Source organism: Oncorhynchus mykiss, chromosome 6 (genome assembly GCF_057628025.1).
Source record: "Oncorhynchus mykiss isolate SJ-2025 chromosome 6, ASM5762802v1, whole genome shotgun sequence".
Taxonomy (NCBI): domain Eukaryota; kingdom Metazoa; phylum Chordata; class Actinopteri; order Salmoniformes; family Salmonidae; genus Oncorhynchus; species Oncorhynchus mykiss.
In genome coordinates, this window is record NC_143027.1 from 15,341,268 (window position 1) to 15,413,356 (window position 72,089).

The following is a 72,089-nucleotide window of genomic DNA, read 5'->3' on the forward strand; positions in this document are numbered from 1 at the left end:
CCCATAGACGTGTTTTATTTGTTTTACCTCTTGAGATGGGAAAACATATTTTTTATGAAGTTGAACGTTTGCTATTCATGACGTCATGTTAAACTTCTCAAAAGGCACTTAATTGGTGGAACAACCCAAGTAAGTTTATTTCTGTATGGACTGAAAAAAAAGAATTGCGTTCTTAGGCTATTAAAATCCCATATATACCAAAGGGATTTATTGTATACTTCCATCTTAAGCTTTACAGGTTAACCTGTAAATCAACACTCAATCAACACGAATATGTACATATTATAAAGGCCTATGTGATCATGATGTAAAAATAAATCTGTAAATGCTTTTAAGTGAAACAACAGCACACAAAATGACCAGGACACTGTCTACTGTCAGATAACAGTTACTGTAAGATAGACAGCAGTGTTTGTGTTTCTTAGGTTATGAACTCAGTAATCATACACATCCACAACAAATGCATTCTGGACCAATATTTCACCCAATAATCCTACGTATTCAGAAGTTATCACAGATTTAGGGTTGTTGGCTCTGGTATTCTATTCTACAGTGTAGAACATTGATCTGGTTGGGTTCATGGTCTGTTTATAGTCTGAGTAGAAAAACTGCAATACGGTAAATTCACTGTAGCAGCCCTCCAACATTTAACACTTACCCTAATTCTGTTTCTCTGACTATGTTGTACTTTTGCTGATATATGGTTTTAGTAGTTCAGTTTTCAACCAGTAGCAGTATCACATTTCAATCAACAAAATGTATTTTAAGAAAGCCCTTTTTACATCAGAGGGTCTCACAACGTGCTTTTCAGATACCCAGCTTAAGACCCCAAAGAGCAAGCAATTCAACTCGCAGAAGCACAGTGGCTAGGAAAAACTCCCTAGAAAGGCAGGAAAACATGTCAGGGTTCCGTAGCCGCAGGCAGAACAGCAGAAACTGGATCAGCAGTACGACCAGGTGGACTGGGGATGGGCACAGCCAGGAATCATCAGGCCAGGTAGTCCTAAGGCATGGTTCTAGGTCTCAGGTCCTACGGGAGGGGAGACATAGATAGATAGAGGAGAATTAGAGTACTGTGACAAGGAGACATTCGGGATGATCCTGCCTCGCTGTTCTTTCCTTGTACTATACTTTATTCCTGTAACCTTATTTCTTTATTCCTCAGAAGAGCTTAACCAGGATGAGCATCATCATGTGCTCCTAGCACTTCAAAGTCAGCTGTAAAGTGCAATCTCAATGTGTAGTTTTGGGGGCAGAGTGTAACAACTGCATCAGCATATTGCAGAGTATGCAAAAAATAACCCCATCAACTATGAAACTGTCTAGAGCTCTTGTACTCACTCACACACACACACACACACACACACACACACACACACACACACACACACACACACACAAAGTACACAAAATCAAGCAAACACAAAATGGCAATCAAACACAAGAAAGTGTAGCATTGTTCATGAATTTAGATGTGCTCATGCTTTCCCAAACCTGTTACGTAATCTCACCAGAGAAGGCTAGTGAGATTAGCTATAGGAGGAGGGGCTCATTGTAAAGGCTGCAATGCATAATTGATTGAAAAAATACATGTATATGGCCTCCCGAGTGGTGCAGCGGTCTAAGGAACGGCATCGTAGTGCTTGAGGCGTCACTACAGGCCCGGGTTCGATCCCAGGCTGTGTCACATCCAGCCGTGAAGGGGAGTCCCATAGGGCGGTGACTTGACCATCGCCTCTCCTGTGCCCGTTGGGGAGTTGCAGCGATGAGACAAAATGGATATCACAAAATTGGGGAGAAAAAGGGGGTAAATTATCAAGTAATACAGGTTTGGCTCCCTGGATGCTTGTGTGTTTTTTTCTACTCTGCTTTACAATTTACAAGACAAAACATCAATGGGACAAGGGATGTTTTGACATCTAAGTAATTTCTGTTCAGCAGTTCTCAGGTTCCCAAGACATATCAGCATGTGTAGGTGTGATTCCCACTCCATATTCTTTCCTGAGTGAAAACCTGACCGTGGTCATTGTCACAGAGTGGGAAAAGTGGCTCAGGCATTGCGAGAGGGAAAACTGCTGAGGCGCGCTTGGGTCTAAGGCAGCTTCCGGGCACAGTTCAAAGCAACTTATGCACATTAAGGTTAGCAAAAAACTTTGGATAATAAGTGGATGCCTGTGGTGCAAGTGGAGGAAAGGATTCGAGCAAATACCTCAGTGGCAACAAACTCTGAGCTCAGACTCTCCATCCTATGCATCTCTATGCACTCTTCAAAGCCTGGTTATTTTGGACCTACAGTATTTACTGCCTGTTGTTAGTCCTCAGACCGAATGCACACTATAGTAGGAATACAGCTTGTGGATAAACGTAGAGACAGTTATTTCAAGGCCTACCTTCAAACTCAGTGCCTCTTTGCTTGACATCATCGGAAAATGAAAAGAAATCAGCCAAGACCTCAGAAAAAAACTCCTTGGGAGCAATTTTCAAATGCCTAAAGGTACCACGTTCATCTTTACAAACAATAGTACGCAAGTATAAACAACATGGGAACCACGCACCCGCTCAAGAAGAAGAAGCGTTCTGTCTCCTAGAGATGAAAGTACTTTGTTGCGGAAAGCGAAAATCAATCCCAGAACAACAGCAAAGGACCTTGTGAAGAGGCTGGAGGAAACAGGTACAAAAGTATCTATATCCGCAGTAAAACGAGTCCTATATCAACTAAACCTGAAAGGCCGCTCAAGAGGGAAGAAGCCACTGCTCCAAAACCACCATAAAAAAAGCAAGACTATTATGGTTTGCAACTGCGCATAGGGACAAAGATCGTACTTTTTGGAGAATGTCACCAACCGTGAAGCACGGGGGTGGTAGCATCATGTTGTGGGGGTGCTTTGCTGCAGGAGGGACTGGTGCACTTCACATGAGGAAGGAAAATGATGTGGATATATTGAAGCAACATCTCAAGACATCAGTCATGAAGTTAAAGCTTGGTCGCAAATTGGTCTTCCAAATGGACAATGACCCCAAGCACACTTCCAAAGTTGTGGAAAATGGCATAAGAACAACAAAGTCAATGTATTGAAGTGGCCATCACAAAGCCCTGACCTCAATCCCATAGAAAATTTGTGGGCAGAACTGAAAAAGCTTGTGCTAGCAAGGAGGCCTACAAACCTGACTTAGTTACACCAGCTCTGTCAGGAGGAATGGGCCAAAATTCACCCAACTTATATGTTACCAAATACTAATTGAGTGTATGTAAACTTCTGACCCACTGGGAATGTGATGAAAGAAATAAAAGCTGAATTAAGTAATTGTCTCGACTATTATTCTGACATTTCACATTCTTAAAATAAAGTGGTGATCCTAACTGCCTAATACATGGATTTTTTACGAGGATTATATGTCAGGAATTGTGAAAAACTAAGTTTAACCTGTCTAGGACTGGCGGAAACCCGTTCCGCTAGTGGAACCCTTCGCCAACAGCCAATGAAATTGCAGGGTCGCCAAATAAAAATCAACAGAAATCTCAAACATACAAGTATTAGGCACCATTTTAAAGATACAATTCTCGTTCATCCAGCCACAGTGTCTGATTTCAAAAATGCATTACAGCGAAATCTCCACAAATGATTGTGCTCGGTCACCACCAACTCACAGAAAAACCCAGCCATTTTTCCAGCCAAAGAGAGAGGAGTCACAAAAAGCACAAATAGAGATAAAATTAATCACTAACCTTTGATGATCTTCATCAGATGACACTCAAAGGACTTCATGTTACACAATACATGTATGTTTTGTACGGTAAAGATCATATTTATATACGTTCAGTAGTTCCAAAACACGCAGTGACATTGCAGAAAGCCACATGAATTCACAGAAATACTTATTATAAATGTTGATGAAAATTAAACTATTATACATGGAACTTTAGATACACTTCTTCTTAATGCAACCGCTGTGTCAGATTTAAAAAAAACTTTACGGAAAACCAAAGTCTGAGAATGGCGCTCAGAGCCTAAACCAGCCAGAGAAATATCCGCCATGATGGGTAGTCAACATTATTCATAAATAGCATTATAAATATTCACTTACCTTTGATGATCTTCATCAGAATGTACTCCCAGGAATCGCAGTTCCACAATAAATGCTTGTTTTGTTCGAAAATGTCCATCATTTATGTCCATTTATGTTCAATAGCTTCTTTTGTTAGGGCGTTTGGTAAACAAATCCAAAAGCGCGATCTGGTCCATTTGGACGAAACTTTCAAAAAGTTATATTACAGATCGAAGAAACTTGTCAAACTAAGTATAGAATCAATCTTTAGGATGTTTTTATCATAAAGGTTCAATAATGTTCCAACTGGAGAATTCCATTGTCTGTAGAAAAGCAATGGAACAAGAGCTCCCTCTCAAGTGAAAGCGCTTGACTGAGAACAAGGCTGTAGGCAGACCCCTTAGTTAAACAGCTCCCATCTGGCCCCCCTTCACATGAGCAGCCTGAAACAGGCTTCTAAAGACGGTTGACATCATAACCCATATTCTACTGTGTATTCGATAGGGGTGAGTTCAAAAACTGCAAACCTTTCCCACAAAGATTTCCCGCTTCCTGTTTGGATTTTTTCTCATGTTTTTGCTTGCCATATGAGTTCTCACAGACATCATTCAAACAGTTTTAGAAACTTCAGAGTGTTTTCTATCCAATACTACTAATAATATGCATATATTAGCATCTGGGACTGAGTAGGAGGCAGTTCACTCTGGGCACGCTATTCATCCAAAAGTGAAAATGCTGCCCCCTGTCCCAAACAAGTTTTAAATGTATTTGGCTAAGGTGTATGTAAACTTCCGACTTCAACTGTACATATGGAGATAGTTCAGTGCCTAAAATAAGAAGTTAAATATAAGTCAAAATCAATAAATTGCTTCCTGATCTTTCTTTTATCTACGCCTGCTAGCGTAGTGGCGGGTTCCCTGTTCCATCTACTGCTGCCCCCTGGACACTATGATCACTTGACTACATAGCTGATGCCTGCTGGACTGTCCATTAACCACGTACTCCATTATGTTTATTTATTTTTTATCTGTCGGCCCCAGCCGCGAACTCGGGCTCTGTGTGTAGTTAATCTGACCCTCTCTGCCTAGTCATCGCCATTTTACCTGCTGTTGTTTTGTTAGCTGATTAGCTGTTGTTGTCTTACCTGTTGTTTTAGCTAGCTCTCCCAATCAACACCTGCGATTACTTTATGCCTCGCTGTATGTCTCTCTCAAATGTCAATATGCCTTGTATACTGTTGTTCAGGTTAGTTATCATTGTTTTAGTTTACATTGGAGCCCCTAGTTCCACTCTTCATACCTCTGATACCTCCTTTGTCCCACCTCCCACATATGCGGTGACCTCACCCATTACAACCAGCATGTCCAGAAATGCAACGTCTCTTATCATCACCCAGTGCCTGGGCTTACCTCCGCTGTACCCGCCCGCACCCCACCATACCCCTGTCTGCGCATTATGGCCTGAATATATTCTACCATGCCCAGAAATCTGCTCCTTTTATTCTTTGTCCCCAATGCTCTAGGCGGCCTGTTTTGATAGCCTTTAGCCGCACCCTCATACTACTCCTCCTCTGTTCCGCGGGTGATGTGGAGGTAAACCCAGGCCATGCATGTCCCCGGGCACCCTCATTTGTTGACTTATGTGATCGAAAAAGCCTTGGTTTCATGCATGTCAACATCAGAAGCCTCCTCCCTAAGTTTGTTTAACTCACTGCTTTAGCACACTCTGCCAACCCTGATGTCCTTGCGGTGTCTGAATCCTGGCTTAGGAAGGCCACCAAAAATTCTGAGATTTCCATACCCAATTATAACATTTTCCGTCAAGATAGAACTGCCAAAGGGGGAGGAGTTGCAGTCTACTGCAGAGATAGACTGCAAAGTAATGTCATACTTTCCAGGTCCATACCCAAACAGTTCGAACTACTAATTTTAAAAATGACTCTCTCCAGAAATAAGTCTCTCACTGTTGCCGCCTGCTACCGACCCCCCTCAGCTCCCAGCTGTGCCCTGGACACCATTTGTGAATTGATCGCCCCCCATCTAGCTTCAGAGGTTGTTCTGTTAGGTGACCTAAACTGGGATATGCTTAACACCCCGGCAGTCCTACAATCTAAGCTAGATGCCCTCAATCTCACACAAATCATCAAGGAACCCACCAGGTACAACCCTAAATCTGTAAACAAGGGCACCCTCATAGACGTTATCCTGACCAACTGGCCCTCCAAATACACCTCCGCTGTCTTCAACCAGGATCTCAGCGATCACTGCCTCATTGTCTGTATCCGCTACGGGTCCGCAGTCAAACGACGGGTCCGCACCCCTCATCACTGTCAAACGCTCCCTAAAACAGTTCTGCGAGCAGGCCTTTCTAATGGACCTGGCCCGGGTATCCTGGAAGGATATTGACCTCATTCCGTCAGTTGAGGATGCCTGGTCATTCTTTAAAAGTAACTTCCTCACCATCTTAGATAAGCATGCTCCGTTCAAAAAATGCAGAACTAAGAACAGATATAGCCCTTGGTTCACTCCAGACCTGACTGCCCTCGACCAGCACAAAAACATACTGTGGCGGACTGCAATAGCATCGAATAGTCCCCGCGATATGCAACTGTTCAGGGAAGTCAGGAACCAATACATGCAGTCAGTCAGGAAAGCAAAGGCCAGCCTTTTCAAGCAGAAATTTGCATCCTGTAGCTCTAACTCCCAAAAGTTCTGGGACACTGTAAAGTCCATGGAGAACAAGAGCACCTCCTCCCAGCTGCCCACTGCACTGAGGCTAGGTAACACGGTCACCGCCGATAAATCCATGATAATCGAAAACTTCAACAAGCATTTCTCAACGGCTGGCCATGCCTTCCTCCTGGCTACTCCAACCTCGGCAAACAACTCTGCCCCCCCCCCCCCACGCAGCTGCTCGCCCATGCCTCCCCAGCTTCTCCTTTACCCAAATCCAGATAGCAGATATTCTGAAAGAGCTGCAAAATCTGGACCCGTACAAATCAGCTGGGCTTGACAATCTGGACCCTCTATCCGCTTTGTCGTAACCCCGCATTATCCGCATTGTCGTAACCCCTATTACCAGCCTGTTCAACCTCTCTTTCATATCGTCTGAGATCCCCACGGATTGGAAAGCTGCCGCAGTCATCCCCCTCTTCAAAGGGGGAGACACCCTGGACCCAAACTGTTACAGACCTATATCCATCCTGCCCTGCCTATCTAAGGTCTTCAAAAGCCAAGTCAACAAACAGATCACTGACCATCTCGAATCCCACTGTACCTTCTCCCACCTCAGCCACGCTCAAGGTACGCTCAAGGTACATCATAACCGCCATCGATAAAAGACAGTACTGTGCAGCCGTCTTCATCGACCTGGCTAAGGCTTTCGACTCTGTCAATTACCATATTCTTTTCAGCAGACTCAGGTTTTCTAATGACTGCCTTGCCTGGTTCACCAACTACTTTGCAGACAGAGTTCAGTGTGTCAAATCAGAGGGCATGTTGTCCAGTCCTCTGGCAGTCTCTATTGGGGTGCCACAGGGTTAAATTCTCAGGCTGACTTTATTCTCTGTATATGTGAATTTATTTATTTTATATTTATTTAACCAGGCAAGTCAGTTAAGAACAAATTCTTATTTTCAATGACAGCCTAGGAACAGTGGGTTAACTGCCTGTTCAGGGGCAGCTCGGGGGTATGAACTTGCAACCTTCCGGTTACTAGTCCAATACTCTAACCACTAGGCTACCCTGCCGGCCCGAATGAATGATGTTGCTCTTGCTGCGGGCAATTCCCTGATCCAACCCTACGCAGACAACACCATTCTATATACTTCTGGCCCTTCCTTGGACACTGTGCTATCTAACCTCCAAACGAGCTTCAATGCCAGACAACACCCCTTCCGTGGCCTCCAACTGCTCTTAAAACGCTAGTAAAACCAAATGCATGCTTTTCAACCGTTCGCTGCCTGCACCCACACTAGCATCACCACCCTGGATGGTTCCGACCTAGAATATGTGGACATCTATAACTACCTAGGTGTCTGGCTAGACTGTAAACTCTCCTTCCAGACTCATATCAAACATCTCCAATCTAAAATCAAATCTTGAGTCGGCTTTCTATTCCGCAACAAAGCCTCCTTCACCCACGCTGCCATTCTTACCCTAGTAAAACTGACTATCCTACCGATCCTCGACTTTGGCGATGAAATCTACAAAATAGCTTCCAATAATCTACTCAGGAAACTGGATGCAGTTTATCACAGTGCCATCCGTTTTGTTACTAAAGCACCTTATACCACCCACCACTGCGACCTGTATGCTCTAGTCGGCTGGCCCTCGCTACATATTCGTTGCAAGACCCACTGGCTCCAGGTCATCTACAAGTCCATGCTAGGTAAAGCTCCGCTTTATCTCAGTTCACTGGTCATGATGGCAACACCCACCCGTAGCACGCGCTCCAGCAGGTGTATCTCACTGATCATCCTTAAAGCCGTTCCTTCCAGTTCTCTGCTGCCTGTGACTGGAACAAATTGCAAAAATCGCTGAAGTTCACCAACTTTAAACATCTGCTATCTGAGCAGCTAACCGATTGCTGCAGCTGTACATAGTCCATCGGTAAATAGCCCACCCAATTTACTTACCTCATCCCCATACTGTTTTTATTTATTTATTTTTCTGCTCTTTTTCACACCAGTATCTCTACCTGCACATGATCATCTGATCATTTATCACTCCAGTGTTAATCTGCAAAATTGTAATTATTCACATACCTCCTCATGCCTTTTGCACACAATGTATATAGACTATTTTTTTCTTTTTTTCTACTGTTATTGTCTTGTTTATTGTTTACTCCATGTGTAACTCTGTGTTGCTGTCTGTTCACACTGCTATGCTTTATCTTGGCCAGGTCGCAGTTGTAAATGAGAACTTGTTCTCAACTAGCCTACCTGGTTAAATAAAGGTGAAATAAAATAAAAATAAATAAAAAATATCTCTCAGATATAGGACAGACACTTCAGAACAAACTTCCTTTATCGATGCATGAATACGTTATTTAATGTGTTTCTATTGGCTAATAGCAGTAAGGCCAAATTTAATGTGTCATCAACACCTTAATGGGTCCTACAATTCTAAATCAAATAGCTAAATGGTCCTTGGAATGACCATCTTAAAACAATTCCATATGTAAGCTTAGTAAAGAGAAGCATGTGGACTAAAATATGTCTATGTTTAACTCCACAATTATTAAAACCCCCAGAGTGTCGATGTCCGGTCCGCCATAAAAATCGATCAGTTCAAGCTAGATATCTATTTGCATTGGAGGCATCTCAATACACCGCATCCGTGGATTTCACAGTTCCGCATCTGCGGTGACAGAGTTTGAGCAGTGTTTGTCAGACATCCTGAAAATCGGTCTTCTTACAAAATCGTCTGTTGCATCCGAATGGTTTGGCCTACAAACTATTATGATCATTCCCTGAAAGAGTGTTCTCCGTTTCGCTCCACAACCCCCACAATCTGAAGTCGGTATAGTCGATCTTCCAACTTCTGTCTGTTTGGGCTACACACTAATATGACCCCACTGTGGAAAGGTGAGACTCTCACAAATATTTGAATGTTGGATTGTTTTGCTCTAAGATGCCCACGGGGCTCACATGATTTGTCTGAAGGTCCTGAAGGTACCGTTAATAAAATTATGGAAGTACAGTATACTCTATATGGAGACTGTTAAGTGCAAAAAATAAGGGGCTAAATACATTAACAAATACATTTATTTCCTGATCTTTCTTATATCTCTCAGATATAGGACAGACACTTCAGAACAAACTTCCTTTAGATATTTTGGGGGGACTATCTGTTGTTCCATTTAATTAATATGTATATGCAATGCATTTGTATGGGATAACAGCAGTAAGGCCCCAACAAATGTTAATCAAATATATTTTTTCTATATTTTTTTAATACTTCTAGGAGTCTTAAAAAACTTAAAAAACTAAATTATCCTTGGTATGGCCTTCTTAAAACAATTACATCGATAAAATTCAGCACACAGCCAATAATAATATCTCCATAGATGAACATTGGCAGTAGAATGGCCTTACAGAAGAGCTCAGTAACTTTCAATGTAGCATCGTCATAGGATGCCACCATTCCAAATTTCTGCCCTGCTAGAGCTGTCCCGATCAACTGTAAGTGCTGTTATTGTGAAGTCGAAACGTCTAAGAGCAACAATGGCTCAGACACGAAGTGGTAGGCCACACAAGCTCACAGAAAGGGACCGCCGAATGCTGAAGCGCTTAGAATGTAAAAATTGGCTGTCCCCAGTTGCAACACTCACTATCGAATTCCAAACTCCCTCTAGAAACAACATTAGCACAAAAACTTTTTGTGAGCCTCATTCCACGGCCATGGACTCTGGAACAGTGGAAATGCGTGATGAATCACACTTTACCATCTGGTAGTCTGACGGACGAATGTGGGTTTGGCAGATGCGAAACAAAACACTACCTGCCCGAATGCATAGTGCAAACTGTAAAGTTTGGTGGAGGAAGTATAATGCTCTGGGTGCTGTTGTTCATGGTTCGGGCAAGGCCTCTTAGTTCTAGTGAAGGGAAAGCTTAGCACTACAGCATACAATGACGTCGAACACCTTAGGGATGAAATAGAACGCTGACCCACGAGCCAGGCCTAATTGCCAAACATCAGTGCCCGAAGTCACTAATGCTCTTGTGGTTGAATGGAACTCCCCGCAGCAATTTTCCAACATCTAGTGGAAAGCCTTCCCAGAATATTGGAATCTGTTATAGCAGCAAAGGGAGGACCAACTCCATACTAATGCCCATGATTTTGGAATGAGATGTTTGATGAGCAGGTGTCCACATACTTTTGGTCAGTGTAGTGCTGTGTATTTTCTCAGCACATATGCTCTTGACTGAGTTCCATTTCATGATCTTCATATGCATTTTGCATGCTAAACAAAGGCAATGTCTGATGCTTATTTGAGTTTTGAAGACATTATCAATAATTGTACAAATATAAATCCTTATCATTCTTTGAATCACTGGCTCTCATTTTTGTATTCCTTCTGCAATAAAGGCACACTCAAACCGCTAGGTAAAAGTGCTGAAATGGTAGCCTAGCAACAATAATCATGTTTTTCTGCTGTGGAGTTCTAACTGTAATTTATTTTTACTTTGGGCGCCACAAATTAATGTGTAAATGGTGTGTGGTCGAACTGACAACAAGATAAACAATTATGTTTATGTTAAAGCGAGTAGGTCATTTGAGATGTTTTATTAATCTTAGTAAGAATCAAAAACATGCGTTTCTGTGCTTTGTATGGCCTACTACTGAATATGATTCCCAAATGTACAGTACCAGTCAAAGGTTTGGACACACCTACTCATTCAGGGGTGGCAGGTAGCCTAGTGGTTAGAGTGTTAGGCCAGTAACTGAAAGGTTGCTGGATCGAGTCCCTGACAAGGTAAAAATATGTCATTCTGCCCCTGAACAAAAGAGTTAACACACTGTTCCACAGTAGGCTGTCATTGTAAATGAGAAGTTCTTCTTAACTGACTTGCCTACTTAAAAAGAAAATCCAGGGTTTTCCTTTATTTTTACAATGTTCTACATTGTAGAACAATAGTGAAGACATCAAAAGTATGAAATAACACATATGGAATCATGTAGTAACCAAAAAAGTGTTAAACAAGTCAAAATACATTTTATATATGAGATTCTTCACAGTAGCTACCCTTTCCCTTGATGACAGCGTTGCACACTCTTGGCATTCTCTTAACCAGCTTCATGAGGTAGTCACCTGGAATTAATGTTATTAACAGGTGTGCCTTGTTGACAGTTCTTGTTGAATTTCTTTCCTTCTTAATACATTTTAGCCTATCAGTTGTGTTGTGACAAGGTAGGGTGGTATACAGAAGCCCTATTTGATAAAAGACCAAGTTCATATTAGGCAAGAACAGCTCAAATAAGCAAAGAGAAATGACAATCCATCATTACATTAAGAAATGAAGGTCAGTCAATCCAGAAAATGTCTAGATCTTTGATCATTTCATAAAGTGCAGTCGCAAAAATCATCAAGAAATGTGATGAAACTGGCTCTCATGAGGACCACCACAGGAAAGGATAAGTTTATTAGAAATTGCAGCCCAAATAAATGCTTCACAGAGTTCAAGTAACAGACACATCTCAATATCAACTGTTGAGACAGTCTATAGGGAGTAGGTCATAGACCTGGCCGGGTGGTGCCAGAATAACAACCTAACCAAGACTAAGGAGATGATTGTGGACTACAGGAAAAGGAGGACCGAGTATGCCCCCATTCTCATCAACGGGGCGGCAATTGCTCAGGCTGACCTCGAGGCACTACAGAGAGTAGTGCATACGGCCCATTACATCACTGGGGCTAAGCTGCCTGCCATCCAGGACCTCTACACCAGGCGGTGTCAGAGGAAGGCCATAAACATTGTCAAAGACCCCAGCCACCCCAGTCATAGATTGCTCTCTCTACTACCGCATGGCAAGCGGAACTGGAGTGCCAAGTCTAGGACAAAAAGGCTTCTCAACAGTTTTTACCCCCAAGCCATAAGACTCCTGAACAGGTAATCAAATGGCTACCTGGACTAATTGCATTGTGTGTCCCCCAACCCCTCTTTTACGCTGCTGCTACTCTCTGTTTGTCATATATGCACAGTCACTTTAACTATACATTCATGTACACACTGTATGTACATACTACCTCTATTGGCCCGACCAACCAGTGCTCCCGCACATTGGCTGACCGGGCTATCTGCATTGTGTCCCGCCACCCACCACCCGCCAACCACTCTTTACGCTACTGCTACTCTCTGTTCATCATATATGCATAGTCACTTTACCCATATCTACATGTACATACTACCTCAATCAGCCTAACTAATCGGTTTCTGTAAGTGGCCTCGCTACTGTATATAGCCTCGCTACTGTTTTTCAGAGTATTTTTACTGTTTTTTTTACATCTTTACTTACCTATTGTTCACCTTATTTGCACTATTGGTTAGAGCCTGTAAGTAAGCATTTCAATGTAAGGTCTACACCTGTTGTATTCGGCGCAAGTGACAAATAAACTTTGATTTGATTTGAATTGATCAGAGTAGACTGCATGAATCAGGCCTTCATGGTCAAATTGTCCCAAATAACACTACAAAAGGACACCAATAAGAAGAAGAGACTTGCTTGGGCCAAGAAACACAAGCAATGGACATTAGACCAGTGGAAATCTGTGTTTTGGTCTAATGAGTCCAAATTTGAGACTTTTGGTTCCAACCGCCGTGTCTTTTTGAGACGCAGAGTAGGTGAACGGATTATCTCCGCATGTGATTACTTCCGGCACCGACAGAGATGGCCGCCTCACTTCGCGTTCCTAGGAAACTATGCAGTATTTTGTTTTTTGACGTGTTATTTCTTTCATTTGTACCCCAGGTAATCTTAGGTTTTATTACATACAGTCGGGAGGAACTACTCGATATAAGAGCAACGTCAACTCACCATCATTACGACCAGGAATACGACTTTCCCGAAGCGGATCCTCTGTTTTGCCCACCACCCAGGACAATGGACCGGATCCCAGCCGGTGAACCAAAACAACGTCGCCGTAAAAGAGGCAGACGAAGCGGTCTTCTGGTCAGGCTCCGGAGACGGGCACATCGCGCACCGCTCCCGAGCATACTACTCACCAATGTCCAGTCTCTTGACAACAAGGTTGATGAAATCCGAGCAAGGGTAGCATTCCAGGGAGACATAAGAGACTAACGTTCTTTGCTTCACGGAAACATGGCTCACTCAAGAGACGCTATCGGAGTCGGTACAGCCAGCATGTTTCTTCATGCATTGCGCCGACAGAAACAAGCATCTTTCTGGTAAGAAGAGGGGCGGGGGGGTATGTCTTATGATTAACAAGATGTGGTGTGATCATAACAACATACAGGAACTCAAGTCCTTCTGTTCACCTGACTTAGAATTCCTCACAATCAAATGGCGACCGCACTATCTACCAAGAGAATTCTCTTAGATTATAATCTATTCCCCCCCAAGCAGACACAACGACGGCCCTGAACAAACTTTATTTGACTCTATGTAAACTGGAAACCACATATCCTGAGGCTGCATTCATTGGAGCTGAGGATTGTAACAAGGCTAATCTGAAAACAAGACTCCCTAAATTCTATCAGCATATCGATTGTGCTACCAGGGCTGTTAAAACCATGGATCACTGTTATTCTACCCCGCCCTCCTTTTGGAAAAGCTGACCACGACTCCATTTTGTTGCTCCCTGCCTATAGACATAGACTAAAACAGGAAGCTCCCACGCTCAGGTCTGTTCAACGCTGGTCCGACCAATCTGATTCCACTCTTCAAGATTGCTTTGATCACGACGATTGGGATATGTTCCGCATTGCGGCGAACAACAACATTGACGAATACGCTGATGAGCGAGTTTATTAGCAAGTGCATCAGCGATGTCGTGCCCACAGCAACTATTAAAACATTCCCAAACCAGAAACTGTGGATTGATGGCAGCATTCGCGCTAAACTGAAAGCACGAACCACTGCTTTTAACCAGGGCAAGATGACCGGAAACATGACCGTATACAAACAGTGTAGCTATTCCCTCCGCAAGGCAATCAAACAAGCTAAGCTTCAGTATAGAGACAAAGTAGAGTCGCAATTCAACGGCTCAGACACAAGAGGTATGTGGCAGGGTCTACAGTCAATCACGGATTACAAAAAGAAAACCAGCCCCGTCGCGGACCAGGATGTCTTGCTCCCAGACAGACTAAACAACTTCTGTGCTCGCTTTGAGGACAATACAGTGCCACTGACATGGCCTGCTACCAAAACCTGTGGACTCTCCTTCACTGCAGCCGACGTGAGTAAAATGTTTAAAAGTGTTAACCCTCGCAAGGCTGCAGGCCCAGACGTCATCCCCAGCCTCGTCCTCAGAGCATACGCAGACCCACCAGTCCTTATCCCAATCTGCTATACCCACATGCTTCAAGAGGGCCACCATTGTCCCTGTTCCCACGAAAGCTAAGGTAACTGAGCTAAACGGCTACCGCCCCGTAGCACTCACTTCCGTCATCATGAAGTGCTTTGAGAGACTAGTCAAGGACCATATCACCTCTACCCTACCTGACACCCTAGGCCCACTCCAATTTGCTTACTGCCCAAGTATTGTCCACAGCAATCGCAACCACACTGCCCTAACCCATCTGGACAAGAGGAATACCAATGTGAGAATGCTGTTCATCGACTACAGCTCAGCATTTAACACCATAGTACGTTCCAAACTCATCATCAAGCTCGAGACCCTGGGTCTCGAACCCGCCCTGTGCAACTGGGTACTGGACTTCCTGACGGGCCACCCCCAGGTGGTGAAGGTAGGTAACATCATCTACACCCCGCTGATCCTCAACACTGGGGTCCCCACAAGGGTGCATTCTGAGCCCTCTCCTGTACTCCCTGTTCACCCATGACTGCGTGGCCACGCACGCCTCCAACTCAATCATCAAGTTTGCAGACGACACTACAGTGGTAGGCTTGATTACCAACAACAACGAGACGGCCTACAGGGAGGAGGTGAGGGCCCTCAGAGCGTGGTGTCAGGAAAATAACCTCACACTCAACGTTAGCAAAACTAAGGAGATGATTGTGTACTTCAGGAAACAGCAGAGGGAGCACCCCCATATCCACATCGATGGGACAGTAGTGGAGAGGGTAGTAAGTTAAGTTCCTTGGCGTACACATCACAGACAAACTGAATTGGTCCACCCACACAGACAGCGTGGTGAAGAAGGCGCAGTATCGCCTCTTCAACCTCAGGAGGCTGTAGAAATTAGGCTTGTCACCAAAAGCATTCACAAACTTTTACAGATGCACAATCAAGAGCATCCTGTCGGGCTGTATCACCGCCTGGGACGGCAACTGCTCCGCCCACAACCAAAGGGTTTCCAGAGGGTAGTGAGAGGGTAGTGATGCACAACGCATCACCGGGGCAAACTACCTGCCCTCCAGGACACCTACACCACCCGATGTCACATGAAGTCCATAAAGATCATCAAGGACAACAACCACCCGAGCCACAGCCTGTTCACCACACTATCATCTAGAAGGCGAGGTCAGTACAGGTGCATCAAAGCAGGGACCGAGAGAATGAAAAACAGCTTCTATCTCAAGGCCATCAGACTGTTAAACAGCCACCACTAACATTGAGTGGCTGCTGCCAACATACTGACTCAACTCCAGCCACTTTAATCATGGAAAATTGATGTAAAAATGTATCACGAGCCACTTTAAACAATGCCACTTTATATATTGTTTACATACCCTACATTACTTATCTCATATGTATATACTGTACTCTATACCATCTACTGCATCTTGCCATCTTTATGTAATACATGTATCACTAGCCACTTTAAACAATGCCACTTTTATATGTTTACATATCCTACATTACTTATCTCATATGTATATACTGTACTCTATACCATCTACTGCATCTTGTCTATGCCGATCTGTACCATCACTCATTCATATATTTTTATGTACATATTCTTCATCCCTTTACAATTGTGTGTATATGTAGTTGTTGTGGAATTGTTTGGTTAGATTACTCGTTGGTTATTACTGCATTGTCAGAACTAGAAGCACAAGCATTTCGCTACACTCGCATTAACATCTGCTAACCATGTGAATGTGACAAATAACATTTGATTTGATTTGTGTGGTTCCCACCATGAATCATGGAGGAGGTGTGATGGTGTTTGGGTGCTTTGCTGATGACACTATTAGTGATTTATTTAAAATTCAAGGCAAATTTAAGCAGCATGTCTACCACAGCATTAAGCAGCAATACACCATCCCATCTGGTTTGGGCTTAGTGGGACTATCATTTGTTTTTCAACGGGACAATGACCCAACACACCTCTAGACTGTGTAATGGCTATTTGACCAAGAAAGAGAGTGATGAAGTGCTGCATTAGATGACCTGGCCTCCACAATCACCTGACCTCAACCCAATTGAGATGGTTTGGGATGAGTTGGACCGCAGACTGAAGGAAAAGCAGCCAACAAGTGCTCAGCATATGTGGGAACTCCTTCAAGATTGTTGGAAAAGCATTCCAGGTGAAGCTAGTCGAGAGAATGGCTACTGTGAAGATTTTAAAATCTAAAATACATTCAAACTCAATGGGAACATTTTCATGAAAAAAATGCTATCTCCATCAATTATGCCACCTAGGTAGCAGGGACTATTTCTGTCCCACAATTTCCCATTAGAACAGATACTGTAGCTCTGAAGAATAACTCTGTGAAATGGGGAAAAAATATGAATTTCCTATTAGCTCTAATTACTTGTCCCATGTACCCCTGGGAGTGACATGAAGATTAATGAAGCTTTCCACTATTTTAAGCAAGGTTATTTAAATGAGTAATCTTCTTACTCTACTTATATGACTGCATTAATCTTTACATCAGACAAGGGTTTTTCACTTTTTCATAATTTTGTCTATTTTTGTTTAAACTCTGTCCCACAGTAACCTGAACTGTAGTGGAAGTTCAAGTCAGAATATGTAGATTGACTGTTCATATTTATCTCATCCAAAGTATGGATGAGGTTAATGACTCAAGCCCCTCGAACTGCGATCAAATGTTAAATATTTTGAATCTTTCTCGTTTTCCTACGTCGGCCTCTTAGCTCAGAGTGCAAAAACTGAAAACCAATCAGCAATATTCACAATAATATGTTTTGGTAAAAATCAATATGTAATTAATAGTTCTCTGACAAGCATGATTTATTTCTCCAAGAAATTCTAATTTTCTGGAGTACACATTCATATTTAAACTGATACAGCTACAATTTATATATCCAATAACGGAAGCCGAAGGAAGGCAATAAGGAAATGTAATTTCTGATTAAAACTAAGTAATTCATAAGTTAAAGTGCTGAATGAATAAGCTTTACTGCAAGCAAAGCTAGAACCAACTCGAGGGAAACAGAACCATTAGTGAATGTCCAGCTGTACTAGGTTCGTAACTTTCTTCTTCTCTCTCCATCTCCCTATTCTCTCTCTTTTGCTTTCGCTGTCTCTTTATTGCTCTGTCTCTCCCACTGTGTTTGGTTGCATTGAAGCTTGGTGGATGGGAAAAATTCACAAAGAGAAGAATCTTTGTGTTGTATCTAGCTGAGTGGAGAAGAGGCGGCAGGGAAAAGTGCCAACTGTGCCCTCATACATGATAACATTGTAATGTTAGATGAACCATTAGCCTTTTTGCAGCCCCCTCTAATCTCCTTGAACCTTCAACCCTGCTGAGGAGCTGCTAAAAGTTAATGGTGTTTCTCCACAGGGTTCGACAGTCTACACATACACACACGGCCACATGGACACACACAGTGTTTTAGTGTTATCACATTCATTGCCAACATTGAATCTCTCTTACTAAAGTATATATTTTCCCTATGTGGAGATTATTGCATTTCTTATTGCATTTCATGTCACTGTGTTCTGCACTCACTTAGAGGAGCTTTTGATTACAAAATTCCAACCCAATGGATTCGGGTACCATCTATCTAAACAGAGCCCATTTTGTTGACTCAAATCTGAAAATATTACTCTCATATTGCAGATTTCAACAAAAAACACAGTTAAGAAAAACTCACAGAAATAGGTCTGTGTGTCCTTGCCACAACAAAACCAATCACGAGAAAGTCTCTAACTGGCTAAATCATGGCCACAGAGTTGAAAGGAATTGTTTTATTATGAATACTTAAAAAATGCCATTAATATCCCCATTCAAGTGAATGGATGTAGACAGGAAGTGAGAGATTCTGCAATAGATTAAGGCCTGTGGTTATTTCTGGCTTTTATAAATCACTCTTTATGAGCTTTTAAATGAATTATTAGACTGATTATTTAAGTGGGCTGATTAGATCCTTCATGTCATGGCTCCACAGCTATTTTTTCTTAAAAATAAAAATATTTCACCTTTTTTTAACCAGGTAGGCCAGTTGAGAACAAGCTCTCATTTACAACTGCGACCTGGCCAAGATAAAGCAAAGTAGTGCGACAAAAACAACAACACAGAGTTACACATAAACAAACGTACAAGATTAGCTGGAGGTGACAACCAATCACTCTGCGTCATTTGATGATGTTGCTCCTAAACCAATCCTCTTTGGGTGGCTTTCAAACCAGCCAGACTACTCACTTTCAAAAATATTGAGTGAGGAACAAATATTTAGCAAGTTGGGATAGGGAATGATTGAATTTTTTGTATTCTCAAATGTTTATGCTCATGGGATGGGATGTTGATCATTGCCAAAGTAAATGCAAAACGTTATACTGGATCAGACTAGTTGTGTGCACTTAGCTGATAACTGACAAGGTATCCTATCCCCTACATTTGGAATGTCTATGATTTTTTTGTGGTAATTGGGGCCGTTCTCGCAGGAATACGGTCAGGTTTTTTTCCATTCCTTATGGGAATCAAGACTGCAGGTTTTTTGGTTATCCATGTGGAATAAATCCAGTGGGACATGGAAACGACTCTATTTTAGGAAAGATATGCAAGATGTAAAAACGTTTGACAAAAAGTGTTTTAAGGATTGTCCAATAGCTTTCATGTTCTCATCTTTTCAGAGTAAAATATACAGGGAGAAAGATGGGGGCATTGAGACACAGTGACGCAATGTCCTCTATAGACAGGTGGACTGAGGCTTCCCCCAGACAAAGTCGTTTTAGGACAAACAGATTATGGGGTTTACACTAATCTGTACATAATGCATTTAATTCCCTTCTTTATTTCCAATATAATCCTCACAATCCCATTTAAATTCATTGGCTCAGGGATTATTCAGTATTTGGAAATGTAATTGACTATCCTAAATACATTACTGTGATCACATGGATTCAGTGTTCATTAGTACCATATTGCTCAATTGGTATTTGCTTAGGTTGTAATGAGATTGTTATGGAAACTCAATACAACCACTTGTATCTGATTAGGCTATTTAATGATATGATGAGCCAGAGTCCAATGCATAATCAAAGAGCACATTTCACAAAACCGTATAGTACACACATTCTCACATAAGATAACTGAAAGTAACACCTTTTCTTAGAGTTTCCTCTGAGAAAGAGTGACTGATGCAATGTCACGTCCTGACCATAGTTCCTTTTTTATGTCTCTGTTTTAGTTTGGTCAGGGCATGAGTTGGGGTGGGCATTCTATGTTGTGTATTCTAGGTTTTGTATTTCTGTGTTTGGCCTGGTATGGTTCCCAATCAGAGGCAGCTGTCGATTGTTGTCTCTGATTGAGAACCATACTTAGGCAGCCTGTTTTCCCACTGTGGGGTGTGGGTAGTTGTTTTCTATGTCTGTGTTTTACCATAGAGAACAGTTTCGGGTTTCATTTATTTCTCTTGTTCTTTTGTATTCAGTGTTTGGTTATATTTCATTAAAATATGGACACTTACTACACTGCGCATTGGTCCGATCTTTCCTACTCCTCAGAAGAAGAGAAGGAAAACCGTTACAGATCTACCCACCAATCCCGGACCAAGCAGCATGGTAACCAGGAGCAGAGGGTTCTGGACTCATGGACTTGGGAGGTGATACTGGAAGGCAAGGGACCCTGGGTACAGGCTGGGGATTATCTCCGCTCCAAGAAAGATCTGGAGGCAGCGAGAGCTGAGCGGGGGCGATATGAGGTAAGGCAGCGCAACAGGCACAAGAGGCAGCCCACCCAATTTTTTTGGGGGGGAGGCACACGGGGAGATTGGCAGAGTCAGGCGATAGACCTGAGCCAACTCCCCGTGCTTACCGGAAGAAGCGCAGTACTGGTCAGGCACCGTGTTATGCGGTTAAGCGCACGGTGTCGCTAGTACGCGCTCATAGCCCGGTGCGCTATAGGCCAGCACCCCCGCAAGTGCCATGCAAGAGTGGGCATCCAGCCAGGGCGTATTGTGCCGGCTCAGCGTGTTTGGTCTCCGGAACGCCGTTTCGGCCCAGGGTATCCTGCGCTGGCGCTGCGTACTGTGTCTCCGGGGCGCTGGGAGGGTGCAGTGCACCCTATACCTGCGCTCCGCCTTTCCCCGGTGAATGTGGGCATTGAGCCTAAGGGAGAGGTGCGAGTGGTATGTACCAGATCTCCAGTGCTCACCCACAGCCCGGTTCAACCTGTGCCTGCACTCTGGAGGGTCCGGGCTAAAGTGGTCATCCAGCATGGAGGAGTGGTGCCAAGGCTGCGCACCAGAGCTCCAGTGCTCCCCCACAGCCCGGTCCATCCGGTGCCTCCTCCACGCACCAGGCCTCCTGTAGGTCTCCCCAGCCTGGTGGGTCCTGTGGCAGCCCCACGCACCAGGCTGTCTCTCCGTCTCCTCCCTCCAGGTTCTCCCGTCTGTCTGGAGCTGCCAGAGCCGCCCGTCTGTCAGGAGCTGCCGGAGCCGCCCGTCAGTCAGGAGCTGCCGGAGCCGCCCGTCAGTCTGGGGCTGCCGGAACCTCCCGTCAGTCTGGGGCTGCGGGAACCTCCCGTCAGTCAGGAGCTGCCGGAGCCGCCCGTCACTCCGGAGCCGCCGGAGTCACCCTTCACTCCGGCGCTGCCGGAGTCTCCTGCCTGTCCGGCGCTGCCGGAGTCTCCCGTGTATTCGGGGCCCGCTGCAAGGGTCCCCAGTCCGAGGTCGGCGGCGAGGGTCGCCGCTTCAAAGGCGCCACATAAGTGGGCCAAGACTATGGTGGAGTGGGGTCCACGTCCCGTGCCAGAGCCGCCACCACGGACAGATGCCCACCCAGACCCTCCCCTATGGGTTTAGGTTTTGCGGCCGGAGTCCGCAACTTTGGGGGGGGGGGGGTACTGTCACGTCCTGACCCTAGTTCCTTTTTATGTCTCTGTTTTAGTTTGGTCAGGGCATGTGTGGGGGTGGGCATTCTATTTTGTGTATTCTAGGTTTTGTATTTCTGTGTTTTGCCTGGTATGGTTCCCAATCAGAGGCAGCTGTCGATCGTTGTCTCTGATTGAGAACCATACTTAGGTTTTCACACTATGATTTGTGGGTAGTTGTTTTCTGTGTCTGTGTTTTACCATACATAACTGTTTCGGTTTTCATTTATTTCTCTTGTTCTTTTGTATTCAGTGTTCGGTTATATTTCATTAAAATATGGACACTTACCACGCTGCGCATTGGTCCGATCTTTCCTACTCCTCCTCAGAAGAGGAGGAAAACCGTTACATGCATGATGATTAAACCTTAGAACTTGACAATTATTTAAACACAAGACATTTGATTCACTCTCAGTGTACTGTAGATGTATAGTGATTCCCCCCCATTTTCGCCCTGTCTTTGTGATGAAAATTATGTCCTCTCTTTGTGATGAAGACGAGGTCCTCCCTTTTGTGATTGCTCATATCCGGTCCTCAAATCTACCAATTTTTCCAGAAGTTTCAATCACAGCGTTGTTCATCGCAATAAAAGAAGACAAGCTCTAAATGAGAAATGTTGCAGAATGTGATGTACTTCAATGTGCATTTTTTTAAATGGTAACTTTTGAACTACCTTAAACATAAAATTCCTTTTTAAGGACCTCCATCTTGCTTTTACTGTTCTTCTCAGAACTAACAAAATGAATCCAATGAATCCAACAGGGCAAAAACAGCCAAAATTAAATAGTCATAGCATTGAGAAAGTGAATATTATTACTTTTTAAATTATAAAAGGCAAATTTGCACTTTAGAAAGAGAATCAAAATATAAGCAGATGTATTTGTTGTTTTTGTTTTGAGTCTTTAAATGTCACACACAAATCAATCCAGTCCATATTAGTGGATGTGGTGTAATGTCGTTTGTGTCCTTCAACATTTAGCTGGAAACAAGTATAGTATACTATATTTGTTTCTGGATTGACTGCATGGATTTGGGTTTCGATTACGTTGAAGATGCAATGACAGAATGCAAGCTTTGCTAGGGTGAGGGGATACCTAGTCAGTTGCACAACTGAATGCATTCAACTGAAATGTGTCTTACGCATTTATCCCAACCCCTCTGAATCAGGGAGGTGCGGGGGGCCGCCTTAATCAACGTCATCGGCACCTGGATGTTTTGGGGATTAACTGCCTTGGACCAGGGCAGAACGTGCCTCCCCTTTCATCCTACTAAGCTCATCCAACATATTTGATTTATTAATGAACTTTTTGATTCAGAGTAATCACGTAGAACATGAGAGCAAACAGTAAAGGAACGTTTTATTACTACATCAGTACACAGGCAGTATATTAATTGTTTACTGTGTGTTGTTTCAAAGCCATGATGAGAGAGATAATGGAAGAGTGGATAAAAAAAAAAGATAATACACAATAAATATGTAAATGTAGCATTTCTGAATATTAAACCACTTTTGAAAAAAAAAAAAAAAAAAAATCAAACCAGGTTGATTGAGATACTACCTAGAATCAGTCAGGATCGCGTAGTAGCATAACCAAAAATGTAGCTACACATGGAATAAGTAATGTAATCTAATACTTTTGGCAATGTCATCTTCAATTGCTTCTGCATTAATTAAATGTGTTTCATATGAATACATGCCAACCTAACACAGTACGGCTAAATTGATGATGTGGTATTGTCAATCCCCCTCTAATGTAAACCATATCTTGAACAGACACCTGATTTCCAGTCCTCTGTGTCTTCCCTGAAGTGGTGTCTAATCAAACAGGCAGTGTAGTGACATTCTATCATTTATCAAGTGCAAATCATGTGTGACAATAAAGCAGTGAGAATGGTTAATGATGCGCAAGTTGTTTCTGACCTTATTTTTGGTCCATTTAAACCCAGGGTTATTTATCAATTCCAAATGACACCATTACCACTAAAACAGGTCTTGGAAATGTCACTAGCGCATCCATTCATTTCTCAGGTGGGACTCATCCGTTTCGTCAGCTGTCCTGGTCTCAGACGATCTCACAGGTGAAGAAGCCGGATGTGGAGGTCCTAGGCTGGTGTGGTTACGCCTGGTCTGCAGTTGTGAGACCGGTTGGCGGTACTGCCAAATTCTCATTAGAGGTGGCTTATTGTAAAGAAATCAACATTCAATTATCTGGCAACAGCTCTGGTGGACTTTCCTGCAGTCAGCATGCCAATTGCACACTCTCTCAAAACATGAGACATCTGTGGCATTATGTTATGTGACAAAACTGCACATTTTGAGTACCCAGCACAAGGTGCACCTGTGTAATGATCATGCTGTTTAATATGCTTCTTGCTATGCCACACCTGTCAGGTACTTGGCAAAGAAATGCTCACGAATATGAATGTAAACAAATTCATGCACAACATTTTAGAGAAATAATAGTGCGATTATGGGATCTTCCATTTCAGCTCATGAAACATGGGACCAACACTTTACATGTTGCGTTTATGTTTTTGTTCAGCGTAATGTTCCTGCAAATGCTCTAGGGAGAGAGGGAAAGCTTCCTCAATAGGTTGGACATAAACACCAATGATAAATGTGTCTGTCTGAAGTCAATATGTCCCTGTAAACATGGCCTAAAAAAGGCAAAGCCATAAATACAATATGAAAATCCACACTTTCCACAAAAAGTAATATTTTTTAAATAATATGATTTGATAGAAAGCACAATTAAAACCCAATTGAATGGATTGTATGATATTTTTGTTATAAAGTACAATTGTCTAGAGCTTCAGTATTCACACAACACCATCACAAGCAATCTCAGGAATTCAGATGATTAAGGTATTGGCTGTTTGTATTTGAACTTTTAACAAGTTCAAGAGGATAACATCAAAGTTTTATATTTGAAAGTATTTTATTTATCAAATGAGTGCTGGTGGGTATATTATAAGTACAATGCTTGTCTCCTGATGCATTCACCCTCTCTCTCCTTGGCCACAATGTTAGACAGCATCTCCAGCACTCAGAGTCCATCACTGTTAGAGTGGCATTTCCCAGTCTCTTTAACGAGGCCCATTGCAGCTTATCACACTCACATGGATAACCAGGGGGGAGGGATTGGCTAGTCCATCATCAGATGCCACAGGGACACCATCTGCACGAGCCAGTGTCCTACAGAGCGATCAATCTCCACACACTCCACAACGCTGGGCATCCGCTGAGTGCTGCCGGCTCCCTGAGAGCCACTTCTGTCGAAGAGATCCAGAAAGGAGAACAGATATCCCTCTAGACTAGACAACTGTTGAGTTCCTCTCACTAAACATCACAGCCCTCCTTGACAGAATCACCTCAAAGCAAGGTCACTCAGGGACACACCGGGCGAAACGGTTCACATTGAGCGACAGTGGATTTGAAGGGTTTTACACATTTGCGCTGCTGTCAATGCCAGGTAGATTAATTCAATTGCACTTGTTAAGTCCTCTGGGTTTAAGCAACAGTTTGACAGGTAAATGGTATGGTTCGGATGGTGCTAATAGTGCTAATAGCTCACTTAATGTGGGGTTACATTAACTCCCTATCTAACATCATCTATAGTCAGCTCCCACAAAGTAGCAAGTATATTTTTTGACTCAACAAGTAGCTGTTTGTACTGTCTTGCTAGAGCAATTGAATCTAAGTGCTGTCTTTTACCTAATAGACCACTTTATCATTGCTGTTTGAACTGTCTGGTTGTTCAGTACCTGTTGTGGACCTGTTGTGGATTAGTTTCAGGCCTATTTGTGTAACAGTCTTGCTAATTTGTGAGTGTGTTTTCTTCACCTCTGCCAGGCAATCAGCAATCAGTGCTGTGAGGTTTTGTCTTTCACCTCTGCTTGGAAATTAGTGTTAGTACTTCAGTCTCCCCTGTTTTGTCACCGGCAGTATTGTCAAGCAGCAGTGTGGTCGCCGTTCTGCCAAGTTATTTGAGGAAGACTCCACACCACTCTCTCACTTGAGTATCTTACCTAGTTATTTTCTGCTGATTTAATTTGGTTATTTTGTAGCTTTGGCAAGTATGTGTGTGTTTTCTGTCCCAGTTCCCTCCACTCCCTGTAGTGTTACAGACGCTCCCCACCCGTGGATGAAACCCCTTCTAATTTACAGTACCCTGCGTTCACTACCCATGTAGAATTCCTAGTCTCCGGCAGCGTTTGGAACTGCTGATCTGCAGTTAATAATGCTGAGTACATCTCAGCCTATATTGCCCTTCAGTCCCTACACTTTTTGGCCCTGATGGAGACATGGATTACCCTAGAGAACACCGCTATTCCAGCTGCTCTCTTGTCATCTGACTATATGTTCTCTCGTAGTCTGAGAGCATATGGTCGTCACGGTGGTGGCACAGGGCTATTAATTTCTCCTAAATGTAGTTTCTCTTTTCCCCCTCTCACCTGTATATGTCCTCATTGGAATTCCAAGCTTAACATTGTTGTCACCTATAGCCCACCAGGTTCCCTTGGAGAGTTCCTTAATGAGCTTGACACCTTGATAAGTTAATTTCACGACAATGGCTCGCCACTCATTGCACTGAGTGACTTTAACCTCCTGACGCCTGATTTCAATTAATTTCTTCACTCTTTTGACCTCACTCTCTCTGTGTGCTAACAGAACCGGGCTGCAGGCAGCTGAGTGGAAATGAAAAGTAAAAGGAAAAGTAAACTTCCAGAGGACCTATCATCCTTCCACTTCTTCCTTTCTACTTTCTCAGTATCCGCTGCTAAAGCTGCTTTCTATCACTCTAAATTTCAAGCTTCTGCCTCCAACACTGGGATAATCTTCTCCACTTTCAGTATGACCTTAAATGAGAGTTTATACACCAAGGGACCTGCTGCAAATTGTGTATCTGGATCAAGTTACAACTTGCTGTTATTTCAGATAACAAAATTAGCTGCAGTCATTATCCCCAAAAATAATAAGAACACCTTGTAGAACAGTATTCATTTTAGGAAGCGGTTTCTAATCATGCTTCCAGAGGAGAGAAGTCATTTTTCATTCTCCCCCTTACTTACATAACATGTATAAGATGATCCTTTGTTTACTATCCATTTTCAGCTTATCTCAACTCGTAGAAATATGAAAAATGCCAGAGGAGAATAGGTGAAAGTGATCTTAAAAATGAGAAGGCGGTTCTCACTGTTTGTGTGAATCAACTGCTTAATTCATTAACTAGAGAAAAAAGAGTCAACTACAGAGGAAGCCCACAGTCAACGCTATCTCTTTACCATACCTGCTCTGTTGATCTTCTGATGATGAGGTAACTGTCCAGTGTGACCTATAATTACAATTAAATAGTTTTCATTCCAAAAAAGGAAACAAAAGCAGCTTCTGTGTTAGAATGGTGTGAGCGTACCCCAACCACATCATGTAAGTAGACTGCTGATTGGCCAGCTCATCCCCTGCAGGAAGATGACATCATCTATGAGGAACTGCCTGTTTGAGCTACAAGTTTGAGATGGGTTTTTTTGAAGTGTATGAGTTAACAGAATATTAACTTTGGAAAGTTAGATTGTCACTGGGCAGTTACTTTAACAATTGTGTATTTATTTTAACAAATCTAATGCAATGGTAAATCTTGCCTCCAGGTGTCTGTCAGAATAATTTGTGCCATTTTCACAGAGGGAACTATGAGTGGAATAGCTGGTGGTGGCGTGAAAGGGCTGGGTTTTGATTAATAAATTGGAGGTGTGACGATCAACACGTTTCATGGCATAAGACTGCATGCCGTTGTCTCAAGTTCTGTAGATTGACTGTCTTTGCATTTTCCTCATATTCACTTTATCTGGGGGCACGGCTTATTCTCAATTTAGTCCTTGTGGATTTCTACTACAGTTTATGAAATATCATAGGCTACAGTAACTAGTAAAAAAATGCAGTGTTTGCTCAATATGTTTAGTTTTTACAATGAACATTGTTGAAATTGGCTTCAATAAGTATAGCAGACACGTCTTTACAAATCACTCTTCTCCTCAAATAAAAACACTAGGTTAACCTAAATTGTTTTGTATGTGTAGTCCTGTTCTCAATAAGCAAGACATTGTCTAGGCCTACCTAGATGGCATTACAGGATTGAATGCTTGAATATGTTTGGAGTGTGTATTTGGTAACTAGACGAGTTGCTGGATGGATACAAGCTGAGTGGAGAATTCACTGCAGGTAGGCCTATGTGAATTGGCAAAATCTTCAGAAGGACACCATTTAGAAACCTTTCATGGATAGCTTCCTTGGCTAATGTATGACCAGGATAAGAAAAACACCTGATGCATTGCGGTTGAAACAGCTTTCGTTATAGAAGGGTAAGGGTAGCCAACTGACGGCTTCTTTTTTAATCACATGAAATGGAAAACAAGCAATTGTTACATGAAAAATATGGTCACCGGCATTGTTTCATGTCACCATGTAGCTTAGAGGGGTTTTACGCACATCTAAAATAATCAAAGGAGCTGGCTAAAATAATGTAGGCATAAAAATAAAACGAGGATGTCCATTGAAATGTTCATTATGGCTGCAATCCCAATACCGGGATCGATATGACAACTACCAGTGAAAATAGAGGGCACCAAGTTCAAACTACAGAAATCTCATAATTACAATTCCTAAAACATACATGTGTCTTCTATCATTTTAAAATTAATCTTGTTGTTAATCCCATCAAAATGTCCGATTTCAAATAGGTTTTTCAGCGAAAGCAGTACAAATGATTATGTTAGGTCTCCACCAAACCACAAAAAGCACAGCCATTTTCCAGCGAAATATAGTATTCACAAAAAAACAGAAAAAAATATTAAATTAATCACTAACCTTGAATTATCTTCATCAGATGACACTCATAGGACTTCATGTTAGACAATACATGCATGTTTTGTTTGATAAAGTTCATATTTATATAAAATAATCTGAGTTTACATAGGCTATTTAGATTCACTAGTTCCAAAAACATCAAGTGATTTTGCATAGCCACATTATTTCAACAGAAGAACTCAGCATAAATGTAGATTTTAATACAAGTTACACACATGGAATTATAGATATACCTCTCCTTTATGCAACCACTGTGTCAGATTTCAAAAAAAGTTTACGGAAAAAGCAACACATGCAATAATCTGAGACGGCGCTCAGAACAGAAGCCAAATTAGCCGCCATGTTGGAGTCAACAGAAACCAGAAAATGCATGATTAATGTTTCCTTACCTTTGATGAACTTCATCAGAATGCAGTCCTAGGAATCCCAGATCCACAATAGATGCTTGATTTGTTCAAAAATGTCCGTTATGTATGTCCAATTAGCTACTTTGGTTAGCGCGTTTGACAAACAATTCCAAAGTTACCAAGCGCGTACACTATAACGTGACGAAATGTCCAAAAGTTCCGTAACAGTCAGTAGAAACATGTCAAACGATGTACTGAATAAATCTTTAGAATGTTGTTTACATATATCTTGAATAACGTTCCAACCGGAGAATTAGAATGATTTCAAATGAGTGGTGGAACGCAGGTGCTTCCCCTGTGAACGCGCATAGTGAATGCATGGTCAACTCGTGGCAGTGGGGACTATTTCCTGGGTCATTCCATTAGAGTCATCAGACAAAGTTCTATTGACTGCTGACATCTAGTGGAAGTGAAAACTCATCCATATCTCCCTGTAATTTCAATGAGAGCTTGGTGGAAGATCTGCCACCCACCTGAAAAGAAAACAGGAAGTGGAATTTCTCAGGTATTTGCCTGCTATATGAGTTCTGTTAAACTCACAGACATAATTCAAACAGTTTTAGAAACTTCAGAGTGTTTTCTATCCAATACTGATAATAATATGCATATATTAGCAACTGAGAGTGAGGAGCTGGCCGTTTACAATGGGCACCTTTTCATCCAAGCTACTCAATACTGCCCCTGCAGCCATAAAAAGTTAATATAGCTTTGGTGATGATAATTTATTTCAAACCGGTCTCACAAGCCAAACCCTTTATCGATCGTCTTGACTACTTGGGGAATGCATTGGAAAGGACAAAACAAAATTAATTGAGAAGTGAAAACAGGTTTAGAAATGTTATCACATGATAATAAAAAATCATTAAAAAATACCTTATTTCCATAAGTATTCCGACCCTTTGCTATGAGACACGAGCTCAGGTGCATCCTGTTTCCATTGATCGTCCTTGAGATGTTTCTACAACTTGAATTGAGACCACCTGTGGTAAATTCAATAGTTAATACATGATTTGGAAAGGCACACACCTGTCTATATAAATATAAGGTCACACAGTTGACAGTGCATGTCAGAGCGAAAACCAAGCCAATAAGGTCAAAAGAATTGTACATAGATCTCCGAGACAGGATTTTGTCCAGGCGCTGATCTGGGGAAGGGTACCAAAACAGTTTTGCGCATTGAAGGTCCCAAAGTACACAGTGGCCTCATCATTCTTAAATGGAAGAAGTTTTGACCGCCCGGTCAAGCTGAGCAATCGGGGGAGAAGGGCCTTGGTCAGGGAGGAGACCAAGAACCTGATGGTCAATGTAACATAGCTCCAGAGTTCCTCTGTGGAGATGGAAGAACCCACCAGAAGGGCAACCGTCTCTGCAGCACTCCACCAATCAGACCTTTAAAGTAGAGTGGCCAGACGGAAGCTACTCTCTTGGAGTTTGCCAAAACGCACCTAAAGAACTATCAGATCATGAGAAACAAGATTGTTTGGTCTGATGAAACCAAGATTGAACTCTTTGGCCTGAATGCCACCTCAGGAGGAAACCACTCACCGCTCATCACCTGGCCAATACCATAACTACAGTGAAGCATGGTGGTGGCAGTATCATGCTGCAGGGATGTTTTTCAGTGGCAGGGACTGGCAGACTAGTCAGGATCGAGGGAAAGACGAACGGAGCAAAGTACAGAGATCCTTGATGAAAACCTGCTCCGAAGCTCTTAGGATCTCAGACTGGGGCGAATGTTCACCTTCCAACAGGGCAACGACCACTGCCAAGACAACGCAGGAGTGGCTTTGAGACAAGTCTCTGAATGTCCTTGAGTGGCCCAGCCAGAGCCTAGACCTGAACCCGATCGAGAATCTCTGGAGACAGCTGAAAATAGCCATGCAGTGACACTCCCCATCCAACCTTACAGAGTTTGAGAGGATCTGCACAGAAGAATGGTATAAACTCCCTGAATACAGGTGTGCCAAGCTTGTAGCGTCATTCCCAAGAAGACTCAAGGCTGTAATCGCTGACAAAGGTGCTTCAACAAAGTATTGAGAAAGGTTCTGAATAATTATGTAAATGTGACATGTCAGTTTTTTTATTGTTATACATTTGTAAAAATGTCTTAACCTGTTTTTGCTTTGTCATTATGATGTATTGTGTGTAGATTGATTAGGGGGAAAAAAAACTATTGAATTATTTTTAGAATAAGGCTAACGTAACAAAATGTGGAAAAATGCACTAAATTAGCACTGTGCATCACTGCTGAATGGGCTGCACTTCTGCAGTCAAAATCCATGCCATAACTAACTGTGTAACCACTAAGACCATTTTTTGGTCTTAAATATCCCCACACACTATTTTAGGACACCTCAGATTTTGCCAACCCTGGTGGTCGAAATTGCCAACCATCATGCATTTGACAATTGCTTAATGCCCGCCTAAAATGGTGTCTTGGAGGACAATAGAGGTGGGCTTCAAGAATACACTGAGTATACCAAACATTAGGACATGTCCTTTGGGTGGTGGATCATTCTTGATACACACGGGAAACTGTTGAGCTTGAAAAACCCAACAGCGTTGCAGTTCTTGACACACGGAAACCAGTGCTCCTGGCACCTGTAACGATTCTCTTCTTGTGAAGTAGAGGCGGACCAAAGCGCAGCGTGGTGGTTGTTCATTGTACTTTATTTACGACACTATACAAGAACAAACTAACGAAAAAACAAGAAACGTGAGAACTCAAAACCTAATACAGCCTATCTGGTGAACACTACACAAAGACAGGAACAATCACCCACAAATACACAGTGAAACCCAGGCTACCTAAGTATGATTCTCAATCAGAGACAACTAATGACACCTGCCTCTGATTGAGAACCATACTAGGCCGAAAACATAGAACTGCCCCACAACATAGAAAAACAAACATAGACTGCCCACCCAACTCACGCCCTGACCATACTAAATAAATACAACACAAAGGAAATAGAGGTCAGAACGTGACAGTACCCCCCCCCAAAGGTGCGGACTCCGGCCGCAAAACCTTGACCTATAGGGGAGGGTCTGGGTGGGCGTCTGTCCGCGGTGGCGGCTCTGGCGCGGGACGCGGACCCCACTTCGCCATTGTCTTAGTCCGCCTTATTGTCCGCCTCCGTGGCTTACTCACCATGCCCACCCCTCTCAATGACCCCACTGGACAGAGGGGCTGCTTGGGACAGAGGGGCAGCTTCTCGGGACAGAGGGACAGCTGCTCGGGACAGAGGGACAGCTGCTCGGGACAGAGGGACAGCTGCTCGGGACAGAGGGACAGCTGCTCGGGACAGAGGGGCAGCTGCTCGGGACAGAGGGGCAGCTGCTCGGGACGGAGGGGCAGCTGCTCGGGGCGGAGGGGCAGCTGCTCCGGGCGGAGGGGCTCTAGCGGCCCCTGGCTGACTGGCGGCACTGGCGGCCCCTGGCTGAATGGCGGCGCTGGCGCTGGGCTGACTGGCGGCACTGGCGGCCCCTGGTTGACTGGCGGCACTGGCGGCCCCTGGCTGACTGGCGGCACTGGCGGCCCCTGGTTGACTGGCGGCACTGGCGGCCCCTGGCTGACTGGCGGCACTGGCGGCCCCTGGCTGACGGGCGGCACTGGCGGCCCCTGGCAGACGGGCGGCACTGGCGGCGCTGGGCAGACGGGCGGCACTGGCGGCGCTGGGCAGACGGGCGGCACTGGCGGCGCTGGGCAGACGGGCGGCACTGGCGGCGCTGGGCAGACGGGCGGCACTGGCGGCGCTGGGCAGACGGGCGGCACTGGCGGCGCTGGGCAGACGGGCGGCACTGGCGGCGCTGGGCAGACGGGAAGCTCCGATGGCGCCGGGCAGACGGGAAGCTCCGGCAGAGGCGCCGGACAGGCGGGAGGCTCCGGCAGAGGCGCCGGACAGGCGGGAGGCTCCGGCAGAGGCGCCGGACAGGCGGGAGGCTCCGGCAGAGGCGCCGGACAGGCGGGAGGCTCCGGCAGAGGCGCCGGACAGGCGGGAGGCTCCGGCAGAGGCGCCGGACAGGCGGGAGGCTCCGGCAGAGGCGCCGGACAGGCGGGAGGCTCCGGCAGCGGCGCCGGACAGGCGGGAGGCTCCGGCAGAGGCGCCGGACAGGCGGGAGGCTCCGGCAGAGGCGCCGGACAGACGGGAGGCTCCGGCAGCGCTGGAGAGGAGGAAGGCTCTGGTAGCGCCGGAGAGGCGGGAGACTCCGGCAGCGCTGGAGAGGAGGAAGGCTCTGGACGGATGGGCCGGAGAGACAGCCTGGTACGGGGAGCTGCAACCGGAGGGCTGGGGTGTGGAGGTGGTGACGGATAGACCGGGCCGTGCAGGCGCACTGGAGCTCTTGAGCACCGAGCCTGCCCAACCTTACCCGGTTGAATGGTCCCGGTCGCCCTGCCAGTGCGGCGAGGTGGAATAGCCCGCACTGGGCTATGCAGGCGAACCGGGGACACCGTGCGCAAGGCTGGTGCCATGTAAGCCGGCCCAAGGAGACGCACTGGAGACCAGATGCGTAGAGCCGGCTTCATGGCACTTGGCTCGATGCCCACTCTAGCCCGGCCGATACGCGGAGCTGGAATGTACCGCACCGGGCTGTGCACCCGCACTGGGGACACCGTGCGCTCCACAGCATAACACGGTGCCTGCCCGGTCTCTCTAGCCCCCCGGTAACCACAGGAAGTTGGCTCAGGTCTCCTACCTGGCGTAGCCATACTCCCTGTTAGCCCCCCCCCAAGAAATTTTTGGGGCTGACTCCCGGGCTTCCATCCACGACGCCGCGCTGCCTCCTCGTACCAGCGCCTCTCCGCTTTCGCCGCCTCCCGTTCTTCCTTGGGGCGGCGATATTCTCCTGGCTGAGCCCAAGGTCCTTTACCGTCTAATTCGTCCTCCCATGTCCATACCTCCTCGCGCTGCTCCTGCTGCTGCTTTCTCCTTTGCCCATTACCACACCGCTTGGTCCTGTTGTGGTGGGTGATTCTGTAACGCGTTCGTCTGTAGGAGGAAGAGAAGCGGACCAAAGCGCAGCGTGGTGGTTGTTCATTGTACTTTATTTACGACACTATACAAGAACAAACTAACGAAAAAACAAGAAACGTGAGAACTCAAAACCTAATACAGCCTATCTGGTGAACACTACACAAAGGCAGGAACAATCACCCACAAATACACAGTGAAACCCAGGCTACCTAAGTATGATTCTCAATCAGAGACAACTAATGACACCTGCCTCTGATTGAGAACCATACTAGGCCGAAAACATAGAACTGCCCCACAACATAGAAAAACAAACATAGACTGCCCACCCAACTCACGCCCTGACCATACTAAATAAATACAACACAAAGGAAATAGAGGTCAGAACGTGACAGCACCTACTATCATACCCCGTTCACTTTAATCTTGTGTCTTCACACTTTGAATGGCAAACATACACAATCCATGTCTCAAGGCTTACAAATCCAACATCAATAAAGGATCATAGCTTTCAGCTGGATTCAACTGGTCAGTCTATGATTTGGACAGAGCAGGTGTTCTTAATGTTTTGTATACTCAGTGTATGTTTTTATTGTTTCTACCAGCATGTTACAACCAGAATATTAAAAAACTAGACCACCTTTACTTCACAAATCCATTAGGTTATGGACAAAATGTTTAGTGCAGGAAACACAGCGAGCTCCAAAAGTATTGGGACAGTGACAGATTTTTGTTGTTGTTTTGGCTCTGTACTCCAGCACTTTGGATTTTAAATGATACAGCCACTATTACAATACATGACCAAAAGTATGTGGACACCTCTTTGTCAAAAATCTCATTCCAAAATCATGAGCATTAATATGGAGTTGGTCCCACCTTTGCTGCTATAACAGCCTCCACTCTTCTGGCAAGGATTTCCAGAAGTCGGTGTTCCAATTCATCCCAAAGTCAGGGCTCTGTGCAGGCCGGTCAAGTTCAAACCATTTCAGTATGGACCTTTGTGCATGGGGGCATTGTCATGCTGAAACAGGAAGCACAGAATCTTCTACAATGTCATTGTATGCTGCAGCGTTACGATTTCCCTTAACTGGAACTAAGGGGCCTAGCACGAACCATGAAAAACAGCCCCAGACCATTATTCTTCCTCCACCAAACTTTAGAGTTGGCACCATGCAATTGCGCAATTAGCGTTCTTCTGGCCTCCCTAACAGTTATTGTGCTGATGTGGCTTCAAGAGGCAGTTTTGAACTCGGTAGTGAGTGTTGCAATCGAGGACAGACGATTTTAATGCACTATAGGCTTCAGCACTCGTTGGTTCCATTCTGTGAGTTTACGTGGAGTACCACTTCGCGGCTGAGTCGTTGTTGCTCCTAGACGTCTCCATTTCACAATAACAGCACTTACAGTTGACCAGGGCAGATCTAGCATGGCAAACATTTGACTAAGTGACTTGTTGGAAAGATGTCATCCTATGACGTTGCCACGTTGAAAGTCACTCAGCTCTCCAGTATGTGCCATTCTTTAGCCAATGTTTGTCAATGGAGATTTCATGGCTTTGTGCTCGATTTTATACATCTGTCAGCAACGGGTGTGGCAGAAATAGCAGAATCCAGTCATTTGAAGAGGTGTCCACATACTTTTGTGCAGACTGTCAGCTTTAATTTGCCGGTATTTTTATCCATATCGAGTGAACCGTTTAGTAATTATAACACTTTATGCACATACTTTTTATACCCTGAAATGGAGAGACTTTGTGCAAAAAGTGCTGTAATTTCGAAACATTTCACCTGATATGGATGAAAATACTCTCAAGTTAAAACTGACAGTCCGCAACTTAACCTCATCGTCATTGTATCATTTAAAATCCAAAGTGCTGGAGTACTCAACCAAAACAATAACAAATGTGTCACTGTCCCAATACTTTGAGCTCACTGTACATCATTTTTCTTTGCATGAGAAGGACATTGTTCAAAGGAAATAACTGAAGCCTGTCATGTGACTCACATTGAAAACCTTTATTGTCAGCAAACCTTTTGTCTATCTCCACAGACAGCTCAAACCCAACAGGATATCTGAAGAAATCATAATATTCTTGCACAAGGACAGTGTGCTCTGCCTCAAGGAAAAGAAGCAAAGTGAGAAACCTTCTTTCACTTATATGGCGACCTTTGCCTAGCTATCATCTTTAAAGCTAGAATCCTTGGTTGCTATATTGAGTTTGACTTTTTTAATGACATAATAATGATTCATTCATTATATGCCCATTGATTCCTGAATAATATAACTTATAAATTCCTCACGAGCTTAGTTCAACTGTCGTACCCCATCGGAGCACAAAATATAAGCTTGTTTCACTCTGTTTGTAAAAAATGTAAACGTAAACAAATACTGTGTAGCCTTAACTTATAATGTTGATATCATGGATGTTCAGTCCTTGTATCATTAGCTCTGTCTATGACTTTGAGAGTGGTTACATTTCTCCAGGCCCAGCCCTCAGCTTTTTACCAAAACAGAGGTGGGGTGCCCGCTTTCTTATTGTTTCAAATAAGGAGTCAAGCTTTAACAGTTTAAAACTGGCCTCATTCATTAAGACATTAGTTGAAACAATATAGCACATTTTCAGATAACGAACTTGTTACCAGTATCATAATGTTGCTACAATATGTTTAATGTACGGAACAGAAATGTAATTTGATTTTCATGTTGACTGTTTCTGGATTGAGAAATCAATCAAGAACCAAAAACAGCATTCAGACATTCATGCATCAGTAATATTGATCATAAGAACAACGGCACACTCATGGTCTACGGAACCACTTCTCGTCGACACTGAGATATACACAATGCAGTGCATTCAGAAAGTATTCAGACCCCATCACTTTTTCCACATTTTGTTACATTACAGACTTATTCTAAAATCAATCTGCACACAATACCCCATAATGGCAAAATAAAAACACGTAAAAAAAAGATCACATTTAAATAAGTATTCAGACCCTTTACTCAGTACTTTGTTGAAGCTGCTTTGGCAGCAATTAGAACCAAAAAGCCAAATAAGTCTTCTTGGGTATGACACTACAAGCTTGGCACACTTTTATTTCTCCCATTCATCTCTGCAGATCCTCTCAAGCTATGTCCGGTTAGATGAGGAGCACAGCTATTGTCAGGTCTCAACAGAAATTATCAATCGCGTTCAAGTCCGGGCTCTGGCTGGGCCACTCAAGGAAATTCAGAGACTTGTTCCGAAGCGGCTCCTGCGTTGTCTTGGATGTCTGCTTAGGGTCGCTGTCCTGTTAGGAAGGTGAACCTTCACCCCAGTCTGAGGCCTTGAGTGCTCGGGAGCAGGTTTTCATAAAGGATCTCTCTGTACTTTGCTGATTGGTGGAGTGCTGCAGAGATGGATATCCTTCTGGAAGTTTCTCCCATCTCCACAGAGGAACTTTGGAGCTCTGTCAGAGTGACCATCAGGTTCTTGGTCACCTCCCTGACCAAGGTCCTTCACCCTGATTGCTCAGTTTGGCCAGCCAGCTCTAGGAAGCCAATGTGTTCTTGGGGACTGTCAATGCTGCATACATTTTTCTGTGCCCTTCCACAAATCTGTGCTTCGACACAATCCTGTCTCGCAGCTCTACGGACAATTCCTTCGACCTCATGGTTCTGGGTTTTGCTCTGACATGCACTGTCAACTATGGGACCTTATATAGACAGGTGTGTGCCATTCCAAATCATGTCCAATCAATTGAATTTACCACAGGTGGACTCCAATCAAGTTGTAGAAACATCTCAAGGAGGATCAATGTAAACAGGATGCACCTGAACTCAATTTTTAGTCTCATAGCAAAGGGTCCGAACACTTTTGTAAATAAGACCTATTTTTATATATATATATATACATATATATATTTTATTTTTCTATTTATAAACATTTTTTTTATCAATGTGTAAAATAATACTAAAAACCTGTTTTCATTTTGTCAATATGGAATATTGTGTTTAGATTGATGAGAAAAAAACTAAAACAATTTAATACATTTTAGAATAAGGCTGTAATGTAACAAAATGTGGAAAAAGTCAAGGGGTGTGAATACCTTCCAAATGCACTGTATATAAACAAAAGTATTCTGACACCCCTTTAAAATAGTTGATTCGGCTATTTCAGCCACAGCCGTTGCTGACAGGTGTATAAAATCAAGCACAAAGCAGTGCAATCTCCATAGACAAATATTGGCAGTAGAATGGCCTTACAGAAGAGATCAGTGACTTTCAATGTGGCACAGTCATAGGATGCCACCTTTCCAACAAGTCAGTTCGTCAAATTTCTGCCCCGCTAGAGCTGCACCTGTTATTGTGAAATGAAAACGTCTATGAACAACAACAGCTCAGCTGCGAAGTGGTCAGCCACACATTCTCACAGAACGGACCGCCGAGTGCTGAAGAGCATAGTGCCTTAAAAACGTCTGTCCTCGTTTGCAACACTCACTACGAAGTTCCAAATTGCCTTTGGAAGCAACGTCAGCACAATAACTGTTCGTTGGGAGCTTCATGAAATGTGTTTCCATGGCCGAGCATCCGCACACAAGACTAAGATCACCATGAGCAATGCCAAGCGTCGGCTTGAGTGCTGTAAAGCTCACCATTGGACTCTGGATCAGTGGAACGCACCCTCTGGAGTGATGAATCACACTTCACCATCTAGCTGTCCTAAGGAAGAGTCTGGGTTTGGCGGATGCCAGGAGAACGCTACCTATCTGAATGCATAGTCCCAACTGTAATGTTTGGAGGACGAGTAATGGGTTGGGGTTGTTTTTCATGGTTCGGGCTAGGCCCCTCAATTCCATCGAACACCTTAGAGATGAATTGGAATGCCGACTGCGAGCCAGGCCTAATCATCCAACATCAGTGCCGACCTCACTAATGCTCTCATGGCTGAATGGAAACAAGTCCCCACAGAAATGTTCCAACATCTAGTGGAAAGCCTTCCCAGAAGAGTGGAGGCTGTTATAGCAGCAAAGGGGGGACCAACTCTATATTAATGCCCATGATTTTGGAATGAGATGTTTGACGAACGTCATGTTCGACGAACGCCATGTAGTGTATCAAGGAGCATACCCTCTATCTTATTCAAGAGATAAGAACATTATTGTGTAAGGATTATTTGATTTCCGGATGTGTGAATCATTGGTGTACTACTGACTAAGTTTTCATCCATTTTTTCGTAGCTGTCTATTTACCACCACAAACTGATGCTGGCACTAAGACGGCACTCAACGAGCTGTACAAGGCAGTAAGCGAACAAGAAAATGCTCATCCAGAGTCGACGCTCCTAGTGGACTTTAACGCAGGGAAACAAATTGGTTTTACCTCATTTCTACCAGCATGTTACAACCAGAGTATTACAAAACTCTAGACCACCTTCACTTCACACACAGAGACGCGTACAAAGCTCTCCCTCGCCCTCCATTTTGCCAATCTGACCATAATTATATCCTCCTGATTCCTGCTAACAAGCAAAAACTAAAGCAGGAAGTACCAGTGACTCGCTCATTAAGGAAGTGGTCAGATGATGCAAATGCTAAGCTACAGGACTGTTTTGCTAGTGCAGGCTGTAATATGTTCCAGGATTCTTCCGAAGGCATTGAGGAGTACACCACATAAGTCACTGGATTGATCAATAAGTGCATTGATGATGTCATCCACACATACACGGTACATACAGTATACACCCCAACCAGAAGCCATGGATTACAGGCACTGAGCACTGAGCTAAAGGGTAGAGCTGCAGCTTTCAAGGAGCGGGACCCGGATGCTTATAAGAATTCCTGCTATGCCCTCCGACAAACCATCAAACTGGCATAGCGTCAATACAGGACTAAGATTGAATCGTATTACACCAGCTCCGACACTCGTCGGATGTGGCAGGGCTTACAAACTATTACGGACTACAAAGGGAGGCACAGCTGCAAGCTGCCCAGTAACACAAGCCTACCAGACAATCTAAATATCTTCTATGCTCACTTCAAGCCAAGCAACACTGAAGCATGCATGTGAGCATCAGCTGTTCCAGAGGACTGTGTGATCACGCTCTCCGTAACCGATGTGAGTAAGACCTTTAAACAGGTCAACATTCACAAGGCTGCAGGGCTAGATGGATTACCAGGACGTGTACTGCGAGCATGTGCTGACCAACTGGCAAGTGTCTTCACTGACATTTTCAACCTGTCCCTGACCGAGTTTGTAATACCAACATGTTTCAAGCAGACCACCATAGTCCCTGTGCCCAAGAGCACCAAAGTAACCTGCCTAAATGACTACCGACTCATAGCATTCACGTCTGTAGCCATGAAGTGCTTTGAAAGGCTGGTCATGGCTCACATCAACACCATTATCCCAGAAACCCTAAACCCACTCTAAATCTCATACCGCCCCAACAGATCCACAGATGATGCAATCTCTATCCTCAACACAGGGGCCCTTCATGGGTTCATCCGTTCAAGGGTGCGTCCGCTCCTGTACACCCTGTCCACCCATTGACTGCATGGCCAAGCAAGACTCCAACACCATCATTAAGTTGGCAGATGACACAACAGTTGTAGGCCTGATTACCGACAATGATGAGACAGCCTACAGGGAGGAGGTCAGAGACCTGGCAGTGTGGTGCCAGGACAACAACCTCAATTTGATCAAGACAAAAGAGATGATTGTGGACTACAGAAAAAGGAGGACCCCCGTTCTCATCAACTGTAGTGGAGCAGGTTGAGAGCTTCAAGTTCCTTGGTGTCCACTGTCATGGTCCAAACACATCAAAACAGTCGTGAAAAGGGCACGACAACGCCTATTCCCCCTCAGGAGACTGAAAAGATTTGGCATTGGTCCTCAGATCCTCAAAAAGTTATACAGCTGCACCATCGAGAGCATTGGTGGTTGGTTGCATCACCGCCTGGTGTGGCAACTGCTCGGCCTACAACCGCAAGGCACTACAGAGGGAAGTGTGTACGGCCCAGTACATCATTGGGGCCAAGTTTCCCACCATCCAGGACCTCTATACCAGGTGGTGTCAGAGGAATGCTCAAAAGGCTCACCCTAGTCATAGACTGTTCTCTCTGCTACCGCACGGTAAGCGATACCAGAGTGCCAAGTCTAGGTCCAAAAGGCTTCTTAGCAGCTTCTACCCCACAAGCCATAAGACTCCTGAACAGCTAATTAAATGGCCACCCGGGCTGTTTGCATTGTCCCCATTCCACACTGCTGCTACTACTCTCTGTTTATTATCCATGCATAGTCACTTTACCTCTACCTTCATATACAAATGGTCTTCACTACCTCAACTAACCTGTCCCCCTGCACATTGACTGTGCACTAGTACCCACTGTATATAGCCTAACTACTGTTATTTTATTGTTACTCCTTAAATATTTATTTATTTATTTTTTATATATTTTTTTACTTCAGTTAATTTTTGGAAATATTTGAACACTTTTTTTTCTTAAAACTGCATTGCTAGTTAAGGGCTTGTAAGTAAGCGTTTCACTGTAAGGTCTACCTGTTGTATTCTGCGCATGTGACAAATAACATTTGGTTTGACTTGATCAACGTTTCAACCCATATTAATAATGTGTTTGTGCATTTTGCATAATTCAGTCTTTTTACTGAAGCATGATGTCATGTATTGTCATGTTGTGTCTTGTTTCTGTCCTTTCCCTTCACCCTGTCTCCCTCTGCTGGTCGTTTTAGGTTACCTTTTCTCCCCCTCTTTCCCCCAGCTGTTCCTTGTCTCCTCCTAACTACCTCGTCACCCCTTTTCCCACCTGTTCCCTTTTTCCCTCTGATTAGTCCTCTATATCTCTCTCTGTTTTTGTTCCTGTCTTTGTCGGATTCTTGTTTGTGTTTCATGCCTGAACCAGACTATGTTCATGTTTGCTGCAACCTTGTCCTGTCCTGTCGGAATCTGCCGGTCCATCTGAGCCTACCTATGTTTGGTTATTAAAGAAGCTCTGTTTACGTTAATTCGCTTTTGGGTCCTCATTCACGCACCGTAACAGAAGAATCCGACCAAGAATGGACCCAGCGACTTCGGATCCTCTCCACTCTGCCGTCGAGATCCGGGGAGCGATGCTAGGCAGACACGAGCAGGAATTGTCTGCTGCTCGACATGCCGTTGAGACCCTGGCCGCCCAAGTCTCCAACCTCACAGAACAGGTTCACCATCTCCGCCTCGATCCACCGGCCACTTCCAGGGCTTTCGAATCTCCGGAGCCCAGAATCAATAACCCGCCGTGTTACTCTGGGGAGCCCACTGAATGCCGCTCGTTCCTCACCCAGTGTGATATTGTGTTTTCTCTCCAGCCCAACACTTACTCCAGGAGCACAGCTCGTATCGCCTACGTCATATCTCTCCTTACTGGACGGGCTCGTGAGTGGGGCACGGCAATCTGGGAGGCAAGGGCTGAGTGTACTAACCAGTATCAGGACTTTAAGGAGGAGATGATATGGGTTTTTGATCGTTCTGTTTTTGGGGAGGAAGCTTCCAGGGTCCTGTCTTCCCTATGTCAAGGTAATCGATCCATAACAGACTACTCTATTGAGTTTCGCACTCTTGCTGCCTCCAGTGGCTGGAACGAGCCGGCTTTGCTCGCTCGTTTTCTGGAGGGTCTCCGCGCAGAGGTAAAGGATGAGATTCTCTCCCGGGAGGTTCCTTCCAGCGTGGATTCCTTGATTGAACTCGCTATTCGCATTGAGCGACGGGTTGATCTTCGTCACCGAGCTCGTGGAAAGGAGCTCGCGTTCTCCGTTGCCCCCCTCTCCGCATCACTACCATCTTCCTCTGCCAGCTCGGGTGCTGAGCCTATGCAGCTGGGAGGTATCCGCATCTCGACTAAGGAGAGGGAACGGAGAATCACCAACCGCCTCTGTCTCTATTGCGGTTCCGCTGGTCATTTTGTCACTTCATGTCCAGTAAAAGCCAAGAGCTCATCAGTAAGCGGAGGGCTACTGGTGAGCGCTACTACTCCTGTCTCTCCTTCAAGATCCTGCACTACCTTGTCGGTCCATCTACGCTGGACCGGTTCGTCAGCTTCCTGCAGTGCCTTAATAGACTCTGGGGCGGAGGGCTGTTTTATGGACGAGACCTGGGCTCGGGAACATAACATTCCTCTCAGACAGTTAAGGGAGCCCACGGCCTTGTTCGCTTTGGATGGTAGTCCTCTCCCCAGGATTCAGCGTGAGACGCTACCTTTAACCCTCACTGTCTCTGGTAATCATAGCGAAACCATTTCTTTTTTAATTTTTCGTTCACCTTTTACACCTGTTGTTTTGGGCCATCCCTGGCTAGTTTGTCATAATCCTTCTATTAATTGGTCTAGTAATTCTATCCTCTCCTGGAACGTCTCTTGTCATGTGAAATGTTTAATGTCTGCTATCCCTCCTGTTTCCTCTGTCTCTTCTTCACAGGAGGAGCCTGGTGATTTGACAGGGGTGCCGGAGGAATATCACGATCTGCGCACGGTGTTCAGTCGGTCCAGGGCCACCACTCTTCCTCCACACCGGTCGTATGATTGTAGTATTGATCTCCTTCCGGGAACCACTCCCCCCCGGGGTAGACTATACTCTCTGTCGGCTCCCGAACGTAAGGCTCTCGAAGATTATTTGTCTGTAGCTCTTGACGCCGGTACCATAGTCCCCTCCTCCTCTCCCGCCGGAGCGGGGTTTTTTTTTGTCAAGAAGAAGGACGGGTCTCTGCGCCCCTGCATAGATTATCGAGGGCTGAATGACATAACAGTGAAGAATCGTTATCCGCTTCCTCTTATGTCTTCAGCCTTCGAGATCCTGCAGGGAGCCAGGTTTTTCACTAAGTTGGACCTTCGTAACGCTTACCATCTCGTGCGCATCAGGGAGGGGGACGAGTGGAAGACGGCGTTTAACACTCCGTTAGGGCACTTTGAATACCGGGTTCTTCCTTTCGGCCTCGCTAACGCTCCAGCTGTCTTTCAGGCATTAGTCAATGATGTCCTGAGAGACATGCTGAACATCTTTGTTTTCGTTTACCTTGACGATATCCTGATTTTTTCACCGTCACTCCAGATTCATGTTCAGCACGTTCGACGTGTCCTCCAGCGCCTTTTAGAGAATTGTCTTTTTGTGAAGGCTGAGAAGTGCACTTTTCATGCCTCCTCCGTCACATTTCTCGGTTCTGTTATTTCCGCTGAAGGCATTAAGATGGATCCCGCTAAGGTCCAAGCTGTCATTGATTGGCCCGTCCCTAAGTCACGCGTCGAGCTGCAGCGCTTTCTCGGCTTCGCAAACTTCTATCGTCGTTTCATCCGTAATTTCGGTCAGGTGGCAGCTCCTCTCACAGCCCTTACTTCTGTCAAGACGTGCTTTAAGTGGTCCGTTTCCGCCCAGGGAGCTTTTGATCTCCTCAAGAATTGTTTTACATCCGCTCCTATCCTTGTTACACCTGATGTCTCTAGACAGTTCGTTGTCGAGGTTGACGCGTCAGAGGTGGGCGTGGGAGCCATTCTTTCTCAGCGCTCCCTCTCTGACGACAAGGTCCACCCATGCGCGTATTTTTCTCATCTCCTGTCGCCATCGGAACGTAACTATGATGTGGGAAACCGCGAACTGCTCGCCATCCGCTTAGCCCTAGGCGAATGGCGACAGTGGTTGGAGGGGGCGACCGTTCCTTTTGTCGTTTGGACTGACCATAGGAACCTTGAGTACATCCGTTCTGCCAAACGACTTAATGCGCGTCAGGCGCGTTGGGCGCTGTTTTTCGTTCGTTTCGAGTTCGTGATTTCTTATCGTCCGGGCTCTAAGAACACCAAGCCTGATGCTTTATCTCGTCTCTTCAGTTCTTCAGTAGCCTCCACTGACCCCGAGGGGATTCTCCCTGAGGGGCGTGTTGTCGGGTTGACTGTCTGGGGAATTGAGAGGCAGGTAAAGCAAGCACTCACTCACACTCCGTCGCCGCGCGCTTGTCCTAGGAACCTTCTTTTCGTTCCTGTTCCTACTCGTCTGGCCGTTCTTCAGTGGGCTCACTCTGCCAAGTTAGCCGGCCACCCTGGCGTTCGGGGTACGCTTGCTTCCATTCGCCAGCGTTTTTGGTGGCCCACCCGGGAGCATGACACGCGTCGTTTCGTGGCTGCTTGTTCGGTCTGCGCGCAGACTAAGTCCGGTAACTCCCCTCCTGCCGGCCGTCTCAGGCCGCTTCCCATTCCCTCTCGACCGTGGTCTCACATCGCCTTAGATTTTGTCACCGGACTGCCTTCGTCAGCGGGGAAGACTGTTATTCTTACGGTTGTCGATAGGTTCTCTAAGGCGGCTTATTTCATTCCCCTTGCTAAGCTTCCTTCTGCTAAAGAGACGGCACAAATCATCATCGAGAATGTTTTCAGAATTCATGGCCTTCCGTCAGACGTCGTTTCGGACAGAGGTCCGCAATTCACGTCTCAATTTTGGAGGGAGTTTTGCCGTTTGATTGGGGCTTCCGTCAGTCTCTCTTCCGGCTTTCACCCCCAGTCTAACGGTCAAGCAGAACGGGCCAATCAGACTATTGGTCGCATCTTACGCAGTCTTTCTTTTCGCAACCCTGCGTCTTGGTCAGAACAGCTCCCCTGGGCAGAATACGCCCACAACTCGCTTCCTTCGTCTGCGACCGGGCTATCTCCTTTTCAGAGTAGCCTCGGGTACCAGCCTCCGCTGTTCTCATCTCAGTTCGCCGAGTCCAGCGTCCCCTCCGCTCAGGCTTTTGTCCAACGTTGCGAGCGCACCTGGAAGAGGGTCAGGTCTGCACTTTGCCGTTATAGGGCGCAGACTGTGAGAGCTGCTAATAAGCGAAGAACTAAGAGTCCTAGATATTGTCGCGGTCAGAGAGTTTGGCTCTCCACTCAGAACCTTCCCCTCAAGACCGCTTCTCGCAAGTTGACCCCGCGGTTCATTGGTCCTTTCCGTATTTCTCAGATCATTAATCCTGTCGCAGTGCGACTTCTTCTTCCGCGATATCTTTGTCGCGTCCACCCGGTCTTCCATGTCTCCTGTGTCAAGCCCGTTCTTCGCGCCCCCGCTCGTCTTCCCCCCCCCCCCCCCATCCTTGTCGAGGGCGCACCCATCTACAGGGTCCGTAGGATTTTGGACATGCGTCCTCTGGGCCGTGGTCATCAGTACCTAGTAGATTGGGAGGGGTACGGTCCTGAGGAGAGGAGTTGGGTTCCCTCTCGGGACGTGCTAGACCGTGCGCTGATCGATGATTTCCTCCGTTGCCGCCAGGTTTCCTCCTTGAGTGCGCCAGGAGGCGCTCGGTGAGTGGGGGGGTACTGTCATGTATTGTCATGTTGTGTCTTGTTTCTGTCCTTTCCCTTCACCCTGTCTCCCTCTGCTGGTCGTTTTAGGTTACCTTTTCTCCCCCTCTTTCCCCCAGCCATTCCTTGTCTCCTCCTAACTACCTCGTCACCCCTTTTCCCACCTGTTCCCTTTTTCCCTCTGATTAGTCCTCTATATCTCTCTCTGTTTTTGTTCCTGTCTTTGTCGGATTCTTGTTTGTGTTTCATGCCTGAACCAGACTATCGTCATGTTTGCTGCAACCTTGTCCTGTCCTGTCGGAATCTGCCGGTCCATCTGAGCCTACCTATGTTTGGTTATTAAAGAAGCTCTGTTTACGTTAATTCGCTTTTGGGTCCTCATTCACGCACCGTAACACATGAACTAAATCCGTGCTAGTGATGGTGTTCAATTGCAGGGTTGAAACCCTCATTCGAAGTGAAATGCAACAAATGTAGTTTTAAATGTCACTGATGGTTGTCCTCTCTCTTCAGTCATCTCACACAGAAGAGAAAAAGGAGCATATGCTTTTTAAAGCTGAATAAATCCACGGAAAAGTCATTGTCAAGAGCTTATTATTCCTTTCACGAAGCCCACCAAAGGATAGCACCTACCATACCCCTCAAGTTGAGAAGTTGTCCTCTTTGGATTCTCTCCAACCAATTACACCAGTCACTTGAATGGATAGGGCCGATGGTGGCAACCTATAATTATAGTGTGCGGTATATTCTGAAGAGATTCATTCACTCTGCATCGATGTGTCCAACCGAGATGGACTCTCTGACAGATGCGAGTGGAAAGAGGTGAAATTAGTGATTTGATCTCAGGCCCCTGTAAAGAGCAAACTCCTCAGCTCAAAATCAGAAAAGCTCACTCAGTTATTCCTTCCCTCACCTCAAATATTTGACTATGTCCCCTTTTCCCTCTCCTCTACCTGAGCCCTTCTTCCCCACGCTTCTCTATCTGAGCCCTTCTCCCCCATCTACTCTTTTTCAGCCTTTCTTTCCCCCCGCTTCTCTATCTGAGCCCTTCTTCCTCCCCTTTTCCCTTTTTGAGCCCTTCTTCCTCATCTAAACCCTTCTTCCCCCCACTTCTCCATCTGAGACCTTCTTCCACCCCACTTCTCTATCTGAGCCCTTCTCCCCTTGTTCTCAATTTAAGCACTACTTCCTCCCACACTTCTCTTTTTTAGCCCTTCTTCCCCCCCGTTCTCTAATTGAGCCATCCCCCTCTTCACTACCTTAGCCCTTCTTCCTCCCTACTTCTCAATTTGAGACCTTCTTCCCCCCTTTTCCCTATTTGAGCCCTTCTTCCTCCCCTCTTCTCTCTCTGAGCCTTTCTTCCCCTCCGCTTCTCTTTTTTAGCCCTTCTTCCCAGCCTCTTCTCTATTTGAGCCCTTCTTCCCCCGTTTCTCTACCTGAGCCCTTCTTCCTCTCCGCTTCTCTATTTGAGACCTCCTTCCCCCCTATTCTCTATCGGAGCCTTTCTTTCCTTCCGCTTCTCTATTTGAGCCCTACTTCCCCACCTCTTCTCTATTTGAGCCCTTCTTCCTCCTCCCTTCTCTATTTGAGCCTTTCTTCTCCCCTGTTCTCTATTTGAGCCTTTCTTCCCCCCTGTTCTCGATTTGAGCCTTTCTTCCCCCCTGTTCTCTATTTGAGCCTTTCTTCCCCCCTCTTCTCTATTTGAGCCTTTCTTCCCCCCTCTTCTCTATTTGAGCCCTCTTCCCCCCGCTTCTCTATTTGAGCCCTTCTTCCCCTCCCTTCTCTATTTGAGCCTTTCTTCCCCCCGCTTCTCTATTTGAGCCCTTCTTCTCCCCTGTTCTCTATTTGAGCCCTTCTTCCTCCCCTCTTCTCTATTAGAGCCCTTCTTCCTCCCCCTTCTCTATTTGAGCCCTTCTTCCTCCCCTCTTCTCTATTTGAGCCCTTCTTCCTCCCCTCTTCTCTATTTGAGCCCTTCTTCCTCCCCTCCTCCACCACCTTCTCTCTTGAAAGGTTGCTGGATCGAATCTCCAAGCTGACAAGGCAAAAATCGGCCATTCTGCCCCTGTGCAAGGCAGTAACCCACGCCTAAGACGGAGATGACAATTTAAGGTAGCCCCCACACCTCTCTGATTCAGAGGGGTTGGGTTAAATGCCGAAGACACATTTCAGTTTTAGGCATTCAGTTGTACAACTGACTAGGTATCCCCCTTTCCCCTTTCTTGTGTCAATCTCTATTACCACAGTCTATTTCCACGCCGTAACTCCTCAGTGAAACATTGGAATGATTAATGGGCTAGCAGGCTCTATGATAATCATTGAACTGACTTACTCTGCCTTTTCTTTTTCAAAATGTAATACATGATGTCCATCGTCATGACTACAAGATACAGCATATCCATTGTAATTACCCACTGTTACGTTCCCCAAACAGAAGGGGGAACTAACAAAGAGTCACTGACAACAACCCAAACTAAGCAGATGGAGATTTAGGAAGGCTAAAATACACTGTTTGGGGTGTCCCTGAAAGTTGCATAGCATCAACAACTGGGTCCTAAAAGACACCCACCATGAGCGCCCACTAAATTTCCCACTAAGAAAAACCCACAAACTTAAAGACAGGAAGAAAACCAAAATGGTGGAACAAAATGAAATCAGATAAAGGTTTGCTTGTCTAGAACTCTAAATAGGGAGAGCCAACTAAAGGTGTTAACCCTCCAGATCTGTCAGGACAACTGGAGCACTGGACCAGCCACTCTTAAATAGCACCTGGGCCAGTACAGGTGAAACACTTTCCCACTAACGAGATGGCAACCAGCACAGGTGTAGCACATACTGATTAACGAAGTGACACCCTACTTGCTAACAAACTATATGTCCAACCTCAAAACCTAAATGAAAAAAAGCTTGTAACACCAGTTGAACCATTGGCACACAATATGTATTCCAAGATAGGACAACTGTTATGAAGGAGTTCTGCAGTGGTGCATGTTGAGTGAATGCCTTCAAGTTAAATAGTCTTTCCCCACTTTCTCAGTTTTATTGATATGAGTTTTATTGATGTGGAACTTGATTGTGAAATTGGTCGGATGATTGAAGTAATGATATGCTGTAATGTAATTATCAGACCTCCCTCAGTAAGAAGTGTTGTACTACAACAGACACAAAAAAACAACTAATATGCGCAGCTATTGGTTCAGTTTAGAGTAAGGTATTTTCCCGTACACTCTCAAACATGAACTTATAAAACATGTATGTTCTCACACATACAAACTGGGCATAATCTGAGGTATATCATTGATTGATCTTTAGTGAGCAAGACATCTCTCAATAAAACATATATCAACAGCAGCAAAACCATTTCTATGCAAGCAGGTGTCTTAAGTTGCCCTGAAGCAAGAAGCTGGACTTGTCTGTGAAGAGCCCAGGTATATAATACCTGGAGAGTGGTTCAGGCATTCCCCTTAAAACTTCAGGCTTATACTCCTGAGTATACCCTCCACTTCTCTGTTGGAATCTTCTCTCTCTCAATCAGAACATGTTTTGTTTTCTTCCCCATCCACTCCCATAGGTCCAAACTTGAAATCTGAAGATTGCTGTTTTTGGCAGTTCTCAAACATTTGAAAGTTTGACGTTATAGATAGAAATAGCAATATTAACCGTAAAAAAGGTTGGACTCACGGTCTGAAAAAGTATTTTCATACTCACTATGACTAATTTCATTTGAAGTGTTATTTTGTTTAATTTAGGTGCAACATCATTCGATAATTTGATCCCCATCATGTGTTATTTTTATAATTCTCAAATGTTTATTCAGCCCTTCTGCCGTTTTGTTTGCCACAGGCTCAAGGTCTCGCTTCTGTGTATGCACACTAAAGAACTGTGCATCTGTGGGTGTGCAGGCTTGGAGATAACTTTGAACCTAACCTGATCCATGCAATGTGGTTGGCTTGCCGTGGCAGAAAATAATGTGTGTGCCAATAAAGGTTAATTCAGGTGTTAGCTTTGCTGGCCAGGACTGGGAATAAGCCATTCCTTTTACTTATTTTCATTCCTATTATTTTTAGAACTCGCTTTTGGCCTCCCCTTCAATTCAGTTACACTTTAATTATTCATGAATAGTGCATAATTTATTACAGGCTTGTTTATGCATGACTGGCTGCCCAAGGGTTTTGTTGATTCTGTTTTTATTTTCTTTGGTAGATGTTTTTGGAATGTGGTTTGATGGCTTTGTTGGTTGGATCTAGCCTCCATTAGTTAAACATCTGATTCTGGCCAGACAAAGGCTAGACAGACTGTTTATGAGCACCCGCTCCTTGCCTCAGTCCACGTGCCAGACACGCTCACGCAGTCCAAATACACTGCTTTTCTAACTTTCTTTCAGGCTTTTATTTACATCTTAGTCTTCACACAGTGAAAATATTTACTCTAATTTTCAGAAGGCACTGTGGTGCAACTAAGATTCATCAAATGCACCTCCATGACTAAATTGAGGCAAACAATGTTAAATTGAGTCTTGTCGCTGCTTTGCCCATATTCAGATTGATAATAGCGGTAATGTACTATTATTATATTTTGCTACAACTTACAATACAAGGTTTCGATTATATTCAACCTCCATCGAAACACAGCAAGATCATAATCACTAATTTCATGTATTCTGAGGCGGCTAAATTAACCTTGCAAGGATGACTTCCTCCCCCGAGGAACAGGATATTGATCTTGCACTGTTAGATCTGCTCCTGACCTTTGACCTTTTAAGCTGCAGGTGTGCATGGGAGTGTGTGGCGTGGCTATGATCTGTCTGTATGGGCGTTGCAGTGGTCCAACCAATAAATCAAAGGCAGGATGAGTATGGACAGCAGGGAGGTTTGCCTGCTGCCTTCAGCCATGGAAAATGGAGTCCGAGGTTATGTGGGATTACCACTGTTTCACTGCAATACATGATAGGCCCCTCTCAACACTGTGGGAGCCAGTATTAGTCTATTCAGCACCAGCTGGGTTAGACATGGCTAAAGGTGATGGCGTATCTCTTTTTTACTCACTTTCTTTATCGTTCTCTTTCATATGACAAATAGAATCTTTGTTTACTAGTATGTTGTGCATGGAGACTGGGTTTGGAAATGTATTGGGCTGGGTTTGGAAAGGTTTTGGGCTGGGTTTGGAAATGCATTGGGCTGGGTTTGGAAATGTATTGGGAAAGGTTTGGAAATGTTTTGGGCTGGGTTTGGAAAGGTTTTGGGCTGGGTTTGGAAAGGTTTTGGCGGGATTTGGAAAGGTATTGGGCTGGGTTTGGAAAGGTATTGGGCTGGGTTTGGAAAGGTATTGGGCTGGGTTTGGAAAGGTATTGGGCTGGGTTTGGAAAGGTATTGGGCTGGGTTTGGAAAGGTTTTGGGCTGGGTTTGGAAAGGGTTTGGAAAGGTATTGGGCTGGGTTTGGAAAGGTATTGGGCTGGGTTTGGAAAGGTTTTGGGCTGGGTTTGGAAAGGTATTGGGCTGGGTTTGGAAAGGGTTTAGAAAGGTATTGGGCTGGGTTTGGAAAGGTTTTGGGCTGGGTTTGGAAAGTCGTATGTGCCCAGACTCTAAAATGATGCTATCAAAAGTTAAAGGACATACTCTGAAGGAGCCTAGGAGTCGATGTGAGACGTAATTTCCATGATTGATAGGCCCGAGCTCTCTTTGGAGTCCATCAATTTCTCACAGTCTGTCAACTGTCTTTGTAGTCCTGTAGGAGAGACTGCAGTACACTGATGGGTAACAATCCATAACTGTCAAACCCAGATTTCCCATTTTCAGAATTATTATTCAATTGCTAAGTTTTATTAAATGCAGATAACACCATTGTGAGGTGAATTTTTTATTTTTGCATCTGCTGTGATTCACAGATAGTCTGTACCTGACCGTCTCTAACTTATACTGGAGGGACATTTATTTTCAAGCCTAGATTGTTTGCTTTTTAGTGAGCTCCTTTGTGCTTTCTGTGGCATCACTAACCATTTCTGAGTAAACAAGCTGACTGGCCCATTATGGCCCATTACATCCTGCAAATGAAAAGACAAAACCTAAGAATATGGTCTGTAACAGTGTAATTGTGTGTATGGGAGAGTGGGCATAGAAATCAATTGCTGCAGCTAATGCATTCCCCACAATGCCTTCTCTGAAGTATGTGGAGTGGAGGGAGTTAATACTTGATTCTATAATCAGCAGTCCTGTGGCATGACCTGTTCTTTTCTGATTTAAAAAACTGGCTGACAAGTCATCCGGATTGTTGATTGTTAAATTGGGTGTCAACTCCCTCCATCCAGGATATGCTGCTTGGCAAACCATGTACTTCTTCTAAGAGCACAGTGACCCACCTTCCATAGTTATTGACTTCCATTCTTACATGGATCACAACTGAACACGTCCTTAAAAGGATCCAGTCTGTCTAGGCATGCATCTTACATGTGTACGATAAGCTCTGTCTGACACGAGAGAAAGGCTCTTTATGCGGAGTTGTAACAGATGCTGTATGGGTATTGTGTTTTTGCATTCACTTTTGACCTTTCAAATCTTTTATTCTCTGTCTGTTGTTCTGGGATTACTTCTTAGATGTGTAGTATGTGTGTATTGCCATTATTTAAAATAAAAGAAGGAGTAGACATTTTCCAGCTGGTGCTAGACACAGTCCATTGTGGATTTTCATCTGTGCTACATTATTTTCATGACTCATTCCAAGCTTTGATTCTTTGCAAGCTTCAAATCCTTCAGAGGTCTCTTGTGTTGAGCAGACAGACTGTGCTTCATAAGTCTCAGCACACAACCAAACAATATCACACAACAAAAACAACACAACCACAGGTTTTAGCCACATAAATCCACTCACATTGCAATGCGTCTATGGATTCATCATTCACGCTCTCAACCAGTTACAGCCAACTGGGCAAAAAACGGGTTGAATCAACATTGTTTTCACATCATTACAACAACAAAAAATCATTGTCAGTGAATCAATGTTGAAAACTGATTGGATTTTCAAAAAGTTATCGTATAACCTATATATGACCGAAATCCAATGACATGGTGACATTCCTTGTTAAGTTCCCATTTTAATTTGTTAGTTGACAACTAAACCAAAATGTAATCAAAACTAGACGTTGAAATGATATCTGTGCCCAGTTAGAGGTGTGTGGCTTGACCTAAATGTAACTAAAGAAAAGTGCCAAAATAAGGAATGCAGGGGAAATGCTGCCAGGGATCAATTCATCATTGAACTAGAGAGCATGGTGGAAGAATCCATCTCTTTTCATGGGCATTTGTAACAGTAGCATGCCAGCATTGCAACGAGAGGCTTGATCGATCTGCCAGAGGCTTCATAGCATTGCGCTGCAGAGAGACCTGGTCGTCAGTCATCGCGCGAACCAGGCGGAGGGTCTTGCACTGTGCTGGCAGGCCCGCCCTTTGTTCGCCGCTGTGGGATTGCTCCTTTTCAAATGTTAAACACAAATGGAGGGAAAATAGTGGAGTCTCACCTTTGTATGTGTCAAATAAGCTGAGTTTGATGGAACCCGGCCATCTTAGAGGCATTGTGCCAAGCATTGTGCCAGGCAGAGTTTTTATGAACCAGGGTGCTTGTTAATGTTGGACCATTATATTTAAATTCCTATGAAAATTGGCTTCAGCATTTACATGTTGGGTTGTAGACTACCTCAGTCCCTTTTGACACCATTGTGTGTCTGACTCTGGATGCTAGGCATAGTGCTTTGTTGCTCTGTACTTCTGATTGGTAATGAAAAGTAGTGAAACAATTCAGTGATTGTTTTCATTTGACTTATATAGCATCCTGTCAGTAAGGCTCAAATATCACAGATAATCATAACCTCCAAAATAACTTCAGGGTTAAGCATGCCTGCGAGTGTTCAGCGGAGTTAAGCCTGACAGATATATCCAGTGGAGGGAAGGGAGCCTTGAGCTGCAGCTTCGCTCTCCTCTCCCTCTACCACACACTCTCTGCCAGCTTCATTAGAATTCTGCTGCTCCAGGTGTCCTAATCTACTGATAAAGCAAAGCTCATAATCCATCAAAAGAAATGCCAGGGCTAACAGTTCCGTTTACCTTTGAGGAATCAGCTTTTGACAAATTGTCTTTTTCTTTTTACTTTTACTTTTTACTTTTTTTTTTACTTTGACTGGTTAAACTATTTGGCTATTTTGTAAATCAAATCAAATGTATTGGGCTCTCGAGTGGCGCAGCGGTCTAAGGCACTGCATATCAGTGCATATCAGTGCAAGAGGTGTCACTACAGTCCCTGGTTTGAATCCAGGCTACATCCGGCTGTGACTGGGTGTCCCATAGGGTGGCACACGACTGGCCCAGCGTTGTCCGGGTTTGGCCGGGGTAGGCCGTCATTGTAAATAAGATGTTTGTTCTTAATTGACTTGCCTAGTTAAATCAAATAAATAAATACACATATTTAACAGGTGTAGCAAAACACTTGTGTTTCTTGCTCCAACTGTGCAGTAGTATCTAACAAATCACACAGCAATCTAAAAGTAAAAGGGCGGAATTAAGAAATAAATTAATTTCTTAAACATAAAAATTAGAACGAGCAATGTCGGAGTGGCATTGAATAAACACAGTAGAATATAATACAGTATATACATCTGAGATGAGTGAAGCAGTATGTAAACATTATTAAAGTGGCCAGTGATTCAATGTCTACGTATATAGGGCAGCAGCCTCTCAGGTGCAGGGTTGAGTTACCGGGTGGTAGCCAGCTAGTGATAGCTATTTAACAGTCTGAAGGCCTTGAGATAGAAGCTGTTTTTCAGTCTCTCGGTCCCAGCTTTGATGCACCTATACTGACCTCGCCTTCTGGATGATAGCGGGGTGAACAGGCCGTGGCTCGGGTGGTTAAAGTCCTTGATGATCTTTTTAGCCTTCCTGTGATATCAGGTGTTGTAAGTGTCCTGGAGGGCAGGCAGTGTGCCCCTGATGATGCGTTGGGCAGACCGCACCACCCTCTGGAGAGGGTGCAATTGTCATACCAGGTGGTGACACAGCCCGACAGGATGCTCTCAAATGTGCATCTGTAAAAGTTTCTGAGGGTCTTAAGGGCCAAGCTGAATTTTTCAGCCTCCTGAGGTTGAAGAGGCGCTGTTGTGCCTTCTTCACCACACTGTCTGAGTGGGTGGACCATTTCAAATTGTCAGTGATATGTACACCGAGGACCTTTAAGCTTTCCACCTTCTCCACTGCGGTCCCATCACTGTGGATAGGGGCTCCCTCTGTTGTTTCCTCTGCTGTTTCCTGAAGTTCACGATCAGCTCCGTTGTTTTGTTGACATTGAGGGAGAGGTTATTTTCTTGGCACCACTCCACCAGGGCCCTTACCTCCTCCCTGTAGGCTTTCTCATCATTGTTGATAATCAGGCCTACTACTGTTGTGTCATCTGCAAACTTGACGATTGAGTTGGAGGCGTGTGTGGCCACGCAGTCATGGGTGAACAGTGAGTACAGGAGGGGGCTGAGCACACACCTTTGTGGGGCCCCTGTGTTGAGGTTCAGCAAAGTGGAGGTTTTGTTTCCTACCTTCACCACCTGGGGTGCGGCCCGTCAGGAAGTCCAGGACCCATTTCCACAGGGCGGGGTTCAGACCCAGGGCGCCGAGCTTAATAATGAGCTTGGAGGGTACTATAGTGTTGAAGGCAGAGCTATAGTCAATGAACAGCATTCTGACATAGGTATTCCTCTTGTACAGATGGGATAGGGCAATGTGCAGTGTTATGACAATTGCATTGTCTGTTGATCTTTTGGGGCGGTAAGCAAATTGAAGTGGGTCTAGCATGTCAGGTGAGGTAGAAGTGATAGGATCCTTAACTAGCCTTCATGATGACAGAAGTGAGTGCTAGTCATTTAGTTCAGTTACCTTTGCTTCCTTGGGTACAGGAACAATGGTGGACATCTTGAAGCAAGTGGGGACAGCAAACTGTGATAGGGAGAGATTGAATATGTCCGAAAACACTCCAGCCAACTGGTCTGCGCATGCTCTGAGAACGCCGCTAGGTATGCCGTCTGGACCGTCAGCCTTGTGAGGATTAACACGTTTAAATGTGTTACTCACGTCGACCACAGAGAACGAGAGCCCACAGTCCTTGGGAGCGGGCATCGTTGGTAGCACTGTGTTATCCTCAACGCAGGTAAAGGTGTTTAGCTTGTCTGGGAGCAAGACATTGGTGTCCAATGCAGATCTGATTAAAAGACACCATCTGACAGAACGATGCCTAGCTATCTCTCTCTGTTTCGTGTTTTGGTGGTGGTGTGTGTGTGTGTGTGCGTGCGCTTATATAACTTAGATGTATTGTAATAATATGTATGACGAATATTGTGTGATCCTACACGCACTAGCATATGTTGTCAATGCTTCTGTATCATTTTAGATATATTCAAATTTGCAGTCAACATACTGCATTAGTCTTGTTGCTGAGCAGTTGTTTCACAAAAACATAAAATAAGGATGTATATATTGTGGAGAAATGGGTTGAGCCACAAGAATTACACTGATATATTGACCAAAGTCTAACCGAAAGTTTTGGCCACTATGCTCAAAGAGAGATATCAGTGGACCTTGCCTTGCGTTACACCATATCTAGAGCCTCAAGGTGGTAAAGCAGACACATACTGTGAGATTGGCAGCCAGGTGAACTGTGAGCTGTTTTGACAGGTGTTCTCATATGAGCCCTCGGTCTACCGCTGAGCGTGGGGTGGAATTTGCCAGGCAATTTCTCAGGGCCCAATACCCTGTGTGCTGAGTGACCAAGCATTTCACTGCTGATCGCAGAGACCCGGCCCAACGGCAATGCTCGACACATGAAGGATATACGAGCTCGATGGAGGGCTGCTCGCGTCGAGGCAAATTATAGCTCTCGGAGGCTGTGACGCGGAAAAATAGCTTGACGAATTCTTCCCAGGTCACCCCAAGGGAACAGGAGGGAGAAAGACTAGGAAAGGAGCTCTGGGGAAACGTGGTTGTTCGAAGAAGTGAAGGATGGCTGCTGCTATTTTCAGCCCTCCTTTGTCTTCTTCTGCCACTTGTTTGTACACATAGTAATGGATTTGAGTTTGTGTGTGGCTTTGAACACATCTGTCATCGATGGTAAGTGAACAAAAGATGGAGAGGTTACAAAATGGGGTTGGGGTGGGGGGTAGGGGGGTTGGATACAGGAGAGGCCTCAATAGATTGTAAACTGTAGATATGCTAAATGAATTGGAAATTGACACATAGACCCAAAGCACACTTAAATGTGGCTTCTTGATTTGTTGACAACATTGAAAGAAGTCACCTATTATTGTGAATCACACAACATGGCTGCCTTATGTGTCACAGTCACCAGTGTACTAGATCAATGTCCATCACCCCCAACAGCTTAACATGCAACTCAGTGGCCATGTGGTTAGAGTGTCAGCCCTGATCCCCGGCCGAGTCATACCAAAGACTGTAAAAATGTGACTCAATGCATCTCTGCTTGGCACACTGCATTAAGGAGATATATTGGGGGTAAGGCCCTGCCATAGACTAGCGTCCTGTCAAGCTACCTCACGCTACAGAAACAGGATATGGGCTCCTGCTCCTATGAGTCGTTCTGGCACACAAGCCAAAACTTGTGCAAGGTTACTTACTTTCAGGGTAAGGTTCAGAAGTAGGTACAGAATACTGCATGAGAAATAGCAGTGAAATATTGTAAAAACTGTCCTTTAACAAATTATGATTCATAAAAGGTATCTCCACTCTTTATGGAGATACTCATCAGTCAGATGCTTATAGCCACGATTAAAACCAATGCAAATTAACAACCTTTGCACTGATAAAGTAGATTTTTAAAGGTAATTTACCAGTAATTTATTGTGCTTGCCAAAATTTCTGTGGATGCCGCCTCAAACATAAATCACCTATAAGAATCTCCGCCAGTGTTCGTAAAGTTGTATTTGTTGTGGGCAAATACACTGTCAGATTTTCAGATTTGTCCATGACAGTCTCTTAGTGCCTTGTGACAGAGCAGTATAATGATTCTTTAGACTTGCCCAGAAACTTTGCTTCTCATAAATGAGACCATAGTGTTTCCTTTTTGCATTCATTTACATCCTCTTTCCCTGAGACGTGGTGGTTGTGTACAGGCTGTTCTCTACAAGCATAACCTTTAAGAAAATCCCACATGGCAAAGGTGCAGAACAATTACTTTTTCATTGCAAAAAATGCCTGCCGTCTGTAGCGAAGCTTAAATGTTTTTTAAAAAGGTGTCATATATTTTGCGACTATCACTTTACTCCTAGCTGTGACAATGGTGTTTTATTAAAGACATACTCCTTGAAATGTATTCAGTAAAAAGATAAATGAAATGGCTTCAAATGCATTTAATCCGTGTCAATGGTAGAACCAACTGAAGCATGACCAGGTTTTATTTCTCATTATTGTTACCTTTATATTACGTTTCATTTTCAGAAAAACAGGCTTGAAATTGTTTGAAGTTGAAACCATCATTATTTAGATCATTTTTTGTTCTGGTTATGCAGGCCTGGGATGTACACTCTGAAACTTTTTGTTATTGTTTGTGTGTTTTGAATGACTCAATAGTCTGTGTAAATAGAGGCAATAATGCGAAACGCCCAGAGCGATACATCAAAGGAAGCTTGTGTTACTCTGTCCACAGACTTCTATATAAACTTCTGATTTGTTACAAATGTAATTTAAAAGCCCACACTGCAGACAGACCCCAAACCCCTTAAACAATAAAGATAAACAAACAGAAACACACACAGAAACACACTTTCTTGCAATTAAATGGATACTGTACACACAAGCATGAACACTACTAACCCAGGGATGCAAACGTACACAAACTATATCAAAGACACCCTCCCTCTGTCTTCACCCTCCCTTCTCTCTCCTTCTTCTCCCTCCCTCCTCCCTCCGTCTTCACCCTCCCTCCATCTTCATGATGCTATTGCTCTAGTCTACATCATCCCACTAAGGAGTTACTCATACCATTTATTGCCATGATGAAATACTGCACTTTTTTCCAAGACAGATAAAACTGCATGACACTACAAAATTCTGAATAAATAGCTTATGTTTAACATCGGCATGAAAACTAAGCATTAAAAGCAAGCATTACGAACAAGCATTAAAACATCACAGTTCTCAAAAACCCTACAAAGGGAACTCTTAAATCTCTACAAAGGTTACATTTTACCCAACATCAGTTGGGCCAGCCAAGTGTTTTTGCTGACCACATGACCTGATTAGAAAAAACTCTGGGCCCTATACCCCCCGCCCTATAGCCCCTGCCTTATACCCCCCTCCCTATACCCCCTGCCTATATAGCCTCCCTATACCCCCCTTCCTATATCCCTCCCCCATGTACCCCACTTCCTATAACTTGTCCTCCCTATACGCCCTCCCTATACTTCCTTCCTATACCCCCTCATACTCTTTTTAAACAGTGACAGTATGATAGAAAGTCTCGCTTATCTTTAACGTCTGAGTATAAAACAAGCATTAAAAACAAGAATTATAAACAAGCATTACAAAATCACAGTTCTTAAAAACCCTACAAAAGGAACTCTTAAATCTCTACAGAGGTTATATTTTACCCAACATCACTAGGGCCAGCCAAGTGTTTTTACTGACCACATGACCTGACTAGGAAAAACTCTGGGCCCTATACCTCCTCCCTATACCCCTCCCCCCCCCCCCCCCCCCCCCTCCCCATGTCACAGGGACCTCCACTCTAGCTGATGATGTGGGGACCCAGCGGGTTGGCCTTACCCCACACTCCCAGCGCCTTTGTGGGGAGGCAGCAGCAGGTTGACTACTTCCCCAGGTGTGTGCTCAGTGACAGCTTCTGGGGATATTTTGGAGGTAAACAAACCAAGACAGCCTATCTGCCTTCAAGCCTGCGAATAACTACGTTTTGAATAATAAATCCAGCCCTCACACTCATGTTTCAACAGTGACAGTCTGCTAGAAAGAAATGTGTGTGTGTTGTGTGTGCTTGTCTGTGTGCAGATGTGATGAATATGCTGGATATAGGCTTTAACGCCACTAAGCGATCATTTGACATCACTACAGTGGGTTATCTGTTTAAAAAATGTATTGGCACTTTCTATAACTGATTTTGTCTTGCATCTGTTAGAAACATTTTTTTTAAATGCTTTTGAACAGCCACACAGCAGTGACAAAAGTGTGTGACAGAGCGAACTCACAAAGCGCGAGTGAGAGGCTTAAGCCGAGATAATATCTTAATGAAATGTTACTATGAAGGATCATCTGTATCTCCTAAACACATCTATACACAAGCAGTAATCATTCAACTAATGATCTTTATTCTGAGGTAATAACTGGCTATTGGCTCTTGTTTGTTTCATATACAAACACGGCTTCAGTAAAAATAGATTTTGTAACACTGCTGGGAATAACTGTTTGGTATTGTTGACATTACAATGTAGTCATTTTAATTTGAGGCAGAGTTTATGGAGCAAATAGACTGCACTGTGAACATATTATGTGTTTCATTGATACACTCCATCTACTACTCAAAGTGATGTTACTCACGTCTATCTCCCGCGTTGCCATATCATGTTGAAGAAATTCTCCCATTCTCTTGCTCTGCCGGTGTGCTGGAGACTATTTTGTTATTAAAACTTACTTAAACCACCCATGCAATCTTTGCTGATAATTTCCCATTACTGAGAAAGGCTCAACGAGGTGAAAAACATTGTCTCCTGATGCAATCACCAGGTAATTGGCAGATTAATGTTCCACTCAAAAATAATATAATGCATCTTCCAACCAGAATGCTGTATTTTACAGCACTTTGCTGTTCAGTGTGGCTCTTGTGACATTTCCCTACAGTATACTTAAGGAAATGACATCCCCTTCGAAACACCCGTTAATAAAATAGCTGTTTGTTTGAAAAGGTCATTTTGAAACAGTAGTGGTCCAGTAGCTTGGTCAAGGTTTCGGAGACCAGAGACCCCCGCAGATATACAATATGTTGTTCACACACTGCATATTCTACACCTAACAGCCATATAAAACGATTGCCCAGATAAAACTATGATTGCCCAGAGAGCAACAATCATAGTAATCATAAGGTTTAACAGTTTACAATACATATTCACAACATTCAAAACTGTACCTAGTAAGCAAGTGGGTCAGGCAATCATGTGACAATCTTCAGAAAGCATTCATACACCTTGACTTTTCCCACATTTTGTTCTGTTGAAGACTGAATTTAAAATGCTTTCAATTGAGATTTTTTGGTCACTGGCCTACACACAATACCCCATATTGTCGAAGTGGAATGATGTTTTTCAAAAATTTTACAAATTAATAAAACATTAAAAGCTTAAATGTCTTGAGTCAATACTACATCTATTCATCTCTTTGTTATGGCGAGCCTAAATAAGTTCAGGAGTCAACATGTGCTTCATAAGTCACATAATAAGACTTGTTCCTGGTGAAATAATAGTGTTTAACATGATTTTTAAATCACTACCTCAACTCTGTACCCCACACATACAATTATCTGTAAGGTGCCTCAGTTGAGCAGTGAATTTCCAACAGTGATTCAACCACAAAGACCAGGGAGGCTTTCTAATGCCTTGTAAAGAAGGGTACCTATTAGTAGATGGGTAAAACATAAAAAATAAAAACATTGAATATGCCTTTGAGTATGGTGAAGTTATTATTACACTTTGGATGGTGTATCAATACACCCTTTCACTACAAAGATACAGGCGCCCTTCCTAACTCAGTTGCCGGTGAGGAAGGAAAATGCTTAGGGATTTCATCATGAGGCAAACGGTGACTTTAAAACAGTTACAGGGTTTAATGGCTGTGATAAGAGGTCGGAGTCATTAAAACTAATTTTTCAATCACTCCACAAATTTCTTTTTAACAAACTATAGTTTTGGCAAGTCGGTTAGGACATCTACTTTGTGCATTACACAAGTAAATTTTACAACAATTGTTTACAGACAGATTATTTCACTTATAATTCAATGTATCACAATTCCAGTGGGTCAGAAGTTTACATACAGTTTACATACACTAAGATGACTGTGCCTTTAAACAGCTTGGAAAATTCCAGAAAATTTAGAAGCTTCTGATAGGCTAATTGACAACAATTGAGTCAATTGGAGGTTTACCCGTGGATGTATTTCAAGGCCTACCTTCAAACTCAGTGCCTCTTTGCTTGACATCATGGGAAAATCAAAAGAAATCAGCCAAGACCTCAGAAAAAAATTGTAGACCTCCACAAGTCTGGTTCATTCTTGGGAGCAATTTACAAACGCCTGAAGGTACCACGTTCATCTGCATAAACAATAGTAGGCTAGTATAAACACCATGGGACCACACAGCTGTCATACCGCTCAGGAAGGAGACGCGTTTCTGTCTCCTAGAGATGAACGTACTTTGGTGTGAAAAGTGTAAATCAATCCCAGAACAACAGCAAAGGACCTTGTGAATATGCTGGAGGAAACAGGTACAAAGTATCTATATCCACAGTAAAACAAATCCTATATCGACATAACCTGAAAGGCCGCTCAGCAAGGAAGAAGCCACTGCTCCAAAACCGCCATAAAAAAGCCAGACTACGGTTTGCAACTGCACATGGGGACAAAGATCATACTTTTTGGAGAAATGTCCTCTGGTCTGATGAATCAAAAATAGAACTGTTTGACCATAATGACCATCATTGTGTTTGGAGGAAAAAGGGGGAGACTTGCAAGCCGAAGAACACCCTCCCAACCGTGAAGCACGGGGGTGTCAGCATCATGTTGTGGGGGTGCTTTGCTGCAGGAGGGACTGGTGCACTTCAGAAAATAGATGGCATCATGAGGAGAAATATTATGTGGATATATTGAAGCAGCATCTCAAGACATTAGTTTGGAAGTTAAAGCTTGGTCGCAAATGGGTCTTCCAAACGGACAATGACCCCAAGCATACTTCCAATGGTTTAAATTATTGCGTCTTAGCTCCTGTCCTTTAATTTGTGTTATAACATAATTTGAAACTTTAAGTATGAAAGAGAGAGAAACAAGTCTGCTTTGTTTTATTGTTAACTCCCTAAGGTCGATTTCCATGCCCCGCGGAAATCTAATTAGCATAATAAAAATTACCAATAAAAATCTGTCTTTTAAGCTAGAGATATCTGTTTTTTTGCATTTGTTACATCTCAATCCATCGCATATGCCTATGTCGCACTACTGCATCTGTGGTGAAAGGTGTTTGTCAGACCATGAGAACAATTTGGCCTACAAATATTATGGAAAGATGAGACTCTCACGAACATGATGGTGTTCTCCGTTTTTCTGTACGACCTCCACAAGTGTCAGGAGACTTATCTGAATTTGGTACAGCCGATCTGCCAACTTCTGTCTGTAGTGTCCGAAACAGTTTGGGCTACAAACTAGTATGACCCCTCTGTGCAAAGGTGTGACTCTCACGAACATGTACATGTCAGTTGAACAAAGGAGTGGAAGTACAATATATATACAACAATTTGTGGACAACCCTTCAAATTAGTGGATTCGGCTCATTCAGCAACACCCGTTACTGACAGGTGTATAAAATTGAGCACACAGCCATGCAATCTCCATAGACAAACATTGGCAGTAGAATGGCCATACTGAAGAGCTCAGTGACTTTCAATGTGACACCGTCCCAGGATGCCTCCTTTCCAACAAAGCAGTTCATCAAATTTCTGCCCTGCTAGAGCTGCCCCGGTCAACCGTAAGTGCTGTTATTGTGAAGTGAAGTTGTCTAGGAGCAACAACAGTTCAGTCAAGGGAATGGTAGGACACACATGCTCACAGAACGGGCCCGCCGGGTGCTGAAGTGCATAACGCTTAATAATCATCTGTCCTCGGTTGCAACACTCACTACCGAGTTCCAAATTGCCTCTGGAAGCAACGTCAGCACAAGAACTGCTCGTTGGGAGCGTCATGAAACGGGTTTCCATGGCCGAGCAGCCGCACACAAGCCTAAGATCACCATGCGCAATGCCAAGTGTCGGCTTGAGTGGTGTAAAGCTTGCTGCCTTTGGACTCTGGAGCAGCGGAAACGCGTTCTTGTCACACTCTGATCTGTTTCACTTGTCATTGTGCTTGTCTCCACCCCCCTCCAGGAATCACCCACCTTCCCCATTATCCCCAGTGCATTTATACATGTGTTCTCTGTTTGTCTGTTGCCAGTTCGTCTTGGCTCCTGTTTTTCCGAGTCTCTGTTTTCTAGCCATCCCGGTTCTGACCTTTTCTGCCTGCCCTGACACTGAGCCTGCCTGCCGCCCTGTACCTTTCGGATTATGGCCTGGTTAATAAACTTCTGCCTGTCCTCAAACTGCCTATTGCCTGCCCCTTGTATTTTAATAAATATCAGCGACTCGAACCATCTGCCTCCTGTGTCTGCATCTGGGTCTCGCCCTGTGTCGTTATAGTTTTCTGAAGTGATGTATCACACTTCACCATCTGGCAGTCAGACGGACGAATCTGGGTTATGCCAGGATAACGCTACCTGCCCCATTGCATAGTGCCAACTGTAAAGTTTGGTAAATACTTATTTTCCACCATAATTTGCAAATAAATTAAATAAAAATCCTACAATGTGATTTTCTGGATTTTCTTTTCTCATTTTGTCTTTCATAGTTGAAGTGTACCTATGATGAAAATTACAGGCCTCTCTCAACTTTTTAAGTGTACTGTACTTTACGTCACGTAGTGTAAATCCACAACCCTACCCAACTGTGCTTCTCTGTCTGCACAAAGCATTGGGAAATTCCTTTCCACAGAACTACAGAAATCCATCTAACTTGCTAACATCTCCTACTCTGAGTGAGTGAAATAATCAAGCTTTTTAACAGCCTATTAACAGTTCCTTGTCTTTAATCAGTCCACAATACAGAGATAATTCATCTGTCTTGTTTTTTCTGTCATAAATCATGCTGTGACTTTTGATTGTGATCTTGGGGGATTCCTGGTGTGATATAGCATTTGCTTCCTGATTTAGCTTCTCTACCCCCATAAACCATCCCTCCATTTTTCTATCCCTCCATCTCTCTAGACCTTAGAATTGCTGAAGACAGGCTTTTGAGCAGGTCCAGGTTGAAATTTCTTGAGGAATGTGGAGATGAATCTAGGAGGAAAAGCTTATTTCTTTCCTGATTCCCACTCCTTTCCTTTGCTCCTAGTGGGAGCTGTTTAGAGTCTCTCTGTCTGATTGACATGAAAGTGTCAGGGATGTCGAAGGCGATTAATTGCTTCTCAAAACCACGCCACCTCAGGGAGTCTTGAACGGGCTGCGGAGGATGTGCTCAATTGGAGCTCTCGCAGCATTTTACCCCGGATGCTGAGGGGAAGGTCAATGCACTGGAGTCCGCAGAGAAGAGGAAGAGAGCAGACGAATCAGGGTGTTAATGCTACATGATGGATGTGCAGAGCGAGGCATCTGGAAAGAAGGCCTCAGCACAGAAGTAAATATAAATGTATAAAAACACAGTTAGCGAGACATTCATCAAGTAATCAACTTCAAACAGTTTTTCACCCCTATAAAGTTGAGAGAAATGTAAGCTCAAACCACGTACGCTCCGACACAAAGTCAAAATCATAGTGACCAGAATGTCAAAACATCTAGATATGTGTCTAGATATGGGATTTGTGAATTGCTGTGATATGGGTTACACTATACATTTACAGTAAGCCACATTAATAGAGATCTTTAAGTAACATTATAGTTAACTCCACACCATACCATAATGCATTTGTTTGTGTTGTTTCTGATGCACTCAGGCCCAGTTATTTTATTTTCTGAGCGGGGGGCAAAGTGGCTCGTTCATACACTATTTGCAAGAAGGCCCCATTGACTATGGTCCTGCTTTGAGCACACACTATGTTTTATGTGCCTTGATAAGAAATGATTTATTTGGATGCATAAGGAACCTACAAGTTTCAAATAGCCCATGAAAAGATAAGATAGCAGAGTCTGCAGTGCATTGCACTGCTAATTCATCATTGTTCTGACGTACATTCCCCGCAAGGTAAAAACAAGCTGCTAGACTTTATGGAGCGTAATAAGGAGATAAAAGTATGGAATATGAAATGTTCCGGGTAATGGTTTGCAATTCTCCAAAAATTAAATAGATACATTGCCTTCAGAAAGTATTCATACCCCTTGACTTATAAGACATTTGTTTGTGTTACAGCCTGAATAAAACAATGGATTAAATGGATTTACACACAATAACCCATAATGACAAAGTGAAAACATGATTTTAGATTTTTTTTGCTAATTTATTGAAAATGAAATACAAAAAAATCTAACTTAAGTATTCACACCCCTGAGTCAATACTTTGTATAAGCACCTATCAATGATGACAGCTGTCTTTCTGGGTCTCTAAGTCTCTAAGAGTCTCTAAGAGCTTTCCACACCTGGATTGTGTGGAAAACACAACATTTGCCCATTATTCTTTTCCAAATGATTCAAGCTATGTCAAATTGGTTGCTGATCATTGTTAGACAACAATTTTCAGTTCTTGCCATGAATTTTCAAATAGATTTAAAGTCAAAACTGTAACTCGGCAACTCAGGAACATTCACTGTCTTCTTGGTAAGCAACTCCGGTATAGTTGAAATCGGAAGTTTGCATACACCTTAGCCAAATACATTTAAACTCAGTGTTTCACAATTCCTGACATTTAATCCAAGTAAAAATTTCCTGTTTTAGGTCAGTTAGGATCACCACATTATTTTAAGAATGTGAAATGTCAGAATAATAGTAGAGAGATTTATTAATTTCAGCTTTTATTTCTTTCATCACCTTCCCAGTGGGTCAGAAGTTTACATACACTCGATTAGTATTTGGAAGCATTGCTTTAAATTATTTAACTTGGGTGAAACATTTTGTGTAACCTTCCACAAGCATCCCACAATATCTTGGGTGAATTTTGGCCCATTCCTCCTGACAGATCCGGTGTAACTGAGTCAGGTTTGTAGGCCTCCTTGCACGCACATGCTTTTTCAGTTCTGCCAACAAATTTTCTATAGGATTTTAGTTCAGAGCTTTGCGATGGCCACTCCAATACCTTGACTTTGTTGTCCTTAATAACCAACGTTTCGACAGACAAGCTGTCTTCATCAGGGTATAATGACAAACAGAGGTGTCTGTAATCATGGCCGGGTGTGGCTTGATGTCATTGGTTAATCTTCAGATATAAAAATAACATACCAAAAACTTGGATAGCACATGACCATACATCTATGATCGTATGTGTCCAAGCTTTTGGTATGTTATTTTTATATCTGAAAATGAACCAACGGGTATTATATTTTTGCATCTGACCTCCTAGTGTGTGGCTCTCCTTTATCTTTTAAGTGTTCTACTCTGCTTGCCAGCACCTCGCCTAAATAGATGTGCATTTGCCTCTAGATAACACTCTGTTGTAACAATTACCAATGTTTTAAAATGTACATTCAATAACGTATGCAGTGACGATACATACTTACAAAGACACACACGCAGAGACACACACACACACAAACACACACACACAAAAGCAGTGTGCGCACACACACAATCTATGCACAGCAAAAAGGGAGTTGGATGAGTGAGTATCCCAACTTCAGAATCCCCCAAAGAACTCACTACAGTGGCATCAACTGGCTGCATCCCACTTTAGGCATCCCCAGGGCAACGATTAAATATGAAATTGTTGGACATCTGTCGTAATATAGAAAGTTTTCTCCGATTTGTTTTATAATTTAACCCCTTTTTTCACAGTTAACTTCTTACATATATACTTATATTAATTTGATAAAACTATCAGTCTGCCTTCAGACAACTCTTGTGAGGCTTGTTTGAATCGAAAGGAGTTTATAGAAATAATCAAACTTACCTCTAATCAAATATTCACATTTTATAGATCAGTTTGTAACTGGAATATTATAACCCGCAAAATCGCTGTGATGAGCCTTGCTTTATGTTCATATTGATTCGGTGGCTTTCCAATTTGTATGTATTTAACTCTATTTACCCTTAGCAGCCACATTATACAGACTAGCTAATAGTGGTGGCTGGTGGGAGGAGATATTGGAGGACGACCTCATTGTAATGTCTGGAATGGAATAAATCAAACAAATATTTTTTTCATGATTTGTCATTATGGGGTATTGTGATGTCATTATGGGGTATTGTGTGTAGATTGATGAGGGGAAAAAAAAACAATTTAATCCATTTTAGAATAAGGCTGTAACGTAACTGTGACGATCGTGGTTGGTGGAATTAGACCAAGATGCAGCGTGGGGTAGGTTAATCATATTCTTTCATGATAACCACAAAAACAAGAATGACTCAACAGCAACAATACAAGGACAAGATACCACAACATAGGTGGGAAAAAAAGCTACCTAAGTATGATTCCCAATCAGAGACAACGATAGACAGCTGCCTCTGATTGGGAACCACACTCGGCCAAACACAAAAAAATACAACACATAGAATGCCCACCCAAATCACGCCCTGACCAAACCAAATAGAGACATAAAAAGGCTCTCTAAGGTCAGGGCGTGACAGTAACAAAATGTTGAAAAAGTCAGTTATTTTCAGGTCTCTCCATAGAGGTTTGATCGGGTTCAAGTCCGAGCTCTGGCTGAGCCACACAAGGATATTCAAAGACCTGTTCCGAAGCCACTCCTGTGTTGTCTTGGCTGTGTGCTTAGGGTCGTCCTGTTGGAAGGTGAACCTTTGCCCCAGTCTGAGGTCCTGAGTGCTCTGGAGCAGGTTTTCATCAAGGAACTCTCAGTACTTTGCTCCATTCATCTATCCCTCGATCCTGACTAGTCTCCCAGTTCCTAACGCTGTCTTTCACAGAGGATTTGCTTATTTATTTAATCCATTTTAGAATAAGGATGTAACGTAGCAAAATGTGGAAAAAGTCAAGGGGTCTGAATACTTTCGAATGCATTGTATCTCTCTGATATAACTTCCTTTTGATTTTTTGGGGGGGACTATCTGTTGTTCTCTGCAGTTAATCTGTTTTTCAATACGTCTATACGGGATGATAGCAGTAAGGCCAAAAATATTTTTTCATCAAATATGTTTTAAACATATTTTCTTGATACTTCAAGCGATCTTATGATTCTAAATCAAATGGCTAAATTATCCTTGGAATTACCTTCTTTAAAACAATTCAACATATCTTAATAGAACTCTATTTTGGTGTGTGATTTTGTTTTAGATAATGATTATTTTTTTGTTCAAAACATCCACATGTAAATGACAGCATATAGACAGACATACACACAAACATCCACAACATCACCCCTGCCCAGACCCACCTGCTCACACCCCATCTTCAGCTCCCGCATCACTCTCCACCACATGGCCTGAAACTGCCCCATTTTGTTTCTCTCTGTCACCCACGTAATTTAAACTTTTAGATAATAAAGCATTTGACCTCTCCATGTGCTAACAATGGAGGATTGGTTGATTTCCACTTTTTAAGTATATGTTTTTTCAAGATGATTGACAAGAAAATAATTGCCCAACCCATATGGTATCTCACTGCACCTTCATGTTGGACTTGTTAAATACTGCATTGAAAAACTCTCATCGTAACTTAATATGTACCTTGTAGACTCCTCATTGACAAGACAGCAAGACACAAATAAACCAATGGATAGTAACCCATATGTGCATTAACTATATTGACAATATGTCAGAACCCATCGGGTTCTATATGACCTGGCATCTCTCCATGTGTTAACATCCTAATCATTCTCCAAATGAGTAAACTCTCAATGCTGTCTGGATGGGTGTTTGGATGTATAAACAGGACAAATGGGAGAGCACAGTAGGCAGAGGGGCCTAGTCTGGGAATGATTTATAGGGTACAAGGTGAATGCATTGTAAACCCAGAGAGAGAGAACCTTTTAATGGATTCTCTGTGAAAGACAAAGAACTGGAAGTGTTCCCGTCCAGGTTATTGAATGGGTTCTGGGGCCCGTGCAGCCGCCAGGATAGCTGTCAAAGCTTAACAGGCTTGGTTGTTTTCAACCCTCACTTGATTCTTTTCCCTTTTCTTTTTGTGTAATAAAATGTGATGTGAATGTGCTGTCCTTAGGTTTACTCTGTCGTCCCATAGAATTAGATTACTCCGTCACCCGTCTTATGTCAATCGCGGTGTGCTGGCCCTGTGAGATCAACAACAATATTGAGGCTATTTCAGTGCACTAAAAGCAAAAATCAATGTCACTTGATTTTTAAGGGAGCCAAGATATGAGATTAATGAAAACGTTACATTTTCCTATAATCTCTACCTGGTCATTGGCAGTGTACGACCTTGGTTAGCGGGACAAATGGAGAGCTGTGACTCACATGCCAATGGAAGTCTGGGAGCAAAGCTCCATAACACAGTGCACCGTTATTGAATTGGATTTGTAGACTCACTGGTTAAACTAGCACATAAACTTACACAGAGAGGTTCAGTCAGTACCACCTTTTTTTAAGCTTTGATTGATGGATTGATGAAAACAATGAAGTATTTTTTTATATGCTATCTTACCTGAAGTATCAGAGGTCAGATTTGTATTCTACTGCTGTTGTCGCCCTGGCAGCCTATGGGGATGCTTACTGAGAATGTGTCATGCAGACAGATGATGAGAAAGATCCACACGCCCTTCATTGGAGGACTTAAAAATATGTGCATCACTTATCCCCACGGCGACAAAAAGATGGATTCCTTCGCTTAAAACTGACATTTTCCAGCACAAGCCACACAGAGATGGATACATTGAAGAAACGTCCGTGTGAAACAAAACACACATCATTCCCATCTGTACTGGCGCATAACGTGAGAGACTTATTTTGGAGGATTTCCAGTAAGAGGTACTATTGTCATTCACTTCCCTTGATGATAAACCGTGTTAATATTTTGATGATTTATTAATCATCCATTCCTGACATCTTGATATAACATTGGTTAATCATAAACATTGCATGAATTCTGTGATCTTTTCCCCTATCACTTAGATTTAACTTAATGTTCTGTCTGTGACTATATTTAGCCTGTGGGATGTTTGTTGAAGAAGTCACTAATGCTGCTTTGTTGCTGTAGTTTTCTAAAAGTCAAAGAGGAAATAACATATGTTAGTCTGGTGCCACAGAGATACTCAGTGGGAGAAATCTACTAAGCCACACACTCAGATCTTGTGTGCAATGGACTTCAGTCAATGCACCACAGTGACTGAGTCACTGCAAAGACCTCCGTTCTGCTCTTATTCTAACCATGTTTTGAACAGTGCTCAACTGATATCATTCTTCCTTTCTTTCCTCTATAGCTAAAAGCAAGCCCATTGGTAAAGCATCTCTAGAGCTGAGTTCCCCTCTCTCCTTCCACACTACAGCTGAAGCTGGCATAAACTGGTTCCCTCAGCCCACACACTGACCAGTAGGATCCTGGTTCCATCAGCCCACACGTTGACCAGTAGGATCCTGGTTCCCTCAGCCCATACACTGACCAGTAGGATCCTGGTTCCCTCAGCCCACAC